A 71,672-nucleotide genomic window follows, 5' to 3' on the forward strand; every position below is an offset into this window, starting at 1 on the left:
GGACTGTCTCTAAGAGCTAAGATAGCAGTTTTAAGTTCTTTGTCTCCTCCTGTGTGGTAGTCTGCAGTGAATAATTATCATTATTGCATTTACCCATTATTTGCAAATAACTTTATGAAAAAAAACCCCTTGCTGTCACAGCAGTCTTCCCGTCTAAAACTGTGGCACTGGCACTTTGTTTTGACATATGATGTTACTCTGCAATATCATAGAATCATAGTCATGGAATGGTCTGGGTTGGAAGGGACCCCAAGGATCATGGAGTTCCAACCCCCCTTCCACAGCCTCCAGGCCTGGATCTACACAAGGCTGCCCAGGGCCCCATCCAACCTGGCCTTGAACACCTCCAGGGATGGGGCATCCACCACCTCTCTGGGCAGCCTGTTCCAGCACCTTACCACTCTCTCTGTAAAGAACTTCTCCCTAATATCTAAGATAAAGCTTCCCTCCCTTAGCTTTAAACCATTCCCCCTTGTCCTGCCATTGTCTACCCTTTTAAAAATTTGATTCCCCTCCTGTTTGTATGCTCCCTTCAGGTACTGAAAGGCTGCAATGAGGTCCCCCCGCAGCCTTTCCTTGTTCTCCAGGCTGAACAAGCCCATCTCCCTCAGCTTCTCTTTGTAGGGGAGATGCTCCAGACCTCTAATCATCTTTGTGGCCTCCTCTGAACCCTCTCCAACAGTTCCACAACTTTCTTGTATTGTGGGTCCCAGATCTGGACACAGTACTCCAGATGGGGCCTCACGAGGGCAGAGAGGGACAATGACTTCCCCGTCCCTGCTGGCCACCCCTCTTCTGCTGGAGCCCAGGATACCATTGGCCTTCTGAGCTGCAAGAGCACACTGCTGGCTCATGTTAAGTTTCTCACCCACCAGAACATCCAGGTCCTTCTCAGCAGGGCTAGTCTCAAGGACCTCTTCTCCCAGTCTGTATCTATGTCTGGGCTTCCTCTGGCCCAAGTGCAACACCTTACACTTTGCCGTGTTGAACCTCATTAGGTTCACCTGGGCCCACCTTTCAAGCCTGTCAAGATCCATCTGGATGGCATCTTCTTTTTTCACCTCTACACTTGAAAGGACACCTTGGATTTTTATTTCACTTACAAGATTCACTCCAGTCTGTTTCATCTGTGCCAACCATTTCAGAATTAATAAACGCACTTCATTTGTCTCATCTGTTTCTTACAGAATTTATAAACATTTTACATGTTTCTGTGTAATTTCATCTTCCTCCATACTTTCTTTTGTGAGAGTCTTCTACTGGATGCAATAGGATTCCCTGCAAATGTCAGATCTGATTTTAGGACTACCGCCCCACTTTATTCCTATATATTTTTAACCACACAAAAACAAACCAAATGAAACCAAACCAAAGAACATTATTAGAAACCTCAAACTAGCACCAGTTTCTTTTCTTATCATTTGCTTAAGTTGAAGCCTAAATAAAGCAAACGGTTTCTTACTCATCCATAGATTTGTTACATTTTCAGTGACAAAATGCTTATTAGAGTTACCAATTTTAAAATGTTCTATATGTGATACCTTAATTTTCCCTTTTTTACATCTCTTTATTTCTTGACTCACTACCTGTGCCTCTTGGTCATCATCATGACATTTGCCTGGTTTGGCTTCCTTTGTCTTTCCTTCATACTTCAACTGTCTTACAGGTCTGAATCACTCTACTCTCAAAGGAAACTGAACAACAGATAGAGGTGAGGTTAATATCCATGCCATTTAACTTCATCTCAGGAAAAAGTTAGATATTTAGCCTAACTAAACTGTCTTACTTACCTCTGTCATTAACACAAAGAGAATGACACTTCCAGCCTGTAATATAATCTACACAAGTTTCTAACCTAGGTAGAATAAATCAGATTCTGAGGAGATTTTCTCTGGAGATCTTCAGCTCTTTCCTTTATTCTTGTGAGAGAATGGATACTGACTTTAACTAGATGCCTCCCATACAGATATCTGAATTTAGAAGAGGCAACACTTATGCTTCCCATTTTCCCTAAAATCTGACACTCAACAAAACTCACCCTATATAACAAGACACAAATACGTTCTTTCATGCATTTGAAATCTACTGCCTGTTGTTTGACAAAGGTTTTTAAAAAAGGTAGATGTTTGTGATGCCGTCTGCCAGCTGAACATCACCATTCATTAATTCACCTTTGGAGTTCTCATTCTTTTCCTCACTTCCAACCTCCCTCGCCTGTCTCTTGAAAACAGGGTATCTGGCAACAGAGTGCAAACATGAAATCTTGAAGAAGTCATGAAATAACATAGTGGGTGAACCAAAGTATGGAACAGAAAGGTACATAATGCACATTCTGCTTTCTTTTGTTAGGGATAAATCACAGTTACTGAGTTTTGCATCATTTGTGGTTATGGTAATATTATGTAGACTTGAAAAAACAACGGCTTTAGACAGCATGTGGAGCCACAGTTCCTGGCAGTTTGGGGTTTGATTGCTCTTAGATGCTAGCTGTGATGGATTAGATATGGACAGCAATGGTGTAATTTACCTGAGTGGGAGAAATGAGTTTCAGCATCTTGGAACAGAGAGGTCTTAAAGCACTCTACGTTCTGAACAACTGTTTTAACAGTCTGCTTATATGTGGGTAACAGTTTTTAAATGAAAATTGCAATTCAGTTGTCCATAGGTGCTTTTCAATGTGTATAACCATCTGGGAGTTAGACCCTACCAGCAACCATGAACCACATAAAGGAAAAAATTCACAGTGATCAAGCGTCACAGACATGGGAAAGAAAGTCCTCACTTGTCATGGTCACAGGCCTTACAGAGGTTACAGAATGAACAGCAGCAGATATGGACACAAATTCTTCGCTCTTTCTCTTTACAGTGGATCTCCTCTAGAGCACTAAACATGGTGCCACTGGTGGAGCAATGCAGGTGTTTAAGAAAGGACTGTATGGTAATGCAGACATCTGTTTGGTTGGGTCTCATGAAGATCCATATAAGCTGCTTGGAACGCACAGCCAAGCCTTGAGCAAACATTACCCTGATGCAGGCAAGTGACATCTAGAGATTCAGTACATTGGACTGAGAAATATCCTTACCTCAGCAGCATTTGTTTATAACTCAGGCATAATGTATGATGCAGTTTCTGAGTCGTGTGATTTATCCAAACATCTAAAAGAAAGACATAACTTTGCCAGAAGCTTATTCTGGGGTGTCAAAGCAGATTCTTTTTTTTTTCATCAATGGCTGACAATCCTGGCTCCTTTGCTGAAGAGGCTGTCAGTGCTTTTCAGAACATGTGCTTAAAAAAAATAAAAATCTCTGCACTAGGGGAAATATCTTAAAAGCAGTTGTGGAGAATTTTCTCAGAGTCTTGAAAATAACATATATTGTGAAACACTGTTCACAAGGGCATTGAAAATCAGTGCTGCTCTGTATAGTGTTTCTTGCAGAAAATCACACAATGTGATTACATACCTCTTGATAGGAGGTGTCAGCTCCTGTGTTACGGCCAAATTCTAACCTGGATAACTACCTTGTGCTTATCTAAATTCCCCTCACAATTTCAACTGAATAAGATCTATTGTTTTAGTTCACACCCTAAAATGCTGAAGTGCAGCATTACTGTACTTCTAACCAGAGAGGGCTGCATTTTGGTCATTACTTTTGTAAGAATTTTCACTTTCAGAGAGTGTTGGGCAAATTGTCATTGCATAGAAACTTGTCCTAGAATTTTTTCTAACATCAGAAATGGGAAGACTTGTAGCTAAAGGAAGCCACTATTAGGTAGAAAGCCTAAAAGGTTTGATGTCACTGAAGAAAAAAGAATTACATGCACACACACATCTAAGTCATAATTAATGTAATATATATCAGCATATATTCCATACACACTCAGAATTGATCTTATTAAAAAATCTTCTTTTCTGAAGCAGAGTAAAAAGTATGAAAGAAATGTCCATGATTTCTCCCTCTCTCCATATTTACAGTTTATGTTTGAATAATTTGCAAAGCCCTTCAGAGCCTTCTGCTGCTATACAATTGGCTAAATCAGAGCTGAACAGACAAAACAGGCAAGACCTATGCTTCATCAGCAGTCACGTCAATTAAAGCTTATATACTGTTGGGCTTAATCTAGAACTTCCTAAACTCAGCAGACATTTATGTTTATTAACTTGAATGCCAAGGCTACTGAGACACGTTTGTTTTCCTTCACCTTTATTTTTTAAAGAGAAAATATACTTCACAGAAGCTCCATTTGTGGTCATCACTTCAGTAAATGTAAGCATAAATCCTTCAGGCAAATGAGAAAGTTGATTTCTGAATGCAATTATTTTACTCTCATTAGGAAAAAAAAAAGGAAAAATGAGAAACAAAATCAGATAGTAAGCAACCTTATTTTTTCTAGTCACATCATGTACCCCGTGTTACGTCTTTTTCAGTCGGCCTGGTCTTCTGATATCTGGCAATAAATTCCCATTTATACATACTTCTGTGCTTTATCCCCTATCTTACAAATTCACAGTTAGTTTTCCTGTTCCAGTTCAGAAAGACCAGAGGTTAACAGATGAAAAAGATGTAGGGTAAAAAAGGCCATCAATCATGTAAATGAAAATCCTTATGGAAAAGGGTGGGCTTAAGGATGCAGAAGTAGCCTTTGCCTTGGCATTTCAGTGCTCTACTTTGGTTTTAGCCACTGCTTTCACATATTTTTGAACTATTGCTGTCTAGAGTCCTAGCTCTTAACCATTTTAATACAACCAGCTATTGAACCGATTTTAGTATCAAGCACAACATTTAAAGCATAAGAACAGGTGGGACATAGCACCAAGAATGTTCTAGAGAGTACAGTTTTCAGCTCAACAACTCATGTAAATGAAAAAGGGGGGGAAAAAGCATAAAAACACCACCTAGGCTTTCATTTAAGGCAAGTAGTCCAGATCTGGGCACCAAAAATTCTGGAAATTAAAGTCATGTTCTATCTGCTAGAAGGTACTAATTATAAAACAGATAACTTTAGTAATTTTAACACAATAGGAACAAATCCCAGAATTATGAGCTTAACCTGTAAAAGGACTGCTTCAGAGTTCAACACACATGAACTTTCATCCTCACATAAGTTGTGGACACCACTGTTCTGGGACAGAATTTATGTTATGTGAACTTCATTTAGCTTAAGTACATTACCCAAATCAAATTAAGTCAAGTCCCCAAAGACAAATTTAAAATTTTACACATATTCCTCACTTGACTTTGTTACACAGTTGAGTTTGTTAGTAATTAAATGCTGACAGGAACATCCAATTTAAACGCAAAGGATCAGAGTGTAAGTAACTACTGAATATGCAAAAAGAGGAAAACAAAGGGGGAAAAATACTATTTGGATAAATTTTTATACATCAATGTAGTAACAAATGAGCTAATCTATGAAGGCCATAGCCCTTTGACTCTTGCATAAATTAATAAACCTTTAATGATGTTTTGTGATCTCATATCACAAGCCCCCTTGTTTCTACCGAAAAAAGCCAACTGCGAGTGGTAGGTTTAGTTTCCAGGACACTTCTCCCTGAGATCATAGAATCATAGAATTGTAGGGGTTGGAAGGGACCTTGAGAGATCACCGGGTCCAACCCCCCTGCCAAAGCAGGTTCCCTATCTCATATCACTCAGATAGGCATCCAGACGAGACTTGAATACCTCCAGAGCAGGAGACTCCACCACCTCCCTGGGCAGCCTGTCCCAGGGCTCTGTCACCCTTACTGTGAAAAAGTTTTTCCGCATGTTGGTGCGGAACTTCCTGTGCTCCAATTTGCAGCCATTGCCCCTTGTCCTGTCTCCACAGATGACATGGCAATGCAACCATGGAAAGGAACTTCTTGTCTATATGTAGTTTATTCTTAAAGGCTAATACAGAAGAGAGAAAGCAAAATGTCTTTCCAAAATACATGCCTACAGAGATTGTTCACAATCTGAATTGACCTATTTGTTTTTCCAGTACTAAAGGTCTTTTGTACATTTTCTGACCAAAGTGTAAATTTCTACAACAGAGTTTTGTTCCTCAAATCCTTTAAAAATAACAAAAATAACCCCCCCTGCTAGTGCCAATATTCCTATCTGGTCATTGGTTAGGTTCCAGACTCTGACTTTTCCTTCACACACCTGACTGTGTGTAAAGAGACAAAGTTAACGATATTGCTACTAGGCCAAGTCAGGCGAATAATTTTATCTACATTCAGTTCGCCAGCTGTAACATATTTCTTTACCTTACTGGGAATATTATAAGGATAAATTAATTTAAAATCTGGAGATGCTGAGAATGCACAGCAATGAGTTCCAAAGAGAAAACAATTAAATAAAGCAGCTGAGTGTGTAAACCACCGCTGACCAGTGTTTCTTACACCACTCCACTACTGCCCCCGGACAGAAAATACAACTGGACAACAGGCAAAGAATTATATGTGCTATATACCCTTTGCTGCGCTTTACATTAAAACTCTTAAGCAAGTGTTCTCATTCCCACAGTCTCCATACGGTCAAAATGGTTTTGCGCAATTCTTAATAACAGTTTCCTAAACAATGCAACCTGCTTGTCTATCCCAGAATGATGGGTGGGTTGTGATTTAGTAGTTATGGGTTTCAGCAGCACCTAAGTAAAAGACTGTTGGTTGTTTATAGTTACTTTTCTGTTAAATGGAAAATTACACTCTCCAAAAAAAGACTAAGTTATTGGCATTATTCCAACATGGTACTGACTGACAAATGCCAATTTACTTGTCATCATATTCAGCATGCCAGTATTAACATTTTCCTAACTGATTTAGAGTTTTTCTCACATACCAAATTTTAATAGCACCTCCTTAGGGTTATGAACATGTATTTACTATGTGATAGGTTGAAAAAATAAAAGAAAATCCACATTTATTCATTATCGTATATATAATTTACGTTGGGTAAACTGGAAAATGCTTTCAAGAATCAACTAACATGAAAAGCATATTTGATAAACATGAATCTTTTTTATAATTTATATGCTGTTTTTCCAGGTTTCTGCAATATGTTCTGACTTATATCAGGGTACATTATGATTTAAATATAAAGATTTTTTTAAAAATTAATCATAAATACTACACAAAGTGAGATCTAAAAGATCCTAAAAAGACAAGAGGACAATTAAATATATAACTGGAAAATGTGCAGAATCGTAGCTGTAAGCACAGAGAATCGAAAGCAGATATACTCTATTTCTGAGTTTCAGCAGTGGAAAAAAGGATTGTACGTGCACTCATATATTAACCTTTCTAACCTGTCAAAATCACACACTCAGTACACCAGACCCAGCAAGCAGTTACAGCCAAAACCTAACTGCCAATTTCTTTTGATTTAAGAATAGAAATTTAGAGGTCTCTTTTTAAATTTTATTTTTTCTTGAATGTGGAGAAATACACAACAGGTTTTAAAACTGAGGAAACCATAAAAGCAAAGGAAGAACAAAAGGACTTGCAGAAAGTGTATGCACTTGCATATTATCATTCTCTTGAGTGCTTCATAACTTGCAGTGGCTGAAATACTGATATTTGATTCATGCCTGGGAAGGGAATGAACACTTTCTTGTGTTTAGCTGGGTTTAGCAGTAATAACACACTGAGGTCTGTGGGCTTTACTTCAGCTTAGTGGAACACTTTGAATTAGCCACTGTCAAAACCACTTGACTGGCTGCTCAGTGTACCCTCATACACAGCAGTGTGCAACCAGCCAATCACAATGCAGAATATTAACAAGGTCATGGTAGTGTAAGACACTCCTATAACTCAGAGATTACAAAAGACATTAAAATTCTGATACCCCATTCATAAGGAAAAGATTGTAATGAGAACAGAGAATGGCACAACATTAATTCATTGTGTGACAAAGAATATAATGAGAATGGGAAATAGTACAAACATAACTCATTCTTGTTACAGCTTTAAGATTGTAATGTCATGGTTCATATCACATACTTAGGAAGAAAGGTATGGCAGGAGAAGAGTTGCAATATTAAGCATAGTTAATCTGAATGCACTACACATTATTATATATGCAATATAATAAAAATTTGAAACATTAGTTAGAAATGGTTTGTTAAAATTGTTATAATTTCTCCATAAATTTTTGTTAACATTTTATTAATGCTGTTGATATGAAGGGTTGCAGTGTATATGTATACTTATAAACAGAACTGTCCTCACAATGTTTTTACTCATGTATATCTTTAGAAATCAATTACAATTAAAAATAAACATATTGAGGACAGTATCTGTGCCTTTCCTGATACACATTATGAATCTGCCAAGACAGAGGCAGTGATGTTTAGTCATTTTTTCTGCCACAGTGAAATGAAATAAAATCATGAAAAAGTGATGCATTTACCTCCTGAAATTATGGAATAATTTTAGTTATTGCTCATCTACTACTCAGCAATGTGCCATATCCTACCTAATGTAACTGAAGCATTTAACTGATAAGACATTAAAAATCTTTGACCAGCTCAGAGTCTGCCAAAGCCCAAAACAACCTCTTTTATTCATCAGGTTCTATGCAAGATCACCAAATCAATGCATTTTATTTTTGTTTTAAAGGTAAGTCATTAACTTTGTGGTCATTTCTGTTAAATAAAACCAGAACCATTCTCAAAGACACTCCCAGTGTATTGAATTTCAATAAAGCAATAGTATCAGATGTTATCTGCTTACTTGCTTTGACACTGTTGTCTGGTTCTATGTATTGTCTCTGACCTTTGACTGGGCACATCCAAGACCAGCAGCGAGGACTTCAGCACAACTTTTGTAAAGTTTGTTTGATCTAAATTGAGCTCCAAATGTTTGTAGGGTTTCAAAAGATCACTTTCAAAGATCCATACCTAGTGCAGGGAATGAAGAACAACCTGTAACTGCTGTATACTTTTGCAATGCTCAGGCTGTATTGAGTACATTCAAGATTAAATAACAACAATAATATTAACAACAATATTTCTTGGTTAGCCTTATATAAAGGTTTCTCAGAAGAAACTAAAAGAATTACCTTCTAGGTTATAGAGTAGATACTGCACTTGGAGCATCAGTGGGAAATCACTGCCATCTGAAGGATCTTGGTATCATAACCAAACACAGAACCTTAAAAGTATAGCAGAATTCCAGAAACTTTATCCAAGAGCATGCTTCATAAGAGACCTGACAAATCTTTAATAATCTAAGATCTCTTAAATTTTCCAACTCCACCCCTGTGTACAAGTGTGTTGCTCTTGCTTTGGTTCTGTATTGTCATGGGATATGTAACTCCTTGCATGTTTGCAGAGATTGCATTTTACCAATTCTTATTTGTCAGCATTCATACTCCAAACATCTTAGTTCTACATTCAAATACGGTTTTGACCCCTTGACTATCCAATGGAAACTTCCATTCCACTTATTTACATATGAACGTATAATGTCAAGGGAAAGGTAGATGATTATTTGGTTTTATCACATAAATCAACTGCCAACAGGCAACTGAAAAGCAGATTTGTAACTTAAAGATGATATTTACATCGAAGGTCAGACAGGCAGCATTTTTAAGTGGTTCTAGAGGTGCTCTAGAACAGCTCCACCCTTCTTCCTTAACAGAGAAACTCCATTTCCCCACTGCTTCTATACATCGCAGAACCAAAGACAAACAGATGTTGGAAGACGAATGTAGAGGAAATATCAAAAATAATTTAATCTTGAATTAGAAACAAAATGCAATGAAAAGAACAGGTCTTAAATTGAAAGAAAATCTACATGTTTTCTGCTAAAAAGATTTTGAAATTAATCAACATCTAAATAGGATTGTTCATTGTTCATTCAATATTCATAATATTTCAATTAGATTTATTGTGATGAAAACAAAAGCTGCTTTCTTTTTTCTGTCCTTCAATGTGAAAGCTATGATATTAACAATATTGTAAAATTATGGATTAGACTTAGACCATTGATTTGCCCAGAAGACAATTGTTTCTCAAGAATCATAGTTCTATTTTCAGAATATTGGTTAAAATGTAAAGGAAATTGCTTTTGTGTGGTTACTGCTTTTTCTAGTCGAGGTGGATTAATTTGATCCTATATTTGTATGAATAAGTACGTTCCAAAAAGTGGAAAATATGTTTTTATAGTGTTAGTTACATTTTAGTATCCGCATTACATCCGGGTGCATTGTCAAAACGAGACAGGTGTAAAGACCATGAGCAAAGGAAAAAATGTGATTGTCTGAAGGATGTTATGACAGTTCTGTATGCATAATACATGCATCCCAGGAGGCAATTCTGCATCTGTTACATATATTTATGTATTTTTACTTGTACTTTTGGAGATATTTAGTATTTATGTTGATAGATTCTTTCCCCTTAAAGACAATAAAGGAAAACATGTAACAAGGGTACAATTTTGTTAGGCAGTGAAGAGAGCAGGGTGTGAAAGTTGTACACGTGGTAGGCTCTGTGAAGGTTAAGAAATTTTTATTCTCAACATTTAGTAGCCTTTCTGTAGTGGCTTTCAAAATGCTTTCAAAACAAGCCTCTAATATATTTGATCTATGTGCAGCTAAAGTATGTTTCTGTTCATTAGAATGACTGAGGGTAAGAAAACAATTGCTAGATGTTAAAGACTAACACAGAAAGGATGAAGACATTTGTGAGTGAAAAGAAAAATCCTGAAGTCTCAGGGAATGAAGAAAGTGATGATAAATGAAAGCAACAACACAAGGGTAAAGAGACAGAAAAGATAAAATGGCTAAGGAGACAGTTTTATACAACTAACTGTTTGAAGAAACAACACACTACACACTGTGTTGCACTGTAATGACATCTCCTGACCATTGAATTTTGTATGAAGAGATAGATGAGCCTTCTACTAGCTTCCATTACACAGCAGGTATTTTTTAGTCTCTGATACACAGGAGATTTGAAAAACAACCTTCTTCAGAAAATTCTTAGATAAATTCAGAGGACAAAGGATATTTCTGCTGTTAAATTTTGACTCTTTGAAAGTAAGTTCTGTACAGCCTTCTTTCAATGTTAGAAGAGCATCTGCAGAAAGAAACAAATAGAAAGGTGTGCCTCAAGGCATAAACCAGAAAGAAGCTCCAACTTTCAGTTGTATGCAATTCTACAATTGTGTCTTATATGTTTTTTTGAAGTTTCTTTTAAAACATCTTCTATCAGTCACTGATGGAGAAAGGCTTTTACACCAGATGAACTGCTAATCTGCTATGTCAGTCATTACATATAAAGTTAAAAAAAAACCCTAACATGTTAAAGACAGAAATATGAAGCAATACTTGACAGTGAAAACATAAATTTAATGGATAATATATTCTACTTCCATCCATTTCAAAGCGATTCTCATTTAAGAAGAGCAGAAGAAATGGAGATCCTTTGAGGAATTTAAGACACCCCACAAAAGTTGGTAAAAAAGTTATTGCTACTAACTAGGTGATAAAAGTATATTTTCATATATTATTGATAAAAAACCCTCTAACAATTCATATTTCCTTTAGCTGGAAAGAATAAGTCAGAAAGTTACCAAATTGTACCCCTGTTGACTAAATACAGTTCATAAAAGAGATCTACAGTACAGCATAAATCATAAATAATGTTATGCTGTCCCCATGAGACGAACCTTTGGGGAAGATGACTGACCTGGATAAAGAGGGAGCTTTTGATGGAACTCAGGAAAAAAAAAGGGAAGAGCTGGCAAAACAAGAAGAATACAGGGATCTTGTTAGGTCATGCAGATAGAAAATTAGAAAAGCAAAGCCCAGCTAGAAATCAGTCTGTCCACTGTTGTAAGAGATAACACAAAGTGTTTTTATAAATACATTAGCAACAAAAAGTGAGCTAAAGAGAACCTCCATCCCTTACAGGATGTGAAGGGGACCATGGCCACCAAGAATGAGGAAAAGGCTAAGGTACTTAATACCTTCTTTGCCTCAGTCTTTATTAGCCAGACCAGTTGTCCACAGGGCATTCAGCCCCCTAAGCTGAAAGACAGGGATGGAGAGCAGAATGAAACTACCATAATCCAGGAGGAAGCAGTCTACAGCCTACTATGCCACCGGGATACTCACAAATCCATGGGGATGGATGGGATACACCCGAGTACTGAGGGAGCTGGTGGAGGAACTTGCCAAGCTCTATCATTTATCAACAGTCCTGGTTAACAGGTGAAATCCCAGACAACTGGAGGTTTGCCAATGAGATGCCCATCTACAAGATGCACCTATTTATCAAATTTCTTTGCCCTTAGTAAAATCAGTTCTACTAGGATGCTCAGGCATGTTTTAGCACAAGACCCAGAAGCCAGAAAGCTGGGTATTCTTACACAAAGTATTTTCAGCTGGTTTCCTTTTTCATTGGAATAAGAGTTTAGGTCACCTTAAGGTAACTGACCAATAGAAAAAAATAGAGCTTTGTAACATTAAAGCTTTTCTGAACAGGTGGTTGGGTTTTGCTTTGGACATTCTACAGAAGAATAGTATTCTCTGAAGGTCCAACATATTTCATTGCAGGTAGGGCAAAAGATTAATTTTACCCATTAAAGTAGCTCCATAAGCAAATGCAAGTTACTTTGTGAATTCTGAAACTTTGATTTTTCTAGCATTCTTGCTAAAAATCTCTATTCATCAGTAGAAGATAAATTAATGGGTTGCAGATGAAGACATCAATTTACGATGTTTAAACCACACAATTAATTGGCATGTGAAAAGTTAAAGAGTGAGTCAACTATAGAACATAAAAATGTATAAGCACATAAACTATAGCACTCTTTTCCATGGCTTAAGAGGCATCATGCCATCCACTTCATTAATCAAGGGTATGCCCCAGGTTTCAACACTTGATGATTTACAGTCATTCTCCATACATGCTCAACTATAAGAAGATGAAGTTCTCTCTACGTTGGAGCGATCATAAGACACAGATCTCAAATTTGAAACGCCAATTTTAATAAGCCACCTTGCTTTTTTTAGTGGTTTCATGGATTCTAATTATCCTAATCAAGAATAGGGCTGGTACTGCTGACACAGTTCAAGCTGCAGTTGACAAAGATAATTCTAGTACTCAGAACTTTCTTATCTGTATTGTAGCCAATAGTGTTGATTATGATGGTTCTTTATGAAGGAAGGCACCTATTTAGAAAATAGATTGACACCACACCTGATTAGTAATCACTGCAATGTCCAGGAGACAGTGAACAGAAATAAATGACTCTGGCTTCCTGGTTTGAAATCTACTAGTGCCTCAGGGGTAAAAGGCTGTTTGCAGGAAAAGCTGAACATAAGTAGAGAATTCTAGCAAGAAGGAGAGAAAAAGAACAGCAGAGAAGGGAAGAAGAAGGAAAAAGGATATAAAATCTTGCTCAAAAAAAAAGTTATTTTTTAATTAATGGGCCATGCATCACTTCCAAACTCTCACGTTCATGTTTGCACTGTAATGTGTTCAGAATACTTGAGGGGCAAAGTAAAGAAGTATTACTCATCCTCAGTGTCCATGGCAGGATAAGAACTGTGGCATACTATAATCAGGAGTAAGAGACCATGACATTGTGATACGCCATGGGTAGTTTCAATTTTGTTGTGTATAAAGTCCTACTGTGGTCCAGCTAACTCAGAGGCATAACATAATTCATCCATGACCTAAGCATATGCTTTATTTATCAGCCTATACACAATCCTGATAGTACTCTCTGTCTTCCTACAGAATCTGTGCTGTTTTCTTTTCAATCCACTGTCAAGAGAGAGAACTGACCCAGAGGGATAGAGATCTCTCCTCTGGAGTTCCCCACTCATTGCGGCTACCCAACTAAATAAGTCTATTTCCTTATGACCTAAGGCCATGTTAATGAGAAGTAACTCTTGTAATTAGAGACTCTGTGGTGGTCCAAACCACCATCGCTAGCCAGCAGAGAGTATGAGCTACTGACCTTCAGATCCAAGTGGAGAATGTAATGCTGGTTCAAGTAGTGGACCTCGTGGTGCCCAGTGAGTGGAGGAGACTTGGCCGGGGCTTGTGCAAGCTGTGGCTGGTGGTGGACTACTTGGTGTGCACTGCCTCTGTCTTCAACATCGTTCTTATCAGCTTCAACCAGCTCATCTCTGTCACCAAAGCGGCAAGGGCTGGGCGAGTGAGGGGGCTGCAGGGGCTCCACAGCTGCCCTTTCAGGGAGGATGGGCTGCTTGGGGCACCTGGCTCTCGCACATCAATCAAACACCACAGGAGACAGGGGGACTGAGGCAGCTCCCCTGTGCCCTGGAAATATTGCAGGGGTGATTGGCTTTGGCAGACAAGACAATTGAATCTCACTTGAATATGGGAAGAGGTACTCTGGTTTAGAAACAGGTACAGTTTGTCCATGCTGCTGTTGCAGCTAGAAGGGAACAAGGTGTGCTTATTTCCTCACCAGCCACACTTGGATAAGCTTAAGTAGTATTACCCAGCTGAAGCAGATCATGTCCCTCAGAACATAGCAGCACACCTGCTGGAAACTGATAACCCAAGCCAGCCTAGCTGCATCCTAGCACAAAGGGATTTCCTTGCAATGGGTATCAACCCCTCAGGGAAAGTTAGATGTACACAGCGGTGATGGTTCCAGAGAGGCACTGCTGAAATCAAAAGAGCTTCATTTTCACCTGGACCATCCCACCTCAGAGTATTTTGGATGGAGAAGAAAAAAAAATAAACCTGGTAATAGGTTTTACTCTTCTACACACATTTTTTGCTTGTTCTTCAGCCTCCTGTTCCACCCCCATTTCCTTAAAACATGAATTCACCTTCATGGCTCAATTCCACTTGGAGGAAATGATAACGTTTTTGGCAAAGCCATTTTAGTGGCACCGTCCCAAATCTGACCCCAACTTCATCCCAGATTTCTGCATGAGAAATATTGTGACTGTTTGTGGAAGGATCACTTTTAAAAGTCCAAAGAAAAATTTGCTGTAACTCTCCACTATCCCTTTTCTTCCCATGTTCCTTCACAATCCTGTTGATTACATTCATCCCCACAGTTCTCAGCCGCTCACCTTCCTCCTGCGAGAGGCACTGGGGCGCCGGTAGCGCTTCCTGTCAGCGTTCTGCCCTGAGTTCAGCTGAGCCGCGGCACCGGATCGCAGCGAGTCGTGTCAGTGCCCCGCACTGGGCGCCATTGGTGGCGTATTGAAAGGCCCGGACTGCGATCGCGGTGGATCGAAGACACCTTTAATAACAACTGAGCAAGCTTTTATCCCCTCTCATGGCTGAGGCAGCAGCCTCCAGTCAGGTTTCTGGACTTTTCATTAATACAAGAACCACAACATTCCTATACAAAAGGTTGTCCCAGGAGCGTCCTCCTGTCTGCACCTTCCTTACCGTGACGCACAAATCACATCTCTACACGACCCTCTTTTCTACTTTTTCTCTTGCTTTTGCAGCTTCTCTCCAACGATGGGCATGGGTGCTGCCCTGACTGTGGTCCAGCAGGACCCTCATGTCCATTACCATGGTCAGGGCCAGGCATGGAGCAGTCTGGCCCCAAGAGCATTGCAAGAGAGGATGCCACTCCCAATTAGGTGCTCTCCAATTAACGCCTGCCAGGGATTTATTGCACCCAGCGTGTGCCCGCGGGCAGGCTGGGCTCTGCAAGGGGCTCCTGGCACCATTGCTGGCCCAGGGCAGCCCCGGCTTCGGAGAGGCGCTCCGGTCACCGGTGGGACAGGGACGTGGGTGGCACCCGGGGGCCCCTCATGCCCGGGCACCGTCCCCCTCCCCGGCCTGACAAGGTCACCCTGGGCAATGCCTGCACCAGGGCCGTGCCGGTGCCCTGACAATGGCCCCTTCCCCTGGTGCCCTGGGAATGCCCCATTCCCCTGGACCCTCCCTCCGCTGAAGAAGCAGCAGATGTCGCTGGGGAGCCAGGTTGGACCCACAGTCTCTGGACCATCCCCCGCCCCCCCACCCCCCCGAAACCAGCTCCCGCCGACCCACCCCCCACCCCGGCCCCAGTGCGTCTCCGATTCCCAGGCAGCCTCCCCCCGCCCCCCTCCCACCGCTCACTTCATCTCGAGCGCTGCCACCTTCCTCTTCTCATAGAGCTTGTCATTCTGTGCCCGCACCACGCCAGGCGTCAGTGGCGCAGAGGTCGCTGCTGTCACCACCACACCCCAGCGTCTAATGAAAACAACTTTAATGAACCCCGGGTCATTAGCGCGCCGCTCCCCCGGTGTCACAGTTTTGTGTAGCTGGGTGCTGGGAGAGACATGGGACTGTAGAAAATGGTTGTTGTGAGGAGCTGCTGGAATTCTCTGTGGCCCCAAAGTGTAAATATTGGGCCAAAGCGCCTCTGTGAATCACATACAGGAGAAAAAAAAAAACCCTGCTGGCAGCTGCATTTTGCCACCAGAGAAGGGAGTGAGGAGATGTAACGAGCTGCGTAGACACGCAGGCTGGGGAGGGTTGGGGAGGAGGCGCCCCGGGTGTTGGAGAGAGAAAGATGCCCCTGCAGCCTGTGGAGAAACCCACGGTGGAGAGGGTGTTTCCCCCCACACACACAGTCCATGGAAAAGGCCAAGACCCCATCTGTGGCCAGTGGAGAGGCTCCACGCTGGATGGAACAGGTGGAGACACAGAGAAGAAGATGCTGTGACCCTACGTTGGAGCAAGCCTCTGCCAGCACTTGCAGCCCACAGAGATGAGTGAGAGAGAGATTTGCTGGGGGGAGGCTGGTGACCCCATGGAGGACTGGAGAGACATTGGGATTTATTACTGCCCGCCATAGCTGTGATCCACGGTGGGGCAGCTGATGAACAGGTAAAGCCCTGTGGGAAAGGACTCACATTGGAGAACTTTGTGGAGGACTGTCTGCTGTGGGTGGGACCCCACAGCATTTATTCCACACCCTCCCCCTGCTGCACCGTGGGGTCCCACCCATGGCTATTGATGTGCAGCAGGGGCTGGGGCCCTGGCACGCTGGCTCCCAGGAACCAGGATGGTTCCTGGCATCAGGTGGAACTGGGTATCCCATGGATTTAAATGGACTGACAGGGGTTTCAGCTCGCCCTGGGGGAGTGCAGGGCCCCATGGGTGGGCTCAGGGGCTGCTTCTCCTCCTCCTTCAGGGTTACACTGCCCAGACAGTCCTGGCACTGCCACCTCAGGCAAACATCCGCTCTGTATCGCTCCATCAGAGGGGCGAGGAGCTCCCGACCGCTCGCAATCAGGGGTGTCATCTCCACTCAGCCTTTGGCCAGCAACGGGAACACCCAGGGACTGGGAGCCAGAGCTCTCGTGTCCACAAGCCACCAGTTTCCAAGTCCCAGTGGCCACGTTCAAACCACCTTTGGGAACGCTCCACCATTGAAGCGGATTCCCAGTTTGCCCAGAACATGCCGGCACCGCAGGGACCACGGGCGGTGAACCACGACGGGCGACAGCCCCGCTGAGCCCGGGAAGGGGCCTGGGCTGGGGCTGCTTGCTGGTACCAGTGATTCAGTGACATGCAATAATGCTGAGGGGATGGATGTAGATAGAGTTTAACAGACAATTAATTAATAGAATGTCAACTGTTTGTCGTAAAACTTGCTGTCTGGCGTAAATCTTGGTGTTTGCTGTGGTGTGCATGAGTGAGTGATTGTGAAATCAAGTTACTGTAAACTAAGTAAAGGGCCCCAATTTGTAGTCCCGAATCCCTGTGAAGAGATTGGTTGGAACTTGTGGTAGATATTAGATGAAGGTTGAGATCAAAAACTTAATACAGATCTCGAAGAGCAATAAAACTAAGAGAAAGGAATATGTGGGAAATTAAATATTTCCACCGTGTCTAATCTAATTGATCCAAGATGTGGTGAATCGCATGCAAAGTTACTGTGAACCATATCCCTTCTTTGTCTACTATAAAGTTATGAGTCACGTGGTGTAGCAACTTTCTCCCCCTGATGTCCAATAGAGATACAGATAGAAACTCTTGATTAACTAAACAAAACTAATCTTTTTCAGTGCACAGAACTGTATAACTGAACAAAAACAAAACTTTATTACTATGCACAACTATAACAACAATAAAAAAGACACAATAAGAAAAATAATAAAAATAATAATAAGTGCTGACAATACAAAACATTCCATTTTAAAGCGTCGCTCCCACATATCCGCATCAGCTGGAGCAGAAGCCTGGGTCCTCTGCCTAGAATTAAAACAACAGAAAAGGAAAATTTAGATTCTTTCTAAATTATCTGAGCTTGAAGAGACCTTTTAGTCTCAGTAACACCCACCTGTCTGGTTGTTCCGGTGGGTAAAGCCGCACTCGTTTGAAAGGCGATGACAACCTGAAAGTCTAAGGACAAGGGGACAATATACCACTACAGCCATAGCAAGGACATTGTCCCTACTGCCTGGCTATAGTGCTGTAGAAAGGAACATCTACCACTCGTGGAGTTGTAGGCGCATCCTGTGATTCAGGCAAGGGAATTGGGGTCTCACCCCCACCAGCACCAGCCACTTTGTACTGCTCTGCTGCTTGACTGCGTGTTCACCTAACTGTGTTTTTGGAAACGCGCAGGCGCAGTTTTCCCCCTACATCCCCACAGAAAGTACTAGAAAGGGAAGGATCAAACTGTAACCGTCGCAGTCTAATCCTAAAATGATGGGTAACAATCAAAGTGGAGCCTCTAAGAAGAATCCCCTAGGGTGTGTGCTAGCCCACTGGAAGGAATTGGTGGGATCAGGAGGCACTGAAAATAAGAAAACAGTTATGAAATATTGTAATCAGTAGTGGCCTTGGGATAAATTAGAAGATGGGGCTCAATGGAACATTAGATTATAACACCTTATTACAATTGATGTTATTTCTAAGAAGAGAAGGAAAATGGGATGAAATTACATATCTGGATATGTTTTATACCCTCCAACACCATCCAGAGTGGCAAAGGGAGTGTGGATTAGTCCCACCACAAGATCCTATGGTACTAGCACTCGAGAGGGAGAATAAAAAACACAAAGGTAAACTGAGGCGGTGTTGCTCGACGTGCAGTATAGGGCAGAGGTGTACCAGACCCGATAAAATTTACCAGGTACCAGAACAGGATCTGAACGATAGTTTTAAGCCTCCCCCTCGGCTGCAGGAACAGGATGAGGACTCGGATGCAGCTTATACTTCTCAGCAAGTTAGAGAGTCTATTTTCCGCACGTCAATCTCACCTCTTTCCGGGGTGTAAACCTGACTCGCACGTTGTAGCGCTGTCCCGGAGTCAGGGTCCCGGCCGAGGGCAGCACCTGGAAGACACAGCGCTTGTTCTTCCACTGCTGGAGCAGCTTTTGTTTAATGTACAGTGGAAGATACTTGTCCACCTGGGCACAGGAAGGAACCTTGTGAGGTCTCTTTGGGCTGTGAAGACAGACCCTCAAGTTCCCACAGTGCTCTGAGACACCATCACGGCGCCAAGAGCACCCACATCCAGATCAGATGTGGCCACTACAGCCTAGAACTGGAGGGAAAACCTGTGGGCAGGGCAGGCAGACGGGCAGGCACCGTCCTTGGAGGAGGACGAATGGGTGAAGGTGGCAGAGAAGCGAAGCATCAGCTGCTCAACAAGTCCAGGTGAACCAGCCTTGCTCCATACCCTCCAATCTCCCTCCCACGAGCCGTCCCCATGCGGTGAGGCACCCACAGCGGCAGAAAAGGCACGAGAGGCACAGAAAACCCAACCGAGAAGTTACGTGGCCCGCGTCGTCTCTTCCTCCTTTTCACAATGGGCTCATTCACGGTGATGGAACAGGGGACCTGGAGTTGGTTGTTGAGCTGGATGGTTTCTTCCTGACTCTGTCCACACTGGACAGCAGCAAACTCCAGTCTGTCCCTGGACACGCAGACAGATGGCTCAGCCACACTGGCACGGAGGCAGATGGGAAATGTGGGGCCTTCTTCTGCCTAGTGAGGGGCAGAGCATCCAGCTGAAGGTCCAGGCAACATCTGCTGCTGCCCCCAACCTGACAGCTGCCTCAAAAGGCCGTGCTGGCACAAGGAGATGAGGAAGAATACACTACCTTGATGGGCAGGACAACATTCACTTCTCCCACCGGCAGGTTGGCACTCTGCGGGTCAAAGCGCACTTCAAAGGTCTCGGTCTCACAGAAGGGCAGGTTCTTCACGCAGCCCAGATCCACACTAAAACCTTGAATGGGTGAAAATAAAGCAGCTGAGATACACCAGCATCGTGAAATTGGTCACAAGTATCTTCAGACCATATGGGTGTCCACAGGACTGTCAGGCAGAAGGACCCTTTGTGTCTCCAGAGAAGACTGCCACTCCTTCTCTCTTGTCACCGCTCAAAGGGAAAGGAATTTCACAGCCTGAATTCAAGACCCGCAGGGTAAAACGGAAACCCATCAGCTGAGGAGCACCAGCAATTCCTTCACCAGGCCCCCAGGAAGGATGCGCAGATCTCTCCAAAGAACTTCCAGGGAAGATTCCCCTGTGCTGTGGTGCTGCTTGGAAGACAATTTAGAGGAGACACCTGACCACCCTTCAGACGCAGCAAGTCACCATCTGATGGTCCTCAAGGACCTGTTTTGAAAGCCTGTTTTGACCTCACAGGCTGTTGTCTCAAGAGAGGCTAAAGCAGCACTGTGCCATTACGAACTCTAAACAAAGCACTTCCAAAGCACCAAGGGTCCCGTCTGCTCCCAACACAAGCTCATGGAGCGCACAAAGACACTCAGGAGATGCTCCTGGTAGCCAAGAGCAGAAGATGCTGAGAGGTGACCAAGGTGATCAGCCCATGGAGCCCCCGCAATGAAGCGTCAGGGCAGCCCAGGTGGCTGGACACTGCGGGCCAGGAGAGTTCCGGCTGCAGAGCACCGAGCAGGGGGAGGAAGGAAGAGAAAATGATGCAAAAGAGCACTCAAAACCCTTCCCCGTGGCCCCAGCTCATCTGTCAGAGACAGGTCCTTCAAGCCCGCGGGAAGTCTCTCCAGCATGGGTTACCGGTGCCACACAGAGCCCGTCCGTCGGCGCAGAAGGACGCGGGGAGCTGCCCGGGGTTGGTGATCTTCACGACGTGCCTGTGGATGTCACCAAGAACGACGTGGCCAAAGTCCAGGATGTACTCGGGCAGCTCCACTCTGGAAGGAGAAGCAAGGAGAGTCCTTAAGGTGGAGGAGGATGCAAACAAAGCAGGTGCTTCTGTAGTCACTGCTGCAGAAACTCCAGCCCATGAAGCCCAAGGTCTGATCTTCTGCTAAGAAGACTTTGGTACGTCACGGGGCACCCAGGTCCAAGGTTTTATCAGCTACTAACAGGTTCTTAGAATAAAATGAGTTTAAACAGACACTGGGCACAACTCCTCTGCTGTGAAAAGCCACTGGAAAAAAGTCCTCAGGCTGCTCACTGGTAGCACGTCCAAACTGTCAGGACCAACCCCCTTCTCAAGTCCCCAGCTATTCCCAGAGACAAGGAGCTCCCAGGAGCAGGGGCGCACCACTGTGCGCTACCATCAGAGCACAGGGGCCCTACTAACTTGAGAAGCCTCCGACGAGCACACTGGTCAAAGGCAGCGTCCTCTGGGGAACCGGAGGAGAGAGCTTTCTGCTGCTCCAGGGCGTGCTGCTCCATCAGCATGTTCTCCATCTCCATCTGCAGCCCAACGTCCAGCTGAGGAAAACAAAGACAGTGGCTGGTTAGCAAAGGCAAGTTAATCCCACCCTGCTCTTGGTAAGAAGCAGGAAGAAGTCCTTCACTCTGAGGGTGGTGAGACCCTGGCACAGCTTGCCCAAGGAGGTGGTGGAGGCTTCATGCCTGAAGACGTTCAAGGATGAAGCTTTGAGCAACCTGATTTACTTAAAGGTGTCCCTACTCGCTGCAGGGGGTAGATGGCCTCTGGATGTCCCTGCCAATACAGTCTATGATGGGGTCCTTCTGTCCAGCTGCTCCGAATCTGCCAGGACCATATCTGAAGGGAGATGAACTCCAGCACCTTCGCCTGCTCAGCCACCCTTATGCAAGCTGATCTGACCAAACAAGTCAAGGACCTGCCAGAGCTCCAAGTAGCTGCCTGTCCCCAGCTGCTGCCAGGGCAGCTCAGACAAAAGCTCTCTCCATGAGGGAACCACATCAGCGCTGACAGCTCTTGGAGACACATCTCAGTTGCTTGAGCACAGTCTTCAGGACCTCCCACTCGGGCACTCAGGAAGCTCAGGCACCCACGGGAAGGACTACTACCAGAGGAGCCCCATGTTTGTGGCCAGCCCAGGGGAGCCAGCTGCAAGGGGGACAAGTGACACAGGGAGAGGGTGGCCCCTGCCAAACAGGGCAGCAGCCGGTCTCACCACAGTGCCAGAGTCGTCCATGGGTGGCTCGCTGGCCGTGGCCTCCCCGACAACCACCGCGTCGTCTCTCTGGCTGCCTCCTCCAAGCTTTTCTTTTGCCTCTTTGAGGATGTGCTCATAGTTCTCATTTCCTGAAGGAAGAAAACAGCCACAAATAGAAGTGTGGGCGCAGCGGCGTCCCCGTTAAAGCTGGGAAGCTCCACACCCCCAGCGTTGGCCCTTCCCACAAACACATTCCTCCAGCAACGCATGGAAAGAGGATGCTGCTTTTCTTCTATGTTCTCTCCCACCCATCTTCCTCCACACAAGGGAGCATCTCATCCCCCCCACCCCTGCCCAAATCCCTGCCAGCCCACATTACAGCTTTCCCCAACACTGCTTTCTAGCTGTCCCCTTTATCCAGGCCACCAACAGATGACACTGGCCAGGATGGCTCTCTGGAGCAAAGCCCATGTGCTTCTAGAAAGCAACCAGAAGAACAACAGCCCTGAAACCTCCAGGCTTGGTGGAGGTGGGTGTGAGCTGCCCTATGAGCATGATGACACAGGGGGGCAGAAAAAGACCCCCAGGGGACCTCCCCGAGGAGCAGTCAGACAGTGCTCACCTTTGATTCTCCTCGGAAGGTCCAAATAAATCCTGGGAAAATTCCCCTCTCCTTTCAGCCTGATCTCTTCTGGCTCCAGGTGACCCACTTGGATCTGGAAGGTCCTGCAGAAGACTCCAGGCACTCCCGGCAGGTGATAGACAGTGAGCACTTGCTCTCTGCCAGGTCCAATGTAACCCTGGAGGTGTGGAAGAAGAGGAGGGGAATTCAACCAGAGGGCTTGGCGGAGGGGTGGCTCAGACCACCGGTAAGCTGAGATGAGAAGGCACCTTGCAGGTTCTCACACAACACATCGCCTTCCAGCTTCCCTGCACCCAAAAGCTCAAGTCTCCTACACCGGGCTGTGGTTTGTCCTCCTGCCAACACTGCCCACCCTCTGCCAGACCCAAGCAGCAAAGAAAAGCCCTTCTGCCAGCTGCTGTGGAGGAGGAGCGGCGTGCCCAAACTCTCAGCAGGGCCAGCAGCTCCTGTCACGGCACTGCAGTGGCTCCCAGGCTGGTGTCCAAGAGCCTGACCTCTTACTCATGAGCCCAACCAACAGCTCCTGCCTGGGTGGTTACACCAAGGGTACATGGCACGATCTAGACTCACAGTGACCTGCAAACTTACACCCCTGGAAAAGCAGAGGCAGAGGCTCGGACGAGCTCCAGGGATGAAGGGGTTCCCCACAAATCCCCTCCTCACTGGGCTCCTAGAGAAGAGCTGTCTGAGCCTGGAGTTGGGCTCATGCCAAGCAGGTTGAGAGCCAATACAAACAGGTGGCAACACTGCTCAGGGGACAGGGCACAGACACAGCTCTTCTCAGCTCACTGGGCTGGACCTTCAGCTCCCTGCTCGCCCCCCCACGCCGCAGGGAGAAGCTGCTGAGCAGGACACATCCTGCCTCTTGGTCCCCGGAGCCCCGGACTCCAGCTCCCAACACGGCATCTGCAAAAGCAAGTCCTGCCAAGCTGCTTGCACAGCAGCAACTGCCCAGGGCCAAGCAGAGCCGTGTCCTCTGGAGCAGTGACACCCCTGGAGACTGGCACGAGGACATATGAAAGCCATTTGGCCTCCTCTTCCCATTGCCAGGAGGGACACGGATAGGAATGCTGCTTCAGCTGAGGGATCCAGGCAGAACCCAGGCACTGGGACAGGGGATGCTACGAGCTGGAGAAGCGAGGGGCCGGCGCGAGTTCCGACACAGGAGCTGCGTGCCCAAGAGAGGGACTATTTATGTCCTTAGTGCTGACAGGAGGCAGGCAGGGACCTGGAGGAAGTCCTGTCCCACCACCCAACCCTGAGGGGAAGGAGATGCTCAGGAGACCTTGCACCATCCCGCTCCAGTGCCGCTACCAGCACAACTTCACCTGGTACAACTAGGACTCTGCTTGCCCAACCTTTTGTTCCTCCCCTATAACCCCCTCCTGGGCAGCCTGATGTGGAGCCAGCGTCAACCCCTCGTGCTACTCACGGTGCTGGGCAGGACCAGGGGCACGCCAGGCTGAGGACTGTCCGCGGTGCCCGTGCTGGGGCTCAGCACCACGTAGGTGAATCCCATCTTCCCGCTGTTCCGCAGGGTGACCTCTGATTTGGTGACTTCGGTAAACAGCTGGAGAGAAGACAGAGGGGCGGGAAACTGAGGACACACATCTGGATGTTGGCAATCTCCTCCTGCTGACACTGGGATGAGAGCCGATGGACACAACACAAGAGAGAGGCAGAGGAAGAGGAGGGACGGGCACCTGACTCTCCCAGGCCAACCTGAGGAACCCACGCAGGTATTTATGGCAGCGCGCAGAGGTGCAGCAACCACCACAAAAAGCTCAGTAATAAACAGATGACCACTGCTGGAAACATCTGGTCAGGCTGGATGAGGCTCTGAGCAACCTGACCTAGTGGAAGATGTCCCTGCTCAGTGAAGGTGGACAAGATGACCTCTAAGGTCCCTTCCAACCCAAACTGTTCTAGGATTTTAAGATACAAGTCCTCAGCACTTTAAGGCGTCATCTGACAGCCAGCTGAAACACAAAGGAGGACCATGGCTCCCACCAGGAAGCTTCTTCTGTTACCAGCCCCCTTGAGCTGGGGGTGCTCAGTGGTCTGGACAGCAACCCTTAACTAGTGCCAAGGACCTTCTTTGGCCGAGCCCCTATTCAGTCTCTGATCCATCTCCAGTGAGCTTAGTTCCCTCGGACTTCCCCCGCTTCTCGGATTGATGGAGCCCTGGATGGAGCCCTGGATGGAGCAGAGCCTCTGCAAAGGCTTCAAGGAAATTCAGGACAGATCAAGGCAACCGCCCCATCCAGCATGGCCAGCCCACCGTGGTCTGGTCTATGGAGAGTACTGAAAGAGACCATCTCCTTGGACCCCAGGATCCGGGAGCGGATCTGCAGATGGATGTCTCAGGGCACAACTCCCTGGAGATCACCGCCTGCCCTGGGAGCCAGAGTTCGTTGAAGAGGAGGGATTCCCAGCTTCAGGAAGGGCAATGGAGATGACCATTAAAACCAGCTTGGACACAGGACCTGTCACCCCAAAGCTGCACCTCCAAGCCAAACAACCAAAGAAGCCAGTGAGAGTCCTGGACCTCGGTGGGCAGCCACCTGCCAGGGATGGTCTCAAGGATTCCTGCCAAGAGAAGCGCCTGGTACCTGCAGCCCGCAGTCCATCTCCGTGCTGTCCAGGAGGTAGTGGATGAGCGAGGCCTCCCCACGCAGCGCAACCTCATAGGTCGGGCCTCCCTCCACGCGGCACAGCGCCGTGACGCGGGCAATGATGTCTGCATGGCCAGAGAAGGTGACCCTGACCCGCTCGCTCTCGCCCGGCTGCAGCACGCCGTACAGCGGCAGGATGTGGAAAACCTGGAGGAAGGGGAAGACACTGAGACATCAGGTGTGGAAATGGGTGCAGGAGAGGAGGGAGCCACTGCTTGCAGCAAAGGACAGACATGGCTGGAGGGCCTCTTCCTCAAACCCAGTCTCATCCTGCAGCCACCCTGCCTAAAAGTGGAAAGACCATGGGGAAAATCTTCTCCCATACTCAGTAATGAATGCGTAAGCTGGGGGAGGCAACGCTGGTGGGAGGTGTAGAAAATCACCTACCTCTGTTTCCAGGGTGTCATCTGCATCTGGTGGCTGTGGGACAGAATCCCCCACCCCTGCCAGGGCTTCAAGTGGCTCCTCCACACTCCCATTCCCAAGGATGCTCTCTGAAGGTGCTGGGCACTCCAGCTGAGCTCCCTCCTCCTTTGGTGGTTTGGCTTTTGTGAAAGAATTTGGTGTTGGAGGAGTTAACCTGGAAAACAACAAAGCTTTGATGGTGGAGCTGCAGTGGGAAGGAGGGAGGGCAGCAGGAGCAGCTCCTTGGCAGGATCCGGCACCAAGGTGGGAGCTCAGCAGCTCCATAAGTGGGTCAGAGCAGGTCAGTGCTTGGGGACGATGCCGGTATAGCGGCGGTGCCGGCAGCCGGGTGCAAGGAGCAGCAGATGGGGACAGGGGTGAACACCTCACCGGGGTGGGGAGCGTGGCAGCAAAGGGAGACACACACGAACCCTGCAACAAGCCCAGACTGGAGGGCAAAGGGACAGAGCCAGGCAGCCATGGGCTGGTACAGACCCAGCAGCACCCTCCCAAAAGCACCTGCCACCCCAGACCGTGCCTTCCCCACCTGCAGAGCCACGGCAAGAAGTTCTGTGGCTCAGCCAGACACTGATGCAGAACATCTCCCCAAGAGTGACCCACAGCCGCGGGTCGGTACGAGCAAGCAGCGACGCTGGTGGCTTTCTCTACGTGTAACAAGGCAGGATGGAGCCAGAGCTGGAATGGAGCCGGGGCTGGGATGGAGCCGGGGCTGGGATGGGTTGGAGCCTCCAGCCTGCTGTGCCTCAACTGGACAGAGCCCAGCACTGCACGGGACACCCAGGTACCTCAGCTGCCTTCGGGCAGCCTGACTTCTTCTGGGTGAGAAGGGAGGTGCCTGTGCCAATGGGACACACGCACCGGGAGCGCCTGGAGACTCTCCAGCCACACACCGGTCTGACCACCATTCTATCCATCTCACCGTCACCAGCCCTGACGGTTGATTCCCTCCATGTCAGACCCCCTTAGTTTCATCTGATAATTTACAATACCAACAGTGCTTAACGTGGACCAGAAAAATAGATCTGACATGCTGCCCTTCTGCCGGGCTCTTAATGAGCAATGTGAGGTGTTAATAGCTTGGAGACCGTCTTCATTTCCAGCTCTGCCACAAGGATCACATGGTGTCTCCTGAGGGACCCTGATTGAGCACATTACCGCTTAATTAACATGCGGAGCAGAAAAGGGAGCTGTCCTAAATGGCCACAGCGCTAACGAGCCAGCAAAGGGGCAATGCCAAACCCTTTGGAGGAGAGGATCCTGCCAGAAGGACACTCACGACCCTCAAGGCAACAGAGCTGGGTGACTCGGCATCTGCTGGAAGAACCAGCACCTGCGGGCTTGCGTCCAGCAAAGCCAATTGTTCTAGGACTCGGAAGAGCTGCCCCTCAATGGGTAACTTCGCTCCGTTTCCCGGGGCGGTATGGAAAAACCATTGGCTGCTGCAATTAAACTGCCCAGAGTCAACTTCTGACCTATGCAAGAGAGGCCACAGCGGGAAGAACCGCTCGAAAACGCCTTTAGAGATGCGCTACAGCACAACTGAGAGATTGCTCTTGGGCTTGGAAAGCACAGGCCAGCACTGGGTGGCCCTGGTGCCCAGGGACGTGGGGACAAGTCCTCCTACTGACACCTACTGCTGCACCCAAAGCCGCAGCAGAACCCGCCGGAACACACAACACACAACGAGCGCCGGAACACACACAACAGCCGCTGTGTGAATGCCATGGTCAGCAGAACACATGAGAACTCAGTTCAAGGTGGCGCTTGCCTCGAGCCATGGAAATCCCCACCTCAAGCTGTGGAGAAGCCCCACTCCCTGGGCACCTTCCCTGCCTGAAGCTGGGAGGTGCTTTTTCCACAAGGGAAAGTGAAAGGGATTTGTCGGATGCTACACAAACCATCTCAGGCTTTGCAAAGGACAAACGGGACAGCGGACGAAGAGCTTCAAGGAGAGGTGCACGTACCTCAGGTGGCTTGTGGAGTCGTCCACCAGGAACAGCCAGTGGTACTGGACGGGCAGCGGGCTGCAGTTGGTCATCTGGATGTGGCGCTCGTGTTCGGTGTCATTCAAGACGCAGCCAAAGTCCAAGGTTGTGGTCTGGATATGGAGATTTGGGAAGAAGACTTCTCCCCGAATGGTGACTTGCTCCTCATGAGGGTGCTCAGGAAACTGTATCTTCAGAGTTTTCCCTGCTTCCCAACTATTCCAACCCTCTTCAAAAGCAGGGTTAAACCCGATGGAGAGATTAAGTTCCTTCCCGGTCCCCAGCTTTATGGGCTGCAAGAAGATGACGAGTATTAACCACTGGTGTGATGAAGTTCCGAGCACAAAACGCCTCAGTGTTCAAAGTGCAACCCCAACGTGGGCTTCTTGCTTCAGCCTTCATTTTCTTTATAACGTGCCCCTGACCATGCAGCACAACGTTCTTCTCTGAGACTCTCAGGCTCACCCCCTTGTGCTCTACACCCATAATGGAAGAGGGAAATAAATCCTGGCGTGCCCTGACTCTAGAGGAACCCCTTTGTCTTCACACTCAACATGAGCCCTAGGGCACTGTGCCCTCAGCCTGGAGAGGGCTCATCACCTGCATGGCAACGGTGGCCGTGCTTCCAACATGTCTCTAGCAGAGCCCATGTCTCACACCTCCCACCGCCAGCAGCGCAGGTGACAAGCGCCTCGGCCTTCCCAAGGGCAGAGCTGCCCTCAAAGAGAGCAAGCAGCTCTTCAGGTCACCCAAGGAGGGCTTCCAAGAGACACCTTCACCTCACGGTTGGCCCACACCTAGGTTCCTGCTCCGAGTTGTCTTAGAGCCAGGAGGTATTTCCCCAATTGAGGTGGTATTTTCTCTGCTTTTCAAACCTGATGCTGTTCATGCCAACTGACTGCCAATTCAAAGGAATAACCACCTCTCCTGGAGGGCTTCCCAACGGAAACGCACCCCCACCCCCCTCCCTCTTCAAACCCCACCAGCGGGAAGGTCTGGGGCTGCTCACCTGGTCTGTCAGGGGCTGCTGGGACGCACTGCAGACCCAGAAGGGTTGCTCTACCATCAGGACGATGCTGAGCGGCAGGGAGGAGGTGTTTTTTAAAGAGAGAGGCTTGTACTGAAGGCTCAGGACATCGCTGGGTTGCTAAAGACAAGGGGAAAAAACAGGGAGGGGGGTGAGTCACCGCCCTTCGGTGAAGTTAAGCAGTCCCACCTCTAAAAACACGGTCGCTTTGCTCACAGACCACCTCACGGGGGGTTTGGGGGGTGAGGAGGGCGTTTGGCATCGCTCGGCCACAGCGACCTGCTCTCCCGCCCCAGTCCCAACACAGGAGGATGGCTGTGAGAGGCCCATGCTGTTCTTGTGGGTCCCACACACCTGGCCATGGGCTCAGCAGCTCGATTCTGCCTCCAGCTCAACACAGGCAAAATAGAGCTGGAGAGATGGTCCCCAACCCCACAGGGGAGAAATAATGATCTCAGTGTTGATGGCAATAGCTTGGTCCTGCTCAAACCAATGGCAAAGCCCTGAGGACTTGGAGAAGATGTTTAACTTCCTTCCCTGAAGGCCATCACACCCCTCCGTGGGCTTTCAGTCCTCAGCCATGCTACTAAACACCAGGACCCAACCCAGAGACCTACCTTCTCCACCCGGAAAGACATTGCTCTGGGCGACACTTGCAGGGTGGGAGCAATGAACTCGCACGTGACAGCCACTTGCATTATCTTTCTCTTCCCAAACTGGTTCCCCACGTTGGCATGACACACCAGCCGCTCCTTCACTACCTGTGGGCAAGAGTCACACGTCACCCACCAAGTGCCAGCAGGGAGCCCAGAAAACACCATGGAATTTGCAAGCCGTGGACACAGAAGGAATTTGATAGCCTGGATAAACCCATGCCATGGGATCTTGGCCATCAACCCTCCACAACTATTACACTGCCATAAAGCTACAGTCACTGGTCTCCTTGGTAGTCCTCTCTTCATGCTCCATCCTACTTATTCTGCTCTCCCAAAATCCTTAGTGCTACACCCCAACGTCCACAAAAGGCACCCACAAAGTCAGGTGGAACTGGAATAATCCCCCCCCTCCCGCAAACGGTTATCGCCACGATGTGCCCTGCTGCTCAGCATGATCATCATGCCGGAAAACATCATCTAGGTCCAACCCCCTGCCATGGGCAGGGACACCCTCCCTAGACCAGGCAGGCCAAAGCCCCATCCAACCTGGCCTTGAACCCTGCCAGGGATCCAGGGGCTTACACAGCCTTGCTGGGTAACCCATTCCCTTGATTTCTCATGGTTCTACTTCCCCAGGTTCCTCCCCCTCCACTCTTCACAAGAATCACAAGAATCACAAGGTTGGAAGAGACCTCTGAAGATCATCGAGTCCAACCATTCCCATCCTATGCTAAACCATATCCCTAAGTACCTCATCTACCCTTTTTTTGAACACATCCAGGGATGGTGACTCAACCACCTCCCTGGGCAGCCTGTTGCAGGCCCTGACAACTCTTTCAGTAAAATATTTTTTTCTAATATCCAATCTAAACCTGCCCTGGCACAGCTTCATGTCATTTCCCCTTGTTCTATCTTCTGTCACCCGGCTGAAGAGACCATCGCACACCTCTCTACAACCTCCCTTCAGGTAGTTGTAGGTGGTGATAAGGTCTCCCCTCAGCCTCCTCTTCTCCAGGCTAAACATCCCCAGCTCCCTCAGGCGTTCCTCGTAGGATTTGCCCTCCAGCCCCTTCACTAGCCTGGTTGCCCTTCTCTGCACTCTTCCCCCTCTGGTACAGCTCCACAAGCCAACTCCTCCCGGGAGCCTACAGCCTTCACAACTCTTGGGTTCTACGTGCACCGCAGGGAGTTGGGCTTCTGACCAACCTCAAGAGTACCAACTTCTCAAGACCCAAAGCTACATCTGCTCCCCATGCTCTTGCCTCACAGGTGCCCTTCACAGGGCTTCCCAGTGCCCTTCTCAAGATTTCCAGGCAAGACACCCTCTCCAATGCCCTAAGCATTTTAGTTTCTTTCTTGGACCTTTTTCTCCACCTCAGCAAAACCTCGGGACTCACAACTGCACGGGGACAGTCCCACCACAACCAACTGAGCCGGGAATCACATCTTGGAGCCTCCGCCGAGGCAACCCTTTCAAAACACCTTTCAAAACACAGCAGGAGCTTCATGCAGATTTATTCCACCTTCGCCTAAACATCTGTGCCCAGTGGGCCTGGAGCGAGGGAATGCGCCCCAGGCTTAGCTGGCATCTCCTCTGCAGAGCTTCCCCTGGAAAGAAGGGGCCAGGAAGAAGACGACACAGTGATCCCGCTGAGCTACCCCCGCTCTGAGCTGCCATCCAAGGGTGCTGCCGGACCTGACCGCCCTTGGGACACGGGGCCGGCCAAGAGCCTGGGGTGAGCTGTTCTGGGAATACTGATACAAGTGGAACTGTCACTTCTAATGATCCCTGGGAGCAGCTTCCCTCATGGAGAACATCACTCCCACCATTCTGGCTGCTGCGCTGGGCTCGTTTTTCTCCTCCAGGACTGGGCTCTAAGCAAGCCCTCTGCCCATGTTTGTCTGTAGAGGGAAAAAAACGCTGCTCCCAGACGCTCCCCTCCCTTCCCAGGGCCTTTGTTTTACTCCCTGCTTCCCCCAGAGAAATTACCTCGCGGTTTCTCAATCCACTCCCTGCCTTTGCTCCTAGGCTAAGCCTAACTTATTTTCTCTGCCCTTCCTTCCCTGTAACCCACCGTTTGCCCCTGTTCCTTCAGCCCCTATTTTGGTATGGGCAAGTTGCCTTGATGGTAGCTATAGAAACACCCCAAAAAAAACCCTTGGGAACTGATGGTGGCCAGCAAGGAGTGCAACTGGTGCTGACATGGTCACTCGGGGCGTTGAGATATTTTCTTGAAAGCACTTGTTCATCTTCCCAGGGAGAAGTCAAGGGGCTGCAGGAGAAGCCCCAGTGGAGGTGATGCGATGGGGAAAGCTCAGCACCCGGGGGGGACCTCACCTGAGGAGTGCTGGAGGAGCCTTCCAGAGTCATCTCCACAGTCTGGCCTGGCATCAGCTCCACTGTCAGAGGTTGAATCTTAAACACGGGACTGGCAGGTCTGGAGGAACCTTTGCCCTTGGTTTGGATGGCAGGGAGACAATCACGACGGGGAGATGGGGGGGAACCTTCCATTCTCCAATAGAGATGATGGATGCGTCGTCCTGCGTTTGTTATCTTGAAGCGGTAACAACAGGGACGTAGGCTAGAAGAGAAGCAGAGATGGAAAATGGCTCAGGAACTGCCTCTTCCCAGCACCCACCTGGCTTCAGTGCCCCGCTGGCCTTATCTGACCACTCACCCAGCAACAAATCCACCTCCAAAACCACTGACCCAGCTCAAAGTTACACCAAGAGCCAGACCCTGGTTGCCCCTAAGTTTATCAGCATCCAGCAGCCGGTCTGTTTGCGCAGACCAACCCACCCAACCTCAGGAGACTTCTCCTCCATTCAGGGCCGGTCCTGCAGCCACCATGGCTGCTCCGTGCTGTGGCAGCTGGCGGAAGAGACAGCAAGGAAAACAGGCAGGAGAAGGGAGGAAAGAGTATCTACATCTGATAGAGAGCAGCCTGGCAGGGGACAGGAGAGAGACAGCAAGCTCAGAGATGATACAGGGCAAAGACAAATTCTGCTGCTCCTCCCGGACTCCCTGGGGCAGAAGGGAAACCAAACAGTGCTGGTAACTTAGCCAAGGAGTTGCTAACAAGCTACTGCCAAGGTTCTCTCCCGCTGCCAGACGATACTCCACAGCCAGTGAAGAAGCCAGCAAGGCTACTGCAAAAGTACTGTGTACTGTGTTTCTACTTGTAATGTCACGTTTCCCTGCTGGAGGCTTCTGGAACCTGCTGTTTTCTTCCAAATCTTTACTCCATCAAGCCAGAAAATACATGGATTCTGACCCAGGGCAAGTTGGGAACCATTTCCCAACTGGTGTCTGGCTCAGTGGCTTTCTGAGGGAATCTAACAACTTGAAAACCGCCCAGAAAACATTTCTAAAGGAGTTCCTGGGGCTTCAGTGGCACCGAGCCAGAACTTGGAGTGCTGGAGGAGAACCGGCCCCAAGGATTTCAGCAGAACTCCTCCTTGCTGGGCCCACGGCAGAGCCCGGAGCAGAGAGATAACTTACCTGAAGTGGGGGCCCAAGTTGAGCTCCGGAGCAAGTGGTTTGTCCGTGACGATGGTGGTGCCAATGCCGAAAGCCCGGATCAGGACGTTGTAGCTGTGGCTGTTCTCTATGGACACGATCACCTTGTCCTTGAATTGTTCAATGTCATCCAAGTTTGCTATGACAGTCACAGCCACCTTGGTCTCGGGGGGGATCACTCCTTTACTGGGCTCAATCCTGCAGCGCGAGCGTTTGCCAGCCTGTAAGACACGGCAGACGCTAAGTGAGCACGGACACCACGGACCCTGCTCTCTTCTGGGGTGCAGGAGAAAGGACTAAAGACATGAGGGTAAATCCATAAAGGCTTCGTTTCCCTAAATCCAAGCGTCTGGAAACAGCAACTATGCTGGAGCTTGTATTGCACCCTCCTTTAACGGACCCACTTCTTTAACCCTGTTTTGCCCAGCCCAAGGGATGCTCATCCTCGGGAGAAGCTTTATTCCCCTCCAGCCTCCCCTTGGGAGAGCACACCAAGGCAAGCTGCATCTCTCCTGGCTTCCCCACAGACGGGTTTGCACAAAGGCTCAAGGCCAGGACTGCTCAAACCCCACTGCAGCAGCCACGCAGCCGGGGGATACGGCCGAGAGCCTGAAGGATAAACTCTGCCAAACGGACTGAGCAAAATCCTGATGCCCAAAGTCTTCTTTCCCCAAGAGTTGGGCAGTGCTTCCCAACAGCCCTCCCAGGACTGAAGCACTCCGTTCCCACTGATCATCAGCCGCAGTGAGGTGCCCTGGCACTCTCTGCTTCGGGAAATCCAGCTCTGAATGTGTACAGAGGGGCAATGAAGAAACAAGCAGGAAGAAACCTGCCAGCTGTGCCCTGTGGGCACGGCCCCAGCTTCCTCTCTCTTCCTCTTGTTTATTCCAGATTGCCCTTTACAGATGGGGCGATCAGGGCACTGGACCCCCCAGTCCTTCTAAAGTCACATTCACAGGGAGCAAGCTGGCAGCAGAGCAATGGTCTCCATCACCAGGAGGAGCTTGAAACAGACGCAGAGAGAGCAGGGAGATGATCAGGAAAACCGTGCTCCTTTCAGGAGAAAAAGGCTACGGGCTTCTCTTCATCTCAGAGCTCCAAATACACAGCTCAGAGCAAAACACCTCCCACAATGTAAAGCCAGAACTTGTGGAAAGGACCTGGCATCAATTTCTGCTCAACCATCCAGGAAAACTCCCTGCCTCCCTGAGGGGTCCCCCAGTGCTGGGCTTCTCTTGCTGCGCTGCGGTGGAATACCTTGCTGCTCTCTCAGATAGCGACATGGAAACATCACGTGCAAAAATCAAGTCCCAGGCTGCTATGGAGCCATCATTTCTGTAGGGAAATATCCCCACAGATACTTACCACCTCTGCCCGGAAGGACGCAGGGATAACACTCTGGTTGGAGAGGTAGAGAGTGCGAGAAGCGTCCGCCAGAACTTGGATATCGCCAAAATCGATCTTGCTGGGATACACGTGGACAACTGGTCCCTCTCCAACGGCCTTCAAGCTGATGTCCTGTCCAGGTAGGGAAGATTAAAAAAACAAAGGCAAGGGAAAGTTTAAAGAAGAGATGGCTCTCAGGGCACCCCTAGACTGGAGGGTGATTACGGCTGTCGGTCGTTTGAGGTGTTGTAACACTGATGCAGAAGGCCTGGAGCAAGTGTGGGATCTACAGTGATCCCATCAGGAAGCCACAGGCCCCTGTTACTGGGGGATAAAGAAAACCAGCTCCCCACACTTGTATTTTCCCCCTTGCTCAGCTCTCCTTCCTCTACCCCATGCCTGCTCCTGCCCCTTTTCTTGCTCCCGCTCCTTTTCCCGCTGGATCTTGCCCCAAACTGTCCTCTAGGACTTCCAGACAGCCACACTTGGCCGGTAACTTCTTCCGCATCCCCCACAAAGCTGCCCCCTGAAAACCAGCGCGAGCCCCCAGCAAAGCAGGCTCTTGGCAGCAGAGATCACGTCCGTTGGCTGCCTCTCGGTGCTGCCTCTGGGCACTCCCAGTACTACAGGAACAAGAGATTCATTATTCATTCTGTCCCTCAAGCAGGATTGCTTTTCTCTCCAGAGCCTGAGACCCTCCAAGTTTTCTTCTTGTAAAGGCCATGGTAGGAGGAGGAAGACGGGTTCCTGTGCTGAGCCACCTTCTCACAGCGCTAAAAACCAGGGAACTTCATCTGCTCTGGTTGGACTTCACCAGTTCCGAATCATAGAACGGTCTGGCTTGGAAGGGACCTCAAGGACCAGAGAGCTCCAACACCCTGCCACAGGCAGGGCCAACAACCTCCACGCCTGGAGCTACACAAGGTTGCCCAGGGCCCCATCCAACACTCCCTTGAACACTCCTAAGGATGGGGCACCCACCCCTTCTCTGGGCAGCTCCTTCCAGCCCCTCACCACTCTCTCTGGAAAGAACTTCCCCCGATATCTCATCTAACCCTTCCCTCCTTCAGTTTCACTCCATCCCCCTTGTCCTGCCAGTGTCTGCCCTTTGGAACAGCTGATTCCCTCCTGTTCCTCTGCTCCCTTCAGGGACAGGAAGGCTGCAATGAGGTCCCCTCAAAGCCTTCTCTTCTCCAGGCTGAACAAGCCCAGCTCCTAAGAACACTTCAACCTTTCAACAGAACCCGAACACACAGAACTCCCAGCACTGACAATCATTGTGTGATTCACCAGAGGACACAGAGTGGGATTTAACCTCAGGACAAACCAGCCTCTGTGATGGAAAACCTTTAACGATGGCCCACTCGAGGAAAAGGCACTGACAGCTGTCAGAATCACTAGTCCAGTTCAGGCAGAAGGAGCAGCGTCTGTAAACACTCATCTCTTGACAGCGCACTGTGCAAGAGCCAAAAAACCCCCAACAAGCCACGTACCAAGGCTGGTACCTCAAAAATAGGAAGCTAAAGCTGTGTGATGATAGATGTTTCATCGCTCCGGGAGGAGGGAGGTAGGGAGAGCTGAGGTCTTACTGATGCTTGCCCAGAGCTGCCAGGAAGAAGGAGCTGGAGGGAAGAGCTGTGTCTCACCAGCTGCCTTGGCTTCCCAGTGGCAGTGGGGTGGGAGCAGCAAAGGCAGGGCAGAGCCCTCTGGAGGTGGACACAATAACATCTGGAAGATGCTCAGGCTAGCTGGTTTTAACGAGGGAACGTGCACTAACACAATGAATCCTCACCAAGGAGAAGGCTTATTAAAAAGCCAACGAAACTCTTCATCTGCTGTCTTCTTAAAGGGGGAAAGAAAAACCCTGTTCAACAGCGTGACGGGCAATGTGACACCCGTGAAAGGCGACGGGAGTTTTGCTCTGGGTAATACTGCTGCACGTACAAACCCCAGCACCACTCTGGCTTTGCTTCTGGGTACCATAACGTCACGGTAGATCCTTTAGGAAAGAAGAGCATCTGTCCCTGGCAGACAGCCGTGGTCCAAGTGACCACCAGTAACCCCAGGTCTGGGTTTTACCAGCTCCTTCCCACAGAGGATGACAGAATACACCACACCAAAGCTGGCACGCAGCCACTGCAAGCCCAACACCAAGCGACAGACACCCAGAGGGACTCAACGCAATGCAAGGTGCGGCCGCAGACTCGGTATCCGCGCTGACGGGGTGACTTCAGAGCCAGCTCGCGCTCTGCTCCATCGTGACGCACTGCAGCCATTCCCCCGGGGTCAGGCTGAGGTCACAGGATCCCTATGGGGAGGATTTGCCACCAGTGCAGCATGTGCAAGTTGATGCTCTGCTAGCCCAGAAAACTTCAGATGAATCCACTACTCTGCTTAGACTATAGGAAACAGGGAGAATGCCGCCCCACGGCCAGAAACTCCCATCCCTGCGCTCAGTACACCCAGGGAAGCCTCTACCGGCGCTCGCGGCAAGGGAGCGTAAATGCTGCATGTTAAAGACCGACTTCACGGGCTTGTGGAGCCACTCAACCCCCTGCCAGGGAGAGCTGGGATCCTCCAGCTGAAGCACAAGGAAAATGAAGATGACGTTCACTTCCAAAGGCAAATACTTTAGGCAAGGTGAAGCTTTGAACCCAGAAGCTGTTAGCTCAAGGAGAAAAGCTTTGCAAGGAACCTGCAGTTAAACAGCAGGCTGGTTCTAGAGGGCAGAAATCCCCCTTTTCCAGGGAAACACCACATCTACGCCCAAGCAACTGGTTTGTCCCACTTCAGGCTTGCCTGTCTCTCCTACCAGCACAGCCACAAAGGCCAGGCTTGAGATGTTCCCTGGCATCCAGGGATTGAGCAGCATTGTTTCCATCTCTTTTAATGACAGTTTCAATCCCCAGCCTGCTTTCAAAAGGCCAGCCTCCCTTTCGGGTACAGAAAGCTTAAGGTTCCTGTAGCATCCTACTTCATGCTCAGAGAGATGGCAAGACATCTTGAAACAGCCGCTTCCAAAGTTAATATCATTCTAAACTTAAATTTAATTAACTACATTTGTTCTAGATTTCAGCTAGATGAAGCCAGGACACTACACAAGGCATTCTCCTGCCTACATCTTGCTGTCACTGCTGCTGCTGTGCATGCCTGAACGCTAACAGCATCTTTCAGGAGGCTCCAGAAACATCGTCAGGAATGCTTCACCATTTCCAAGCCTGTGCTGGAAAAAGGAAGAGTCCCTGCCTTGCAGATGCCAGGGGTGTGGAGATGCACAGGGCTTTACGCAGAGATAAGACAGATACTTCTCGACGTGATGGGCCAAGCTCTCAGCGTGGTTTCTCACACAGGCTGTCCCAGTGCCCTCCTGAACAAAAGTTCCTGCTCTGAAGCAGCAGCTCCTGCTCACCTAATCACGCAGCAGAGTCTCAGCTCCAGGGACCATGCTGGGTTGCAGACTGCGCTCGTTATCCTGTCTCCCCTATCTGTAATTATGTGCCACATCGGACTCTCAGACTGTCACCTGCCCAAGAAGTCCCACCAGCCTTCCTCTCCTCTAGACCTTGACTGTTGCTTGTACCACGAACCCCTTTCCTTGTCCACCCTGGCTGCGTACTGCAGCCCCGGGAAGGATCCCTGGAATTAGGAACCTCGAGGACTCACCAATGGGGATTTCTTGTTCCCAAGCACAGCGAGCACAGCAGAAGCAGACTGATGTCCCAACTTCTGGGCTTCCAGCACCAACGGGACCCTGACAGTGCTGTAAGGCTTGATGATCCCAGAGAACATGGGGCTGGAGTACAGCACAGCATCACCCTGCTTGTGCTTCTGTAAGAGACAGAATCAAACCCAAATTCAGAGCGACCTCCGAAGAAACCTGCACTCCTTAACATCTACCATTGGAACCCAGCTAGGAGAGCGGGATGGGCTTTGAATCCCAAGGGGGTCCAAAAGCTGCTGCACCCACAGGCATACACACCCATGCCAGCAGCCTCCTCACAGCAGCTTTTCACCACCCTGCATAAAATCAACCTAAAGACTAGAATACAAACCTCTTCCCAAAGTCTATAGTCGGGGGGGGGGGGGGGGGGGGGGGGAGGGGCGCGGTTCTTCTACACCCAAAGCTTTGCTGAAAACAAGAACCCATCTGAATATAAACCAGCAAGGTCTTACCCCACCCCTTTGTTATTATTTTTCATCCCCTTAATAAACCCCTGGATAACTCTTGAGGGCAGATGCGATGCCAAACCTGAGGAAGGAGCCTGTAGCAGGCTGGAACGCGGCTCTTGTTCACCAGGGTCAGCGGCCGCTCGTACTGGAAGTTTAGGAAGCACCGGCCAAATGTCACAGTGGGGTCCCGCACTTCCAGCTCAGGAGCGATGCATCTAGGCAAAGAGATGTCCCAAAGGGAATTAGAGATACTGAGAGAACGTAGAATTTGTTTCCTCCTTGAATAGGGCACAGAGGAGCGGAACACATTTGTCACTGTCAGACAGACATGTATTACCCCGACAGCAATAAATCGCCTTCAGCTTCCTGTATTCCCTTTGATTCCCACAGCAAGCCCTGAGCTCTGGAGGAACCTTCCCACCAAGGATTGGTGCAGTATGGCCCAGTATCTCAGCAGAAACTACTCCCTCCTCTCCAGAAAAGGGGCCTGAAGAGCCTTAACTGCTTGCTGTGGCGATGGAAGGTCCGAGCCAGCCCCTGCCTTACGCAGTGGGTGGTTGTTAAAAAGAAAATCACAGCCCAGACACTGACCAGACGGTGGAAAAGCACCAGTGAGCTGCATCCTACTGGTAATGACACCAACACCCACAGCACAGCGGGATCCAGCCTGGCTGCAGCAGGGATGACTTCCAGCTTAAGTGTGAGAACATTCATGCTCAAAAGGACCAGAGGGAAGCAGCAAAACCTGAGCTCTCCTCAGCATCAAGGACTCTGTTTCTCCTTCGGAAGATCTTACTGTTATTTTTCCTGCACCAGTCCTGCCCTAAGCCCCTTCCCCATTAGCACGTGCCTTTGTTAAGCCAGACAGACACCAGGCTGCTTCCCACATCCCAAAGGAAAACTGTGCTTTGGTGGCAACACAGACACAGTTCCCCCACTGACTGCTTGCAGGAAGGAGGAGAGAGACAGCCCTTTGAAAGTCTGTTACACCTCACCCACCAAAGAAATAGGTCTATAATTAATCTAATTAATATAATTAGGAAAAGGCTGGGGGCTGTGCCTGTCTGGTGAGCACAGATGCTCCTCAACACTGGCTGCTTTCAAAGCCCTGCTTAACGAGCTCATTAAGTAATACTTCTCGTTTGGAGCTGGCCTTTGTGTGAGGGGAGGAGAGACGATGCACCAGGAGAGAGGACACGCCGCAAAGGAAAGCGCCGATACCTGGCTGTGAGGAGCAGCCCCAGCACCTCCTTGCCGACACCGTCCACATCCACCACCAGCGCCAGCTTGTACTTCTTCACGGTGTTGGAGCACAGGGTGACCTGGTGACAGAGAAGAGCATCAAAGACCTTCACCACCCCCAAAAACTATCGTTCCGTGTGTGGCGTCCCCTGATTCTCCTTCCATGGTAAGGAGAAGGATTTTCCCCTAATCCTTCTGCTGCTCCATGTGTAGAGCAGAGTCTGAGAGCAATAAAGGTCTCCTGACAGCATCTGCTTGGTTCAACACCCTGTGTGGTTAACAGGGTGTGTGTAAGCTGAATTAAAGCCTAATCAGACAACTGCTCTGCTCACCACTGTATTAAAATTAATCTCAGTTCTAATCTCAGCTACAACAGCGTAAATCCCGGGGCAATGCATTGCCTCAAACCCAGCGAGTTCAGCTTTACAGCCAGGGCCAAATGCCAAGGGCCCCAGAAGTTGGGTGCAGGTCACACCTGGCAGAGCTGCTTCAGCCCCCCCTAGGGATGGCTGCAGTGAATGCAGCTCCTCTGCTCACTGGGAGAGGGAAAACAAGTCCGGGAAGAAAAGCAAACTGCTTTACACAAGGGCATCTCTCTAATGGCCACCCGCTGTCCTCATCCTTCCTCTGCCCACGGTTAAGCCAAAGCCACAGCTCCACGCAGCGCTCAAGCACACACGTGGCTTCCGCACCTGACCATAGGGCACAGGATGCTCAGCGGATGGTTCTGGAAACAAACCGATGCCCCTTCACAAACATCCCGGACCAACCCAGACAACACAAGTGCATCTATCTGCCTCCCATCACTAAAGCCCCCCCGGACCCTCCCCACCAGTGAAGCTTCAGCTCCATCTGCTGAAGCACGGCCGGACGGATTCTCCCCACACCTTGATATTCCTGGATCCCAGGGCGCGGATGGTCCCGCTGCAAGGCTTGATGGTAAATTCGGACGGCCTGATGGAACCTTCAACTCCCCATCTCCAGGGCTCAGGATCGTTGTTCGACAGCCAAGCAGCACTGGTAACGCTGGGCCCTCCCGAGCCGTCCCCGGGGATGCGAAGGTGGAAAGTCATGGGCACCAAGGAGGTGTTTTTGAGGCGACACGACAAGGTGTGAGGGAAGCCTGGGGAAGAGACACACAGAGGGATTTATGCCCCCGTTATCCCACCATTCCTGGGCTGAACAGCCTCTCACGGTAAAACTGCACCTGGACTTTGGCTCTCTTCAATCTCAACTGCAGCTAATTGAGAAGCCCAGCAAGGAATTAATTGCCATGGAAGCTCTGTGCCAGGCTGGTGATGGAGATCCCTCCTTGGCAGCTCTGATGCCCAAAGCCATCAGTTTTTCTCTCTCAGCTGCCCCGACACCAGCACCGGTTACGTCTCACGTAAGAGTGAGCAGCCAGACAGAGCATTTACTCCCAGAATCGGATCCGTAAAACTCCCCATGAACACCCCCCGTGGTTTGCAATACGGAAGAGCAGGTTGGCACCAAGGAGAAGCTGCAGTAAAAGCAGGGATGGATGAAATGGGGAGCTACAGCCCGATGCAAAGCCCTCTGATGCAGTTTTGTTAGCTGGAGCCTTACGGCATCTCCTGTTTCAGGGTGACCAGATGGAGCACGTGAAGGTTTGCAGCCCACTTGGCAGGAGCTGAGCCTGACACTGGCTGAGAAATCAGCAGAAGCCGTGTCTCACCTTCCCTAACGAACGGCGACGTCTCATTACTGCTCAAAAAGCTCTGACACCAGCTTTCCCTGCCGCACCAGTGGCATAACCCCACTCAGTGGGGATGTTCTGCAGAGGCAGGAGACCAGCCCAGGAGAAGACATCTGGTTTGGCTGGCCCATCTCGATAATGGCCCTTCCATCAATCCACAACTGATTTCCCATTAAAAACTTCACCTCATCTCAGTAAAAAGCCTTTTGTGAGGCAGAGATGGAGAACCAGAACCTGCATTTCAATGGAGCTCTGGATGCTCAGCCACCAGCGCTGCTGCCTCAGCAGAACTGGGCTTTCGGGGTGGGGGGACACAGGGAAGGAGCTCTGCGCAGAGCTATGGCTTGGGCATATTATGGGGTAGGTGATAACAAGGTGCCCTCCCAGCACTAATTAACATTTCACACTAAGGCTCAGGGGACTGAATGGCTCCTGTCCTCCCAACATTTATCCAGAGCAGCTTCAGGCTGGTTCACAGCTCCATCACCCTTCTCCCCCTCCAACGTCTCCCTTTTCCCCCAACCCCAGCGTCGCCCTTCTCCCCCTCCCAGGCACCGCCCTTCTTTCCCCCGCCAGCATCACCCTTTTTTCCCCATCTCCCATTCCCGGGGCATTTCAGGGACTGATACCCTCGCGGCCATTCTGCTGCCAAGGGTATCAGTCCTGCTTTTAACACCCTGAAGGCTGCTGCTGCAGAGGAACACACATTCTGGGTGCTCTGAGGTTCCAAGCGCCCCGTTTCGGTAACGCATGGACCTCTCGGCCCGCGGTCCAAGCCCAGGGCGCACTCACCGAAGGAGACGTCACCGAAGCAGAGGGCAGGCACATCGAAGTGGAGCGTTGGTCCAATGACGCAGCCACTGTGAGGACAGACAGACAAGGCACTGGCTGAGTTAGAGAACTGCAGAGCTTTCAGCTCTCCCTGCTGCTCGGGCGGGTAAGAGCCGGTGTCAGAACCACGGCGGGTTTCAAACCAGCCCCTCACACCCTTGCCCTCATTCAAGGGGACAGGAGGTGGCCAGCAGCTATCAGATGGGGCTTAGGGCACAGTGTCAGGCAGGATAGGGCAAAGCTATGCCCCCAAGTTGGCTCAATGAGGGGCCCCAAACAAGCGATGGCTCCGTGACTCAGTTTCCCCATCTCTAACGCATGGGTAGAGATGCCCACACAAAAGCGGACTCAATGGAGTAACCCTCCTCAGGTTCCCTTCTTCTCAGATGGAGCCAGCGTTTCCATTGAGTGGCTGAGCGTCTTCTCAGGAGATCTGGATCCACACAATTATCAGAATCCTAGGGAGCGCACAGACACCCACCAACCACAACAAGATCACCAACAATTCTACACAGGAATGTATCAGCTTCTCACTGCTGACACAGCCAAGAACAACACATCTTAAACCAAACACGGGGCCCTGAACCCACCACACCTCCTCTCCTGTCCCTAAAATCAGCTCCAAACTCTGAAACTCGCCATCACTGCCTGAAATCGGCCCTTGGAGCCACACACCATTCATGAATTCACCTCATGGCTGATGCCACCCGAGCCCAGCTCCACCTGGGGGGGAAACGCGGATGTTTTGGGAACGATCACATCTATGGCAGCATTAGTGGACTCGGGGGTTCTTGCTGAGTGGGAAGGATAACAAAGAACTGCTCAAACACTCATCCTCATTCCCTTCTTCATAGCCCAGTATCCCACCAGCCAGCTCACATCCAAATGGGAGTTGTTCTCCGCATGGGACTCAATCCAGCATTCAAAGCCTCCCGAGGAGCGGGGCGCTCAGCTCGAGCGGGTGGGTGGGTGTCTTGAAGCTCCAGTTGGTCACACCGACTCCCCGCTCTCTCTTCAAGCAATAAACTTCTTGTTCTGTTTTTACCGGTTTCTCTTGCCTCACCAGCAAAACCCACTGCAGATTCCTTTCATTTCTTGGCTACCTTGATCTAGCAGGAGGCTGCTGGCCAAGGAGGCACAGCCAGCCCCACATCTTGCCTGCCTACACCACACTATCCCAACAGCCCATGGTTATGACCCACTGGGACAAGTTTATCCGCTGCTGAGAGCCTGAGAAAGGAGCTTTGACTCTCTTAGCAGCCTTTTCTCTTTCCCCTCCTCGGCTTGGTGCACATTATCTTCTGCACCAGCACCGGCCCACAGGATGATGCCCGAGTTCTTGCTACAGAGAGCTCCCAGGCTCCTGCATCGGCGCTTTTCCAGCTGCAGGAAGGAGGCAGCACAGCACTCGCTGCACAGGAGCTGGGAGGACACCTTGTCCCAACACAGGAGTGCGAGGGATGACACTGAGCCTGCTGCTACCCAGGTTGGGTGGATTCTTAACAGAGGATTATAAAACACAAAATCACCCAGGCTGGCCTGTTGCTCAAGGGTCTCCAAAGTGCTTTTGGCCTCGCTGTGCCTTCACGTGGGACATCACAGACCCATCCCAGACCCATCTACAGCCCATCACACGCCTGCCGCAACCCAAAGGGGGAAGGAGCTACCAGCTCCTGGTACCCACCCTGGGCAGCAGGCATCTCCACACCTTTCCAGTTAAACTTTTCCCAGCATGGGTAGTCACTTCCAGACCCAGGATCATCACACTGGGGTGTCAAAGGCTCACGATAGGAACCTGTCGCTGCCAAACTCCGTGCCAAGAGTGTCCTGGAAAGCTCCACCAAGAAGGCCAAGGTGCTTCCCACAGGCACCCAAGTCTTTCAGAGTTAAACAGGGTATATTGAGGGCGTAGGAAGGAAGGAAGGTCATCACCCCTGGGTTGCAAGGTTCAAACTGGAGCCAAGGTTAAAGGGTCTCAGCTCGTAACCTAGCATCCCCATGCCAAGACCTCCCACAACACCTTTTTCTCTCTGCTTCACCAGAAAATGAGGCAGGTGGGAGATCACTACCCAGAGATAACTCCAGAGGTGCCCACCAAGCTCCTGTAACCTCCCCACTCACCTGATAGACAAGGTCACGGGCTCAGGGGATCCATTCACATTGAACTTGAATTCTTCTGTGAACTTCCCCAGGATGGTGGAACTGAAGGAGATCTGGATGACCTGGAGATCGTCTGGCAAAATCTCCCCCTCGCTGGGGAGAAAGGTGAAGCAGGAGCCCAGAGCTGTAGCTGGAGGAACCAAGCTGAAGGCAGCTTGGATGAGTCCTTTGTTAAACAGCACCACCTGCAGCAGGAAGGCAAAATGGAAACACAGAAGGACATTTCCTTTAGAGAAGACCCATTTGCTTTCTAATTCAACAATGAACACCTGCAAGGCAGAAGGCAAAGGAAATACAACGGGACAAGTTCTGCCTTTGGGTTTTTTCCAGGCAAAGCAGTGATAACTCCATAGAACCTCTGCCTTTGTCCAGCTGGCACAGAACTGCCCTGCTCACAACTCCTGAGCTGCCAGAAATCCCACAAGGAGCCAGCAGGCTCCAGCCCAAGCCCTGCTAGCTCTCACAGCTCACCTCGTACTTGTGTGCTGCTCCCATGAAGACATCCCCGATGTCCAGACGCTCAAAGCTGGAGCGCAGCTGAGGCCCTATGCCTTCCCCTTGGATGCACAGGGGCAGCCTGGTCTCACGGCCTGGGGAGAGAATTCAATGTCAGAACAGCAATTCCCTCTGATCCCGCATTTTCCAGGCTCTAGCCTCCGACTTGGGGCTGGCAGAGATCAGCCCAGGAAGATCCAGGGAAAGGTACAGGACCCTTCCCTTGGCAGATATGCCTTTGGGCTGCTTTCTCCTTTCTGACCAAACCCTTGGGCTGCTTTCTAATTGAGCCATCACTTTGCACCCTGAAACAATCACACAATCATTAAGGCTGGAAAAGACCTCCAAGATCATCCAGCCCAACCATCCCCCCACCACCTCTATTACTCACTAAACCATGTCCCTAAGTACCTCATCCAACCTTTCCTGAGGGACGGTGACTCCACCACCTCCCTGGGCAGCCCCTTCCAATGCCCAATGGCTCTTTTGGAGAAGAAATTTCTCCTCCTTTCTAACCCGAACCTCCCCTGGCACAACTTGCAGCCATTCCCTCTCGTCCTCTCGCTACTTAGCTGTGAGAAGAGGCTGAGCCCCAGCTCCCCACAGCCTCCTTTCAGGGAGCTAGAGAGAGCAATAACGTCTCCCCTCCGCCTCCTCTTCTCCAGGCTGAACGCCCCCAGCTCCCTCAGCCGCTCCTCAGAGGATTTGCCCTCCAGCCCCTTCCCCAGCCCCACTGCCCTTCTCTAGACACGCTCCAGGACCTCCATGTCCTTCTTGGAGTCAGGTGCCCAAACTGAACACAGGATTTGGGGTGATGCTGAGTTTCCAACGCCACCTCTGAATCTCTTCCCATGTGCTAAGATGAGCTTTGAAATCCACTCAAGGAAGGTGTAAAGCTCAGGAAAACACAACCCAAGACAAAAATCTGCTGTTTATACTCATGCAGCTCAGCACCACCTGCACCCAACATACAGCTCCACACCTGGGTGCTCCAGGGCTCGCCACCTGCAGCAGCATCTAACCACCACAGGGCTTTAGGATGTCTAGGGAGAAGCAACTCCCCAAATTCCCACCATAATACCTCAGCCAGGCTCCTCCCCACCACGGGCAAGAGCAGGAGGGGACAGGAGCCGTACCTGAGATGTCGCAGTAGAACTTTTGTTGATACACTCTGGCTTCTTCAGGCTTAAAGGTCACACTAATTTCAGCTGAACAATTTGGCCAAATCTCTCCCTCCTAAAACAGAAGCAGACAGCAAACCATTTATCTTCAAACGTCACATCCCTTCGTTCCAACCGTGGCCCCATGAGCCGATATTTAGAGCACCAGGGAAGAGGAAAGAGCCAGTAACACTGATCAACAATATTTATAAGGGAGTTTGGAAGCAGCTACAAAAAACTTTCCCAGTCCCTGACCTTTACTGGCACCTGGGAGAGGCATTTTCTTAAATTAGGGCTATAGCGGAGCAACCAGCCCAGCTCACACTCCAGCGAGTCCAGCAGGATCGCTTCAGAGGTGCTGGCCAGTCACGGACTCACAGACCGTTAGGAGCTGAAAGGGACCTCCAAAGCTCATCCAGTCCCACCCCCTGCCAGAGCAGGGTCACACATGGTAAATCCTACAGGAATGCATCCAGGGGGGCTTCAATGTCTCCAGAGAAGGAGACTCCCCAGCCTCTCTGGGCAGCCTGTTCCAGGGCTCCATCACCCTCACAGTGACAAAGTTCCGGGGGCTGAATTTGCCCTCCTTCCCACAGAGGAGCGCTTCGCTCTTCGGGTCAGCATCTCAACTGACATGGTCCCACACCCTGCGTTAGCCCTGTGCAAGGTGTGCCTTTACATGTAAGGCTCCATCCCTCTGAACGTGGTCAGGACACTTGGGCAGCTCTTCATTTATAGCCCTGGGAGCAAAGCCCAGCTTTAGGCTCCCGGTGCCCATCACGAGTTGGGAAACGCTTTTTGCCACCAGCTCTCCCGGCCCCACCAGAAACCCAATGTTTCCTCCCAGCACATCAAGCAGGGATCTGCTGAGTGACCTCATTCAGGGAGGAAGAGGAGGAGGAAGAAGAGAAAGGGAGCTTTCAAAGCTCTCACTTACCGCTGGCTCAATGCTGAAGATCCCGTCGGAGGAAAGCAGGGATTCTCCTTGCACCTTGGCACTCTGGTCAGGGATGCTGCAGAAGAGGAGGCGGGAAAGGTGATCTTGCGTCCTGGGGTCTTACACAAGTGAGCAGCCCTCAGGAGAGCGACCTAGCTCAAAGCTGCTGCCACAACCAATGGGGAATCCATCTCCATCCTCAAACTGGCTTCTCCTACCCCCAGGATGCTCAGGGGAGGCAGAGGAGGATGAGGAGCACCAGGGCAGCGTATCACCAGGCAGGGCATCAGACCCCTGCTCTGGGCTGCAGGTTCCCAGCATCACTGTCTTCTCTTCCCTTTCAGACCCGCAGGTGTAAGGAACAACCACAGCCCCTCTGCTCCCCACCCCGCCTCCACCAGAGGATCCCAGGGCTCCGGCATTCAGGCACCACAGCATCCCAGTGAAATCAGTGGGTAGGTGCAGAAATACAGAGGCTGTGAGAAAGGAAGCCTAACATCACCTGATGAAGACGTCAGGACTGGCACCTCTGAGCCCAAACCCTTCAGCCTGGCCCTAAACCACCTGCTTTTTTCCTTTTCCCCTTCTCCTCAGAGCTCTGACACAGTTAATCCTCACTTGGGAGTAGTTGCCAAAATCATCCCGGACTTGAAGGATGACAAGCCAGAGATGGGAAGGGAGCAGAACTTCCGAGCGGGTGCACTGCTGTCCCCCTTCACGCTCCAGTCCCACAGCCACGAGGAACCAGCAGCTGACAACTCAGGGAGGGGGGAAGCAGACGGCTCCGTATGCAGCACATCGAGGCCGCGGGGTAGAAACCACACGGCGATCGTCACCCGGCTCAATTCAAACACAACTGGAAAGGAAACGCAGTCCTGGCCGTTCCTGGCTGCACACAGACAGAGCCTGGGGCGAGTGCCCTCACCAGCACCAAAACTCCTTGCGTTGGCCAGCTCCCCGTAGAGCGCAAGGGCAGACGTTCCTCCACGGCTGACCTGCAACGCTGCGCGTTTAGCGGGGGCTGCCAGCCCGAGATGAGCGACCCTCAACTCAACCTCCATCAGCAGACAGGAATTCCACCATTACATCCCAGAGAGTCCTGCAGGACAAACCCCTGGACAGAGCTTCCAATGACCCAGCTCTTCTTGGGGCACAAACTGGGGTCCTGTGTTGCTTTCTCCCATGAAAACATCCTCCCTGATCCAAGACCTCAACAGCTCCTCTGACAGCAGGTCAGCGGCCCTGGAGCTACGACCATCCCCAAACATCCTGGGAAGTGTCTAGGGGACAAGCTGGCAGGAGATCAAATCTAATTGGGGAAAAAGATGGCTTCTGAGGGGCAGAGCATCACTCAGGGCCCAGTCTGAGACAGGCAGGTGGGGAGAGGGGGCACTTCCCTGGACTATTCCTTTACCAAGAGGAGGTCATGAGGTTTTCTTTTAACACACTGAGCTCACACACAAGTCACACACTGTGCAATTAAAAAGAGGTAACAGTGGAAAACTACTTTTGGCCTTCAAGGCATTTCTCACCTAATTCCCTTCACCTTTATTTGCTCAGAAGCCCTCACAAAGCCTCCAGTTTGTGGCAGGTTCCTCATCAGCTCCACGGTCACGCTAACTCCTGCATCCACCCCACTCTGAGAAAGGATTCCCAAATCACCCAAGCTTTGAAGTGCAATCTCCCATTCCTCATTCCACCTCCCGGGCTCCGAGTGTGTCTCTGCCACCTGAGAGAGGCCTTTCAAAGCTTCCCCAAAGACGTCCTTTGAAGATCCAGCCCCATCTCTCACCACCATGAAGACAGGGGGTTCTGAAGCCCAAATGCACTTCCAAGTCCCATGCTGCCCTACCTTCCTTCCCTGCAGACCCTTCCACCTACAAACTCTCCCCAGGCTCGAAGGAAAGGCAGAAACACCCCGTGCTGGAAACCTGGACAGCCCAAACCTATTCAGGAGATGGCCTCATCCTCCTGGGCCAATGAAGCTTCACAGACTCTCTGCAGCCCGGGAGACACTGGCTCGCAGCAGTCTGCAGCTCCCACAAACACCAGAGCTCGCTCTCAGAGGAAATCCACTCACTGCAATCAAGCTTTCCTCCCCAAAACATCACCCTCAGCCAGAGGGTGGATGGAACTGGGATGGGAAGCACCCAGCTCCATTACCCTAAAGCCCAGGGACACCCACCCTGATGCTGTGGATGGCTGACTTGTCCTAAAAGCACCAACCCACCTCGAGGCCAGACGGTAGCGTTCCCCTTGGGCAGGGTACCTAACCAAAGGCATCTTTGAAACGGACCTTCTCTCCCGCTGATCCTCCTCCTCCTGCGTGCCACAAGCCTTCCACTGGAAGCGGGCGATGATGTCACTGCGGTTGTGGATGGCCACGCATCTGCGCTTCGACAGCGTGAGGTAGGTCTTCTCAATGGTCACAGGCTCCTCATCCAGACAGATGTTGACGTCTACAGCCACTCCATGAAGGTGTGTGTTCATGTCTTCACCTGGAAGAAAGCAAAGGGGACTCTTTACTCCTCTCACTTGCCGATGGAAGTACGAGGAACGCAGCGAGCCTCAGCTCACAGAAGAAAGGGCTACAGCTTTTATTACCCCTCATTCCCAGGGGAGTCCCACCTCAGCCACAGCTCACACAGCATCTCCTCCAGGCCCACCACAAGTGTCAAGTCTCTCCCAGTCTCTCACTGATCCCCCCCAAAAGATGCCTGCAGCGTGTGGGCCAGAAAAGAAGGTGGCAGAGCAAGGAGCAAAGCGACAGCCCATGGCAGGATGGGATGCAGACAAGAGCTTCCCTGTGTTGTAGAAGCAGTGCCCGTACTCCTGGATCAGGACAGTCTGAAGAGCTGCCACTTCAATCCACCCAATATCGGGCAGAGGGAGAACTGTGACTTCCTCTACATTTGCTCAAGCAGGGACAGGGACAGGCTTGTCCCAGTTGCAGCAAACATTAAGCTTCACTGCAGAAACCCAACCCCATGTAAGCTGGGGAGGAACCAGCTGCTTCAGTGAGAACAAGACTCAGGTTTTTCAAGAAAGCCACGAAGATCCTGACAGAAGCTGTTTCACATCTCACCTTCTCCTTGAGTTTTCCCCCCCTCAACTTGTTCTTAAAGCCACTTATGAAGCTGATGGCACTTCGGTGGCACCTCGGACCCTCGTAAAGATTTCCTACCTGTCTCTTCCTGACAAATCCCAGGAGCCCCCATGTCCTGGCTGCTTTAGTCCTGATGTTGTCAAGAGTGGGATTTAGAGGGCGGCGTAGAAAAAGGGGCTGGAGCAAGACCACGGGGAAGCGGCATATGGGACAGAGGTGTGTAAGGGACAGTGGGCATGTGACAGCATCCCATAGAGACACACACCCCCCCACACACGTTACGCTTACAGGACCAAATCCAGCACTGGTTCGGAATGGAACATCACACGCGCGTACGCACGCGGTCACCCAGATTCAAGGTTCATCCTTCCTCCACCCAGCAGCTCCCAGGAAAACAGATTCCCAAAGCATTCTCCTTCCTGTTGAGGGGGATGCACTCTAACAGCCCCCAAACACCAGCTGGTTTTCACTTTTCTTGGAGGTAAAGCTGGGGGATAGCACCCAGCAAGGGAATTTGGGTGCTTGGGACAATAGGCAATGATGGCAGATGACTGTCACAGGGGTGTGGGGTGCTGGCTACTGTGCTGACAGCAGGGAACACCCGGGGATGGGCCAGGACACCAGACAGACAGAATAAGGACAGACTCAGCCTTTGCCCTTCTAAGCACCAAAATACACAGAGGTTTTGAAACAAAAGGGTTTACAAGTAGATTGCAAAGGAAGTTCAGCCTTGTTCTGCTTTGAAGGACGCAGACCTGCAGATAGGACACTCACCTGTGTCGTAGTGAACTATCAGGGAACCGCAATAATCCCCAGACTTCAGCGGGTGGAAGTCCACTCTTACTTGCATGGCCTCACCGATGCCGAGCGTACCGCTGGAGCGATCGACAGAGAAAGGGCTGCAACAGAGACACACACACTCATCAGGACTGTGGTGGGAGCTCTGGGGGCTCTTTTGCAGTCTAGTTCCCGGCAGCTCGCTTGTGTGAGGAGCAAACAAGCAGCTGGCAGCAGCAACCCAGAACACAGGGGGTCAGAAACACGGCTGGCTACCCTCGCTCTCCGAAGTCCAGAGAGTATGAAATGACTTCATCCCCCCCAGATTCTGCAGCCAGGCTCCAGTCTGGACCATACCATCAGAGAATGGGTTTTGAAGAGCCCAGAGCAGGTAAGAGGTGTTTGCATGCACAGCTTGACCCTGATGTCCCTGGGACATCCGTTTTTTTTCTGCCACCTATAAACCTGCTACTCCTGAAAGACAGGAGAGAAGGTTTGGAGGGGGGTTAATAGCTCCTTTTCTTCTGGCATGCTTTTACTACATCCAGCTGTCCGTTTGCTTTGTTGCACAATGTCTGAAGTTTCGCAGGGCCTGATCTCCCAGCAGCACCTTGCAGTCCCCAACTCCTATAACCTCATCTAGGCACACCAACCCAGGAGACTCCTTCACACCAGGACCTGCTGAAATCTTGCCCATTATGGCCCTTCAGCAAGAGAGCAACACTAGACCTGTAAGCACTCTGATAATTATCTACCTTGGTATTTAGGGCTTGCTTACTCTCACCAGGGGTCAAGCTTCCCCATCTTGACAGAAGTGGGCTCAAGTTATGTCCCACGAGGATACCAAGGGCCATCATACTCCTGACATAATGCAGAAAGGCAGCTGACAAGTGAAAGAAGCTGGCAAGTCTGTGACACAGGCCCTCAAAGCACCACGTTGGCTTCTCTGCTGCAGCCACATGCTCAGTAAACACAGCGTGCAAGGAGGCTGCACTATACTGCGAGTCCCGGGCTACCTTCATCTTCTAACAGCCAAGCTTTCTTTGGTCTACTGCTGCCTTAATTGGCATCCTAAAACCAGTTGAGTTGGGGAGAACCTAGTTCATTAAAAGCTACCTCCAGCCCCAAGGCAGACAGCAAAGTTACTGGGGACTGAAATGCCCCACCCTGTCCACCCAGACCTACAGCAGGGAAAACCCCACCAAACCCAAAGGCTTAACCTTTGCACATGCTACTTTGTGGCAGCAGTAGAACAGCCAAAGTCAAGCAGCGTAACCATCCCAGCAAACCCAGTCCCTCAGGACAAAGCATCCCAGACTGCACTGAAAAATCCCAGGTACACTCAGCACCTCCCTTCCCCCCTTTTCCTACACCTCCGCCCTAATTTCAGAACCTCGGGTGGTCTTTGTGCATCCCCACACCTCCCTGTAGTGTATGGGTACCACAGGGGATCGCTGAGCGCTCTGCCTTGGAGGATCATCTCCCGAGCTTTCCGAGCTGGGTGGGGACACTCCTAGAGGGATCTAATCCCAGACCGACCCTCTCTGTCCCTGGAGCACAGCAGAGCACAACGTCCATCGCCGCAGGAAAAGGCAGCGCTGCGCCTTGTCTGCTCCCAGACACCATTTTCATCTTAAACCTATTGGAATGACATTTCTCTCTGCCAATGTCACGGAGAAGGAACTCATTCTCCTGCCTGAACCACAAGAGCAATGGGAAGAGACTTACTGGATTTAGCCTCCTGGGATTTTTATTCCCAAGCGCTGCGGTTAGGGGCTGGGCACGGCCCTGCTGCGGAGGGAGGGCAGGCACAGAGCACACTGAAGAATGGGCAGTGCTGGGGGGGCTGGCTGGGGTTTTTTCATGAAAAAGCAGTCAAATCATGGCCAAAATGCGACCACGTTTTCTGGAAGCTATCGAAGATGCTGAATTGGCCCCACACATTCACTGACGAGCTCCTCTCTGGAGCAAAAAGCAGAACAGAAAACAGCCAAGTCCTCGGACAAACGATGACCGGGCAGGGAACATCACCAGGATGTGACCAGATGCACGAGCTGAGCTCTCAGTACTGTGAGGAACAGTTAAGGATGGGAGATGGGCTGCAAAAGCACCCTAATGGGGAGAGCAGAAAGTTCTACGCTTGGTGCCAGGGAAGGGAACCCACAGAGGGGAGGCAAAGACAAGTGGCACAAGCAGGACAGCAGATTGGGCAACGGTGGCACCTGAGCTGGTTTGTGAATGGGCAAGAGCCTGACTTTGCTCAGGCCAGAAAAGAGAAGTTGCATCAACTAAACCACAAGTTCAACCTGCACAGATAAAACATAGAGGATACAGGCCCATCAGCTGGCCTCTACATGCTCAGATGAATCTCTCATTCCCTTCTACCCCACTGCTGTCCTCCTCCTCTCTCACATGTGCCTGTACCTGTGTTGTGGCTTTGCATGGCTGGGTTCTGCTGGAGAAGGGGGAGATCTGCAGAGGTGGCTTCTGCAAGAAGCAACCAGAAGCTCTCTGAAGCCCCACGGAGCAAACCCCAGCCAACTCAAGGCTGGAGTCGCTGCTGACCAAGGCCGAGCCCATCAGGGATGGTCACAGTGCCTCAGAATCACAGTTAGAGGGAAAAAAACCACCAAGAAGCTGCTTTTTGCCCCCAGAGACAGGAGTGAGATGATGTGAGGAACTGTGCAGACACCAAGGCCAGGGAAGAAGGAGCAGGGAGGGATGATGAGGTGTTTCAGGCACCACAGAGAAAGATTCCCCTGCAGTCTGTGGGGAAGACCATGGTGAAGCAGGCTGTCCCCCTGCAGCTCATGGATGGCAGGGAGCAGAGATCCCATCTATAGCTGTGGAGGATCCCACGCTGCAGTGCCTGGAGGCACCTGAAGGACACTGTGACTCTGGGGGAAGCCCGTGTCGGAGCAAGCTCCTGGCAGTGAAACTTGCTGCTCTAGAGCTCTAGAAGAAAAACACCCACACACACCTTTTGTTGGGCAAATGAAGTGAGGTCCCTTACCTCTGAGTGCTGATGGAGTAGCGGGCCTCCCGGTTACCAATGTTGCGAACCAGCAGAGTCTTCTGGCTGCTGTATTTGACTGGACAGGTGGAGAAGTCCAGGTGGAGGGGGAAGCCCAGGACCGCCCGGGCACCAATACCTCGGATCCGCACAATGAAGTGTCCCCTGTCTGTGACACAGGTGATCGGCTGGGAGTAATCCTGAGGGGAAGGAACAAATCACGGTACGTTCAGTCCCCGGAGGAAGGAAAACCGCTGCTTCCCACCACTAACAGGAGCCTTTGGGAATGGAACAGCACTTCTTTCTGTAACGACCTTTCCCTCCAGCAGCACCACTGGGACAGGGCTGGTACCCTGCAGAGAGGAAACCCCCCTGCTGATCCAGCTGCCTCCTCAGTGAGCTGGCAGAACCAGACCAAGTCACCTGATAGCTTGATGCCGAAGCACCAGAACAGAGTAATCCCACGGAAGGGATTGCAGCAGATCAAGGACCTGCTTCCAGCACCGCTCCGCATCCGGTTATGCCACGGCACCAACTCCATCCCAGTGACCCCACTTGAAGCTTGGTGGGGGATGCTCAGGTACACTGTTGGATGGACTTTGCCACCAGCCGTTGGTGAAATCACAGAATCACAAGGTTGGAGAAGACCTTTAAGATCATCGAGTCCAACTGTTCCTGTCCTGTGCTAAACCATATCCCATAGTACCTGATCTGCCCTTTTTTCAAACACACCCAGGGACGGTGACTCAACCCCCTCCCTGGCAGCCTGTCCCAGGCCCTCACAACTCCTTACCGAGATGACTGTTTTAACATCAAGGGAGGCAGAGATCTCCCACCCCTTTCCACAGCATCGCAAGGACAAGGCTGGGGACACCCATCCTCCCAAAGCTGATCCACCTCCCCAGCCCCGAGCCAGCTCTGCTCCATACCCAAGCTATTCCTGAGAGATTCCTGACAGGTACTGAAGGGCACCAACAATTCCAGCCCTGCCCTCGGCGCAGCCTCTTCCAGCTCCTCCCAGGCCCTGAGAGCTCTCGCTGCACATCTAACCTCTGACTTCCCTTTCACCTCAGCCCAGCCCTGGGGGAGGCAGGGGACAGCTCTGCTCTCTCTGCTGCACACTGTGGCACAGCCGATGCCTTGCTAACGCCTCTAAAGTTTCCAGAAGGGACTGGGTGCCTTCCTGAAGCTGGTGCTCTCAGGCCCACAGGCGGGAGGCACGGGGACAGCCCTACCAGAGCCAAGCATGCTATTCTCAGCCCTGGGCTGGTTCAGCAAGGAGCCAGACAGCCATTGCCCTGTCCCCCAGGCAGAGGCATTCCTCAGAGATAAGTCCTCCCAAGCCTCGTCTCCCCTCTTCCAGCTGCACTGTGCCCACCCGAAAGACAGAGGCAGGTCTCCCACTTGTCCCCAGACACCATGGTGACACTGCAGCCAGTAGCTGCAGCTCGCTGCCAGTTCTGCCTGCACTCATCTGACACGTTCCCAACCTCCCGTGCTGGCCCAGGCAATCCCTCACCCGTTCCTTACGGGTCTCTCACTGTCCCCCCCAGTAACCCCCTGTCTGGGTGGTGTCATACACACTGGTCCTGTGGAAGCAGCAGCTTTAAGCACCCATCCAAGCAAGTGTTACTCCAGATAAAACACATCCCCCCCACTCTGCCCAGGGGGACTTCCCTGGCAAGACCCTGAAGCCTGCAACCCTCACACCCTTCTGAAGGCTCACGCTCCTCCTTCCAAGCCAAAGCATTAACAAATCGGCTTCATTAAGCCCTGAGCAGGTACCGCAGGGTCTACGGCCTTCCAAGGTCCACTCTGCCACTGCTGAGGGTGTCACGGCCCTGAGGGTTTGCTGTGACTACACCAAAGCAAGGAAGGAGGAGGTTAGTTCAGAGGGAGGATGGAAAACGGCAAGCTCCTGCCCTTGTGTCCCACCCCAGCCTTCCCCCAGTACCATCCCTTTGGTGATAGCAACTCAACTCCAGCAGAACTCGGTCGGGGGTTATTGATCCTGGCTTAGCACCAGATGTTGCTTCAACATCATCCCGGGGGGAAATATGTTTTCCCTTTTCCCCAACAGAAGGAACTCGACCAGCAGCAGCGGTTTCAAAGGACAGCAGGACCTTGTCACCGAGGTATTTAGAGAAGCTGGGGGCAAGCCTGCCACCAGCACACACCTCCTTCAAACATCACATCAAACGGCAAGGAAAAGGGCAGGAAAAGGTCTACCTCATCACAGGAGCTTTCACTCGTATCTAGAGGCGGGAGAATCCGGGACCGCCTCAGCTCCCGGGTGCTGGCCATCCTCTGCGCCTTGGTGACAGACTTCTCCAGGAAGGCAGAGGGTGTCCACTGAAACACAAAACACCAACAAGAGCTGCAGAAACACCTCTCTTCAGAAAGGCTTTTCTTGTTCAAGCACCACTGATAAACCATTTGTCACCACAGCCACTAGGATAGTCCTGGAAGTCCCCAAAGTTCCCCGCTGACATATTTAACATCAGTCAATGAATGATGGAGAGCGGAACACGCGCTCTACCCAAGCGGCTCTGTCCCCTGCGCTTCTCCTTCGTCCTCTGATGTGACACGTTTGAGGATTTCTGCTCTTCGGGCATTTGTTTCCCCTTTAGCTTTGCAGGATTCAGGCAGTGACCTTTGAAAGGAGTGGGGAGGAGTCATCAGAAACCCCCTAACTCCATCCTCGCACAATGCTCACAACCAGCCGGCGTGTGGAGATGTCACTGCCGGCTGAATCACAGGAGAGCAGAAAAGCAGCGCTGTGCCAAGACCGAGGTGGAGCTGGCTGGGTCCAAGCTTTAGTTATCTTTTTAATTAGCCCTTGTTTTCTCTCTGTTCTGGCCTCACAGCCCCCTCCACAGAAGCATACAGAGATACCACCTCCATGAGGTTACCTCCAGGAAAGGGAGCCTTGGCCAGCAAAAGGCACATTCACGGATGGGGAGGAGGAACTGCCCCACGTTCATGGATGGGGAGGAGGAACTGCCCCAACTCCACAGCTGTTTCAAGGGCTGGATCTGCACTCAACCCAGGATGACACACATGACAAAACTGGTTTGGACCCCATTCTAGCTGGGACTGGACACATCTCTCAAGTCTTCAGGCAGAGTCTGAGCAGCCCCACCACATCCCCAGCTGCTGGGAGGGCAGGGATGGTCAGAGCAGTGCCTGCAAGGACGCTTCCATGACAGAAGATACTGCTGCCCTCACCAAGAGGATGGGTAGAAGCACCCCAATGCTTCAGCTACTCCAGTGCACTGCCCAGGACATCCCGTTAACTGGGTTCCAGCAGCACATTCAGACAAGACTCGGGACTTTCAGCCCACACTCCATCTCCCACCGCACCTTGATGGCCACCTCCAACACAAGTATGGCACCAAAGAGATGGGGTGGTGGTGTGTACCTTCACAGTGTGGCTAAACAGGAGGGGCAGGCAGAGGAGGGACGCAGGGCAGGTTTCCAGCCTCACCACAGCTCCTATCTGGCCACAGCAGGTACTTACAGTGACATACTTCTTCTTTGGAGACATTACTACTCTGCGCTGGAATATTCCAGAGAGCTCACTGGATCGATGAACGTTCTTAGTAGCCATGTCTCAGCTAATCTGGAAGGAGCAACAATGGTACTTTGAAAATCCAGGAAGAGCAGCTGACCCCAGGTGACTTTGTGCCCGACCTTATCACCTGCTCAGGGTTATTACACCAACCTCCAGCCCGGGGACCGCGGCTGCCCCGAGCGTGAACAAGATCAGACCAGACCCCTTCCCACTTCGCCAGCCCAACGCCCACCCTCCGTGCCAGGAGCTTTGCCATGTTTCTAACTAACGCAGCACAGAGTTCAATGCTCTGATGAAGAACTAGAGTCTCCAGGCTCAGTCGGTTGGTTTGAGCTACAGAAATTATCCAGCAAATATGACTCCTTCCAGGCATGAAATTCCCACAGCGCCCAAGAGCATTTCTCCCGGGAGAACAAGGGCCCTAATTTTCACTTATTAACACTCACACTCGAGGCTCTCTACAGGCATTCGAGGCTGTAACAGCAGAAAGAAAACCATGAAGACATTAAAGGAACAACAGCAATGAGCTCAAACATAAACACCACGTCTGTGCAAGCAGGGCTGCTAAAGACTTGATCCTAACAGCAGTTCTTCTCCAGCACCCCCACCCCACAAGGACTGCGGGTTGACCGCTCCATGGCCGGCTTTTAGGTCCAACACTGAGGCTTAAGGTCCAAACACCCAAAAGCCCGTGAACAAGAAGAGGAGGGCAGCACCAGCAGCCTCCATCCCCTCCACTCCTGCCCCAGGGCCTGGATGCGGCCACAGCTGCATCCCATGGCGGGGCAGACCTTGGCCTGGGAAAGCTGCTCTCATGGGGAGCACAGCGGGGCAGCTGGAGGGGGGGGTGCAGATGGAGGGGACAGGCCCCGACACAAAATGCTGCTGCCTCCTCTAGCCCGGCACGAGAGCACCCCCTTCGCTCCTTAGGCAGCCCCTCCCCCCTGAAATCCCGCCCTCCCTCCCAAACACAGCGCCTCCTTGCAGGGAAGCCTACCCGGCAGCAGGGTGACCACCAGGGCCTGACACAGTTCGGGCGGGACCCAGCTCACACCCCACACCCCCACCCCGGGCACGCTGTGCCACTCACCCCAACCGCTCCAGCCCCCAGCCCCGGCGCTCCGCCCGCCCCCGCCCCTCCCGAGCCCGCACCTCCGGAACGCGGCCACCGCCCCAAAAACACGGCCTTGGGCACCGCAATCTCCCCCCTCCCGCTCCCGGGGGGGCCTGGGGACACTCACACGCCGGAGCGCGGCCACCAGCCGGGCTGCTGCCGTTGGCAATGAAGCAACGGACACACACGTTCCCGTGGCAACGGCGGGACGCCAGCAAGGCCCCTGCGGCAGCGCCCGGACAGCCCCGCCTGCGGGCCCGGCCAGCCCCGGGCAGAGCTGACCAAGCGCCGCACCTCGCCGGGGAGTTACTACCCGCTCACTCCTCACCCGGCACCGGGGAAACCGGCGGCACGGCCGCGGGGGAGATGCCGCTTGGTGATAGCTCAGAGCCCAGTTCAACCAGCTCACTGCCTTGCCGGCATCTCCTGACCCCCAGCCCGGCTCTCCGCACAGCCTGGCACCCACATGCAAACCACAAGCCACAGGCTCTGACACTCAGCACTTCCCACTTTCTGCTTCCCACCAGCTCCAGCACCCTCCAAGCGATGTCAGAGCCTCAAGTGCCTCCTGCCTGCCCCACCCGTACACTGCAAGCAGCTCCTCTTGCAGGAGTGCAGACGGGTGGCTGAATCCTGCTTTACTATACACAATAAATCCTCCTCCTTCAGCAGCAATAAGGCACCTCTCTCCAGAGTAACTGGTTCATTTGCCTTTCTATTGCACTTTGCTGGGAGAGCCAGAGAGGAGATCTGCTAAAAGGGAGAATCAGGATGCTCCTGAACACTTTTCTTCACCTAAATCATCTTGCCCTGTTCAGGCTTAAGCAGCACGATCATGTTTCTTGCTTAGAAATCACCTGCTTAGCTGCAAGTACCATATAAACAGCATCTCACGGGAGCCAGGAAAGGAGAAGAATTTCCAGGACTAATCTCTTGCCCCTCCAGCCCACCACTAAGTGGCTGAGAGCTTTCTAAATCAAGCCTTGCTCCCCCGGAAGCCTCACCTGGCACCTTTATACTCCAGCCCCTCTTGTCTTTTTATCACTTCGGTACTGCCATCCCACAATTTATTGTAAAAGCTCCACCACAGCAGAGATAATTAACAGGAGCCTCGTGTTACACCTTCCCCTTCCTTCTTTTCATAAACTCAAGCTCTCAGCTGATGGCGAGGCGGGCAAGGAGGAGCAGGCTCCCTTCCAAGGGCCTGCCAGAGCTCCACGTGCTGTGAATTTAGAGCCACAGCTCCCGACGTCAGCACTTAGAGCACTACTTTCCCTCTCCCAGCACCTCATCTCTGCTATCTTGGGCTTCCCAACTTGCATCAACCCTTCCCCCCCACTATGTACTCTTTTTCCTGCATCGGGACCACGTTTCATTGTGGTTGGCAACACATCAGAGCTTCCACACAGAGAGAGACCTTGGAGTGGAAAAGCAGGAGCCGAAAGGACTATTACCGGGTCCCCAGGTCGGGAGCAAGTGGCCTCAGCGGGGTCAGAGCTGGCCCTGCTGGGCCGAGGAGCACGTTAGCGAAGCGCTGCCATTCTGTAGTGGATCCTGTCAGGATCTGAGCCAAAGCTCATGGAACTCATAGGCAGGCACAGGCTATCAGGCTGTTTCCACGGGCAGTATCTCACCCTACCCAAAGCAAACGCTTGGACCCACAGCAGCCTGCAGCTAAAAGCACGAGGTGACAAGTCCGCGCTGCCCAGGGGCTCTCTGCATGTGCACAGCAGCCACGGCTCTGCTGCCACACAAGGATTTGGTCATCTACCCGTGAACCACACACCCAAGCTGGAACATGGGGCACTGCCAGCATCCCTGAAAGCCATCCTCTCTCCCTTTCTGAACCACATCCCAACTTCTGTGGCATCAATTCATGGTGCACAGCTGTGCTGTGTCCACATCCTGACCACTGCTGTCACCCACAGAGCTCTGCTATCAGCCAGCTCACCCAAGATGCTCCCGCAAACCCCAATCCAAGTCAAACTCTTTTAATCTCAACCTGCAAAAACCTTCTCAGCAAGAGTTCCGCGCATCCCTGCCCAGTTCTCACGCGGCCACCGCCCCAAAAACACGGCCTTGGGCACCGCAATCTCCCCCCTCCCGCTCCCGGGGGGGCCTGGGGACACTCACACGCCGGAGCGCGGCCACCAGCCGGGCTGCTGCCGTTGGCAATGAAGCAACGGACACACACGTTCCCGTGGCAACGGCGGGACGCCAGCAAGGCCCCTGCGGCAGCGCCCGGACAGCCCCGCCTGCGGGCCCGGCCAGCCCCGGGCAGAGCTGACCAAGCGCCGCACCTCGCCGGGGAGTTACTACCCGCTCACTCCTCACCCGGCACCGGGGAAACCGGCGGCACGGCCGCGGGGGAGATGCCGCTTGGTGATAGCTCAGAGCCCAGTTCAACCAGCTCACTGCCTTGCCGGCATCTCCTGACCCCCAGCCCGGCTCTCCGCACAGCCTGGCACCCACATGCAAACCACAAGCCACAGGCTCTGACACTCAGCACTTCCCACTTTCTGCTTCCCACCAGCTCCAGCACCCTCCAAGCGATGTCAGAGCCTCAAGTGCCTCCTGCCTGCCCCACCCGTACACTGCAAGCAGCTCCTCTTGCAGGAGTGCAGACGGGTGGCTGAATCCTGCTTTACTATACACAATAAATCCTCCTCCTTCAGCAGCAATAAGGCACCTCTCTCCAGAGTAACTGGTTCATTTGCCTTTCTATTGCACTTTGCTGGGAGAGCCAGAGAGGAGATCTGCTAAAAGGGAGAATCAGGATGCTCCTGAACACTTTTCTTCACCTAAATCATCTTGCCCTGTTCAGGCTTAAGCAGCACGATCATGTTTCTTGCTTAGAAATCACCTGCTTAGCTGCAAGTACCATATAAACAGCATCTCACGGGAGCCAGGAAAGGAGAAGAATTTCCAGGACTAATCTCTTGCCCCTCCAGCCCACCACTAAGTGGCTGAGAGCTTTCTAAATCAAGCCTTGCTCCCCCGGAAGCCTCACCTGGCACCTTTATACTCCAGCCCCTCTTGTCTTTTTATCACTTCGGTACTGCCATCCCACAATTTATTGTAAAAGCTCCACCACAGCAGAGATAATTAACAGGAGCCTCGTGTTACACCTTCCCCTTCCTTCTTTTCATAAACTCAAGCTCTCAGCTGATGGCGAGGCGGGCAAGGAGGAGCAGGCTCCCTTCCAAGGGCCTGCCAGAGCTCCACGTGCTGTGAATTTAGAGCCACAGCTCCCGACGTCAGCACTTAGAGCACTACTTTCCCTCTCCCAGCACCTCATCTCTGCTATCTTGGGCTTCCCAACTTGCATCAACCCTTCCCCCCCACTATGTACTCTTTTTCCTGCATCGGGACCACGTTTCATTGTGGTTGGCAACACATCAGAGCTTCCACACAGAGAGAGACCTTGGAGTGGAAAAGCAGGAGCCGAAAGGACTATTACCGGGTCCCCAGGTCGGGAGCAAGTGGCCTCAGCGGGGTCAGAGCTGGCCCTGCTGGGCCGAGGAGCACGTTAGCGAAGCGCTGCCATTCTGTAGTGGATCCTGTCAGGATCTGAGCCAAAGCTCATGGAACTCATAGGCAGGCACAGGCTATCAGGCTGTTTCCACGGGCAGTATCTCACCCTACCCAAAGCAAACGCTTGGACCCACAGCAGCCTGCAGCTAAAAGCACGAGGTGACAAGTCCGCGCTGCCCAGGGGCTCTCTGCATGTGCACAGCAGCCACGGCTCTGCTGCCACACAAGGATTTGGTCATCTACCCGTGAACCACACACCCAAGCTGGAACATGGGGCACTGCCAGCATCCCTGAAAGCCATCCTCTCTCCCTTTCTGAACCACATCCCAACTTCTGTGGCATCAATTCATGGTGCACAGCTGTGCTGTGTCCACATCCTGACCACTGCTGTCACCCACAGAGCTCTGCTATCAGCCAGCTCACCCAAGATGCTCCCGCAAACCCCAATCCAAGTCAAACTCTTTTAATCTCAACCTGCAAAAACCTTCTCAGCAAGAGTTCCGCGCATCCCTGCCCAGTTCTCACGCGGCCACCGCCCCAAAAACACGGCCTTGGGCACCGCAATCTCCCCCCTCCCGCTCCCGGGGGGGCCTGGGGACACTCACACGCCGGAGCGCGGCCACCAGCCGGGCTGCTGCCGTTGGCAATGAAGCAACGGACACACACGTTCCCGTGGCAACGGCGGGACGCCAGCAAGGCCCCTGCGGCAGCGCCCGGACAGCCCCGCCTGCGGGCCCGGCCAGCCCCGGGCAGAGCTGACCAAGCGCCGCACCTCGCCGGGGAGTTACTACCCGCTCACTCCTGACCCGGCACCGGGGAAACCGGCGGCACGGCCGCGGGGGAGATGCCGCTTGGTGATAGCTCAGAGCCCAGTTCAACCAGCTCACTGCCTTGCCGGCATCTCCTGACCCCCAGCCCGGCTCTCCGCACAGCCTGGCACCCACATGCAAACCACAAGCCACAGGCTCTGACACTCAGCACTTCCCACTTTCTGCTTCCCACCAGCTCCAGCACCCTCCAAGCGATGTCAGAGCCTCAAGTGCCTCCTGCCTGCCCCACCCGTACACTGCAAGCAGCTCCTCTTGCAGGAGTGCAGACGGGTGGCTGAATCCTGCTTTACTATACACAATAAATCCTCCTCCTTCAGCAGCAATAAGGCACCTCTCTCCAGAGTAACTGGTTCATTTGCCTTTCTATTGCACTTTGCTGGGAGAGCCAGAGAGGAGATCTGCTAAAAGGGAGAATCAGGATGCTCCTGAACACTTTTCTTCACCTAAATCATCTTGCCCTGTTCAGGCTTAAGCAGCACGATCATGTTTCTTGCTTAGAAATCACCTGCTTAGCTGCAAGTACCATATAAACAGCATCTCACGGGAGCCAGGAAAGGAGAAGAATTTCCAGGACTAATCTCTTGCCCCTCCAGCCCACCACTAAGTGGCTGAGAGCTTTCTAAATCAAGCCTTGCTCCCCCGGAAGCCTCACCTGGCACCTTTATACTCCAGCCCCTCTTGTCTTTTTATCACTTCGGTACTGCCATCCCACAATTTATTGTAAAAGCTCCACCACAGCAGAGATAATTAACAGGAGCCTCGTGTTACACCTTCCCCTTCCTTCTTTTCATAAACTCAAGCTCTCAGCTGATGGCGAGGCGGGCAAGGAGGAGCAGGCTCCCTTCCAAGGGCCTGCCAGAGCTCCACGTGCTGTGAATTTAGAGCCACAGCTCCCGACGTCAGCACTTAGAGCACTACTTTCCCTCTCCCAGCACCTCATCTCTGCTATCTTGGGCTTCCCAACTTCCATCAACCCTTCCCCCCCACTATGTACTCTTTTTCCTGCATCGGGACCACGTTTCATTGTGGTTGGCAACACATCAGAGCTTCCACACAGAGAGAGACCTTGGAGTGGAAAAGCAGGAGCCGAAAGGACTATTACCGGGTCCCCAGGTCGGGAGCAAGTGGCCTCAGCGGGGTCAGAGCTGGCCCTGCTGGGCCGAGGAGCACGTTAGCGAAGCGCTGCCATTCTGTAGTGGATCCTGTCAGGATCTGAGCCAAAGCTCATGGAACTCATAGGCAGGCACAGGCTATCAGGCTGTTTCCACGGGCAGTATCTCACCCTACCCAAAGCAAACGCTTGGACCCACAGCAGCCTGCAGCTAAAAGCACGAGGTGACAAGTCCGCGCTGCCCAGGGGCTCTCTGCATGTGCACAGCAGCCACGGCTCTGCTGCCACACAAGGATTTGGTCATCTACCCGTGAACCACACACCCAAGCTGGAACATGGGGCACTGCCAGCATCCCTGAAAGCCATCCTCTCTCCCTTTCTGAACCACATCCCAACTTCTGTGGCATCAATTCATGGTGCACAGCTGTGCTGTGTCCACATCCTGACCACTGCTGTCACCCACAGAGCTCTGCTATCAGCCAGCTCACCCAAGATGCTCCCGCAAACCCCAATCCAAGTCAAACTCTTTTAATCTCAACCTGCAAAAACCTTCTCAGCAAGAGTTCCGCGCATCCCTGCCCAGTTCTCACGCGGCCACCGCCCCAAAAACACGGCCTTGGGCACCGCAATCTCCCCCCTCCCGCTCCCGGGGGGGCCTGGGGACACTCACACGCCGGAGCGCGGCCACCAGCCGGGCTGCTGCCGTTGGCAATGAAGCAACGGACACACACGTTCCCGTGGCAACGGCGGGACGCCAGCAAGGCCCCTGCGGCAGCGCCCGGACAGCCCCGCCTGCGGGCCCGGCCAGCCCCGGGCAGAGCTGACCAAGCGCCGCACCTCGCCGGGGAGTTACTACCCGCTCACTCCTCACCCGGCACCGGGGAAACCGGCGGCACGGCCGCGGGGGAGATGCCGCTTGGTGATAGCTCAGAGCCCAGTTCAACCAGCTCACTGCCTTGCCGGCATCTCCTGACCCCCAGCCCGGCTCTCCGCACAGCCTGGCACCCACATGCAAACCACAAGCCACAGGCTCTGACACTCAGCACTTCCCACTTTCTGCTTCCCACCAGCTCCAGCACCCTCCAAGCGATGTCAGAGCCTCAAGTGCCTCCTGCCTGCCCCACCCGTACACTGCAAGCAGCTCCTCTTGCAGGAGTGCAGACGGGTGGCTGAATCCTGCTTTACTATACACAATAAATCCTCCTCCTTCAGCAGCAATAAGGCACCTCTCTCCAGAGTAACTGGTTCATTTGCCTTTCTATTGCACTTTGCTGGGAGAGCCAGAGAGGAGATCTGCTAAAAGGGAGAATCAGGATGCTCCTGAACACTTTTCTTCACCTAAATCATCTTGCCCTGTTCAGGCTTAAGCAGCACGATCATGTTTCTTGCTTAGAAATCACCTGCTTAGCTGCAAGTACCATATAAACAGCATCTCACGGGAGCCAGGAAAGGAGAAGAATTTCCAGGACTAATCTCTTGCCCCTCCAGCCCACCACTAAGTGGCTGAGAGCTTTCTAAATCAAGCCTTGCTCCCCCGGAAGCCTCACCTGGCACCTTTATACTCCAGCCCCTCTTGTCTTTTTATCACTTCGGTACTGCCATCCCACAATTTATTGTAAAAGCTCCACCACAGCAGAGATAATTAACAGGAGCCTCGTGTTACACCTTCCCCTTCCTTCTTTTCATAAACTCAAGCTCTCAGCTGATGGCGAGGCGGGCAAGGAGGAGCAGGCTCCCTTCCAAGGGCCTGCCAGAGCTCCACGTGCTGTGAATTTAGAGCCACAGCTCCCGACGTCAGCACTTAGAGCACTACTTTCCCTCTCCCAGCACCTCATCTCTGCTATCTTGGGCTTCCCAACTTGCATCAACCCTTCCCCCCCACTATGTACTCTTTTTCCTGCATCGGGACCACGTTTCATTGTGGTTGGCAACACATCAGAGCTTCCACACAGAGAGAGACCTTGGAGTGGAAAAGCAGGAGCCGAAAGGACTATTACCGGGTCCCCAGGTCGGGAGCAAGTGGCCTCAGCGGGGTCAGAGCTGGCCCTGCTGGGCCGAGGAGCACGTTAGCGAAGCGCTGCCATTCTGTAGTGGATCCTGTCAGGATCTGAGCCAAAGCTCATGGAACTCATAGGCAGGCACAGGCTATCAGGCTGTTTCCACGGGCAGTATCTCACCCTACCCAAAGCAAACGCTTGGACCCACAGCAGCCTGCAGCTAAAAGCACGAGGTGACAAGTCCGCGCTGCCCAGGGGCTCTCTGCATGTGCACAGCAGCCACGGCTCTGCTGCCACACAAGGATTTGGTCATCTACCCGTGAACCACACACCCAAGCTGGAACATGGGGCACTGCCAGCATCCCTGAAAGCCATCCTCTCTCCCTTTCTGAACCACATCCCAACTTCTGTGGCATCAATTCATGGTGCACAGCTGTGCTGTGTCCACATCCTGACCACTGCTGTCACCCACAGAGCTCTGCTATCAGCCAGCTCACCCAAGATGCTCCCGCAAACCCCAATCCAAGTCAAACTCTTTTAATCTCAACCTGCAAAAACCTTCTCAGCAAGAGTTCCGCGCATCCCTGCCCAGTTCTCACGCGGCCACCGCCCCAAAAACACGGCCTTGGGCACCGCAATCTCCCCCCTCCCGCTCCCGGGGGGGCCTGGGGACACTCACACGCCGGAGCGCGGCCACCAGCCGGGCTGCTGCCGTTGGCAATGAAGCAACGGACACACACGTTCCCGTGGCAACGGCGGGACGCCAGCAAGGCCCCTGCGGCAGCGCCCGGACAGCCCCGCCTGCGGGCCCGGCCAGCCCCGGGCAGAGCTGACCAAGCGCCGCACCTCGCCGGGGAGTTACTACCCGCTCACTCCTCACCCGGCACCGGGGAAACCGGCGGCACGGCCGCGGGGGAGATGCCGCTTGGTGATAGCTCAGAGCCCAGTTCAACCAGCTCACTGCCTTGCCGGCATCTCCTGACCCCCAGCCCGGCTCTCCGCACAGCCTGGCACCCACATGCAAACCACAAGCCACAGGCTCTGACACTCAGCACTTCCCACTTTCTGCTTCCCACCAGCTCCAGCACCCTCCAAGCGATGTCAGAGCCTCAAGTGCCTCCTGCCTGCCCCACCCGTACACTGCAAGCAGCTCCTCTTGCAGGAGTGCAGACGGGTGGCTGAATCCTGCTTTACTATACACAATAAATCCTCCTCCTTCAGCAGCAATAAGGCACCTCTCTCCAGAGTAACTGGTTCATTTGCCTTTCTATTGCACTTTGCTGGGAGAGCCAGAGAGGAGATCTGCTAAAAGGGAGAATCAGGATGCTCCTGAACACTTTTCTTCACCTAAATCATCTTGCCCTGTTCAGGCTTAAGCAGCACGATCATGTTTCTTGCTTAGAAATCACCTGCTTAGCTGCAAGTACCATATAAACAGCATCTCACGGGAGCCAGGAAAGGAGAAGAATTTCCAGGACTAATCTCTTGCCCCTCCAGCCCACCACTAAGTGGCTGAGAGCTTTCTAAATCAAGCCTTGCTCCCCCGGAAGCCTCACCTGGCACCTTTATACTCCAGCCCCTCTTGTCTTTTTATCACTTCGGTACTGCCATCCCACAATTTATTGTAAAAGCTCCACCACAGCAGAGATAATTAACAGGAGCCTCGTGTTACACCTTCCCCTTCCTTCTTTTCATAAACTCAAGCTCTCAGCTGATGGCGAGGCGGGCAAGGAGGAGCAGGCTCCCTTCCAAGGGCCTGCCAGAGCTCCACGTGCTGTGAATTTAGAGCCACAGCTCCCGACGTCAGCACTTAGAGCACTACTTTCCCTCTCCCAGCACCTCATCTCTGCTATCTTGGGCTTCCCAACTTGCATCAACCCTTCCCCCCCACTATGTACTCTTTTTCCTGCATCGGGACCACGTTTCATTGTGGTTGGCAACACATCAGAGCTTCCACACAGAGAGAGACCTTGGAGTGGAAAAGCAGGAGCCGAAAGGACTATTACCGGGTCCCCAGGTCGGGAGCAAGTGGCCTCAGCGGGGTCAGAGCTGGCCCTGCTGGGCCGAGGAGCACGTTAGCGAAGCGCTGCCATTCTGTAGTGGATCCTGTCAGGATCTGAGCCAAAGCTCATGGAACTCATAGGCAGGCACAGGCTATCAGGCTGTTTCCACGGGCAGTATCTCACCCTACCCAAAGCAAACGCTTGGACCCACAGCAGCCTGCAGCTAAAAGCACGAGGTGACAAGTCCGCGCTGCCCAGGGGCTCTCTGCATGTGCACAGCAGCCACGGCTCTGCTGCCACACAAGGATTTGGTCATCTACCCGTGAACCACACACCCAAGCTGGAACATGGGGCACTGCCAGCATCCCTGAAAGCCATCCTCTCTCCCTTTCTGAACCACATCCCAACTTCTGTGGCATCAATTCATGGTGCACAGCTGTGCTGTGTCCACATCCTGACCACTGCTGTCACCCACAGAGCTCTGCTATCAGCCAGCTCACCCAAGATGCTCCCGCAAACCCCAATCCAAGTCAAACTCTTTTAATCTCAACCTGCAAAAACCTTCTCAGCAAGAGTTCCGCGCATCCCTGCCCAGTTCTCACGCGGCCACCGCCCCAAAAACACGGCCTTGGGCACCGCAATCTCCCCCCTCCCGCTCCCGGGGGGGCCTGGGGACACTCACACGCCGGAGCGCGGCCACCAGCCGGGCTGCTGCCGTTGGCAATGAAGCAACGGACACACACGTTCCCGTGGCAACGGCGGGACGCCAGCAAGGCCCCTGCGGCAGCGCCCGGACAGCCCCGCCTGCGGGCCCGGCCAGCCCCGGGCAGAGCTGACCAAGCGCCGCACCTCGCCGGGGAGTTACTACCCGCTCACTCCTCACCCGGCACCGGGGAAACCGGCGGCACGGCCGCGGGGGAGATGCCGCTTGGTGATAGCTCAGAGCCCAGTTCAACCAGCTCACTGCCTTGCCGGCATCTCCTGACCCCCAGCCCGGCTCTCCGCACAGCCTGGCACCCACATGCAAACCACAAGCCACAGGCTCTGACACTCAGCACTTCCCACTTTCTGCTTCCCACCAGCTCCAGCACCCTCCAAGCGATGTCAGAGCCTCAAGTGCCTCCTGCCTGCCCCACCCGTACACTGCAAGCAGCTCCTCTTGCAGGAGTGCAGACGGGTGGCTGAATCCTGCTTTACTATACACAATAAATCCTCCTCCTTCAGCAGCAATAAGGCACCTCTCTCCAGAGTAACTGGTTCATTTGCCTTTCTATTGCACTTTGCTGGGAGAGCCAGAGAGGAGATCTGCTAAAAGGGAGAATCAGGATGCTCCTGAACACTTTTCTTCACCTAAATCATCTTGCCCTGTTCAGGCTTAAGTAGCACGATCATGTTTCTTGCTTAGAAATCACCTGCTTAGCTGCAAGTACCATATAAACAGCATCTCACGGGAGCCAGGAAAGGAGAAGAATTTCCAGGACTAATCTCTTGCCCCTCCAGCCCACCACTAAGTGGCTGAGAGCTTTCTAAATCAAGCCTTGCTCCCCCGGAAGCCTCACCTGGCACCTTTATACTCCAGCCCCTCTTGTCTTTTTATCACTTCGGTACTGCCATCCCACAATTTATTGTAAAAGCTCCACCACAGCAGAGATAATTAACAGGAGCCTCGTGTTACACCTTCCCCTTCCTTCTTTTCATAAACTCAAGCTCTCAGCTGATGGCGAGGCGGGCAAGGAGGAGCAGGCTCCCTTCCAAGGGCCTGCCAGAGCTCCACGTGCTGTGAATTTAGAGCCACAGCTCCCGACGTCAGCACTTAGAGCACTACTTTCCCTCTCCCAGCACCTCATCTCTGCTATCTTGGGCTTCCCAACTTGCATCAACCCTTCCCCCCCACTATGTACTCTTTTTCCTGCATCGGGACCACGTTTCATTGTGGTTGGCAACACATCAGAGCTTCCACACAGAGAGAGACCTTGGAGTGGAAAAGCAGGAGCCGAAAGGACTATTACCGGGTCCCCAGGTCGGGAGCAAGTGGCCTCAGCGGGGTCAGAGCTGGCCCTGCTGGGCCGAGGAGCACGTTAGCGAAGCGCTGCCATTCTGTAGTGGATCCTGTCAGGATCTGAGCCAAAGCTCATGGAACTCATAGGCAGGCACAGGCTATCAGGCTGTTTCCACGGGCAGTATCTCACCCTACCCAAAGCAAACGCTTGGACCCACAGCAGCCTGCAGCTAAAAGCACGAGGTGACAAGTCCGCGCTGCCCAGGGGCTCTCTGCATGTGCACAGCAGCCACGGCTCTGCTGCCACACAAGGATTTGGTCATCTACCCGTGAACCACACACCCAAGCTGGAACATGGGGCACTGCCAGCATCCCTGAAAGCCATCCTCTCTCCCTTTCTGAACCACATCCCAACTTCTGTGGCATCAATTCATGGTGCACAGCTGTGCTGTGTCCACATCCTGACCACTGCTGTCACCCACAGAGCTCTGCTATCAGCCAGCTCACCCAAGATGCTCCCGCAAACCCCAATCCAAGTCAAACTCTTTTAATCTCAACCTGCAAAAACCTTCTCAGCAAGAGTTCCGCGCATCCCTGCCCAGTTCTCACGCGGCCACCGCCCCAAAAACACGGCCTTGGGCACCGCAATCTCCCCCCTCCCGCTCCCGGGGGGGCCTGGGGACACTCACACGCCGGAGCGCGGCCACCAGCCGGGCTGCTGCCGTTGGCAATGAAGCAACGGACACACACGTTCCCGTGGCAACGGCGGGACGCCAGCAAGGCCCCTGCGGCAGCGCCCGGACAGCCCCGCCTGCGGGCCCGGCCAGCCCCGGGCAGAGCTGACCAAGCGCCGCACCTCGCCGGGGAGTTACTACCCGCTCACTCCTCACCCGGCACCGGGGAAACCGGCGGCACGGCCGCGGGGGAGATGCCGCTTGGTGATAGCTCAGAGCCCAGTTCAACCAGCTCACTGCCTTGCCGGCATCTCCTGACCCCCAGCCCGGCTCTCCGCACAGCCTGGCACCCACATGCAAACCACAAGCCACAGGCTCTGACACTCAGCACTTCCCACTTTCTGCTTCCCACCAGCTCCAGCACCCTCCAAGCGATGTCAGAGCCTCAAGTGCCTCCTGCCTGCCCCACCCGTACACTGCAAGCAGCTCCTCTTGCAGGAGTGCAGACGGGTGGCTGAATCCTGCTTTACTATACACAATAAATCCTCCTCCTTCAGCAGCAATAAGGCACCTCTCTCCAGAGTAACTGGTTCATTTGCCTTTCT

General features: G+C 51.8%; 1 protein-coding gene across 1 annotated transcript; it reads right to left on the minus strand.

The window, feature by feature from the left end:
• Positions 1-18,011: 18,011 nt before the first annotated feature.
• Positions 18,012-57,841, minus strand: LOC311204387 (hydrocephalus-inducing protein-like; the record flags this gene model as incomplete). Its single annotated transcript, XM_084280818.1, has 33 exons — positions 18,012-18,184; positions 18,273-18,334; positions 19,198-19,347; positions 19,706-19,927; positions 20,044-20,171; positions 20,984-21,120; positions 21,516-21,649; positions 22,324-22,454; positions 22,928-23,105; positions 24,381-24,518; positions 25,561-25,770; positions 26,011-26,203; positions 28,014-28,327; positions 29,044-29,181; positions 29,679-29,822; positions 32,056-32,299; positions 33,220-33,458; positions 34,603-34,755; positions 38,287-38,451; positions 38,873-39,008; positions 40,015-40,115; positions 40,923-41,158; positions 42,545-42,612; positions 44,705-44,928; positions 45,215-45,333; positions 46,375-46,474; positions 47,336-47,411; positions 47,954-48,220; positions 49,632-49,833; positions 51,216-51,340; positions 54,232-54,431; positions 56,461-56,583; positions 57,752-57,841. The coding sequence occupies 33 exons, from the start codon at positions 57,839-57,841 to the stop codon at positions 18,049-18,051; spliced, it is 5,283 nt and encodes a 1,760-aa protein (XP_084136944.1). The 3' UTR covers positions 18,012-18,048.
• Between the last annotated feature and the right edge of the window lie 13,831 nt (positions 57,842-71,672).

This window comes from Gallinula chloropus (genome assembly GCF_964237585.1).
Source record: "Gallinula chloropus genome assembly, contig: HAP1_SCAFFOLD_203, whole genome shotgun sequence".
NCBI lineage: Eukaryota > Metazoa > Chordata > Aves > Gruiformes > Rallidae > Gallinula > Gallinula chloropus.